Raw genomic sequence first — 72089 nt, forward strand, 5'->3', positions numbered from 1 at the left:
TGCTGAACAAGAGTAGCACTCTCAGATGATCAGAGTTTTTAAAACTGGGATAAATCTTGTAGTGTGCCCTGTACTTTCTCAGCTTTTATTTGTACACTGAACAAATTATTAGCTTTCTGATACCAACATCTCAGCAGCAATCGTATTCTCCTTAATGACTTCCCTCTGCTTTTTTCAATACCTTAATGCTTGGCTATCAAAACTTCAAAATTTCCTGACTTCTTTCAACATTTTCAGTGATAATCTAAAGTTAGAACAAGAAGTTCAAGTGGGCTTAATACAAAGTCTCTTGTCTCCTTGAGTGAACATACAAAAATATATATCCAATACAGCATAAATTCTGTTGTCAAGTCTGAGATGGTTTGACTTCCATGACTTTATCTTATTTATCTTTCTTCTTTTAATTTAGAATAGTGGTTCTCAAACTTTAGCATAAATCAAAATTTTGTATAGAGCTCATTAAAACACAGAGAGCTGGGCCTCAACTCTAATTTCTGATTGAGTACACCTCGGGTAGGACCCAAGCATTTGCTTTCTAGTGAGTGACCAGGTGACGGTGCTTCAGGTCAGGGGACCACAGTTTAAAAGCCACTGACGTAGATAATCATAGAATTCCATTCTAGGGGTAACCTTTCCCATCAGCTAGCTGCATTTGATCAAATGATTCTTAGGAAAAGTTCACAGCAATAATAAAAATTTCAATTTGAGAATGAATTTTCATCTATTTTTCAGTCTTTCTATAGCCCCACTGGGAGGACATTAAAAATATTCAGCCCAGTCATGAACACAGACTCATCAAGGAACTAAATATTTCAATTAAAGAGAAATCGATGTGTGCACAACACATTGGTTAAAGGTTAACAGCCAGAGGACAGCTATTATCACCTTTCTGCAATAAAGAAATACAAGTGCTAATGGCTTAAGGGACTTACCAAGTCAGTTTAAAAAATTTCAAGCCGTGTTTAGAAGAGGACCTGATCAGCATTCCTAGTTGCTTATTTGCTGTAATCATAGGGTAATGCTACCTGCTCTTGGATGACAACAAAATCTTCCTATTTCTTCATGCTGATACTGACAAGACACTGTTTTGAAAATATTCTGGGTTTTTTTTTAAATTACAGTTTTAAAGAGAAATTTACCTAACAGAAAATGAAAATATTTGTATATGTTGATCGTGCATATTATTTGAAACAGATACTAAGTGCAAGTGCTGTGATAAAGCACTTAGTTGCACGGACCTACAAATACACAAGGACTTACAATAAACAAAACAATGAGAACAAATTTATCTTTACAGCCAAGGAACTGCCCAAGACTGCAAAGGCCTCATATCTCATTCCCAACCATATCTTGAAGGAGCTTTTATGAAAGTCAGGCCACCTCTCTGGACATAAGTATCCTTAGCTGTAAAAGGAAGAATATTGAACGACATGATCTGAAAATTCACTCATGCTCTAAAGTTTATAGTTTCACACAGCAGTCTAACTAGCAAAAATGTATTTCTTGTTTTTTTATTTTTATTTTTCACTTTTAACTGAAGATTGCAATTAGTCTCAGCTAGAAAGCAAATTTTTAAAAATGTATTACTCTGACCACATATCTTAAAAACAGAGATTCACTGCTGCAGTGAAATGATTGGTCCCAAAAGTGAATCTTGCAGAAAACAAATAAATATGTCCATCTGGTAAAGTTATTACACACTATACAAGTGATAAAGAATAAACATATAATAATTTTTAAAACCCTGCATGAGTTGTTACTGTAGTTGGTTAACATTTAAGGGCAAGTTTTTTTTCCTAGTAAACCATCAAACTCTATTTTAAAATACTGCCTTCTTTTCCTCTCTCTCTCTCTGTGTCTCTCTCCCACACAAATGTGCTCTTTGTTTTCTTCATTACATCAACTTCAAAATAATTATGCAAAAAAATTTAAGCCAAAATTACAGTCAAGGTATGACTGCAACCTCAGAAAAAAAAAAATTGCTACATTTAGAAATCTGGGTAAATTTCAATAAAAGATGCTCATCAGGAGTCAAATAGCTCAAATATTTATTAAAGATGAAATATCACCATTATATAAATATAGAGCATTGTCTCAAAACAATAATTTCAAATATGTTTCATGACAGCCATTAAATTGCTCTGTCATCTAAACAGATAACATAAACATTTCATTTAACATTTACTTTCAAAGTAGCTTATGTAGTTGTACACTCTAGGGCCAGAATAATCAATAATCTTTTCATATAAAAAGGCTTTTCAAATCTAAATATTAGTCACAGATCTTTTTATTATGACATATTAAAATATGCAAAATAGATGACTTCAAAATAGTCACCAACCTCCACTGATCTGTACCATGTTGATGCCTACTGGCCAACATCATTACGTTACTGAAAACAATAAACCCAGTTAGAGAATGCAGCCCACTGTTATTACTAGAGAGAAAAATACAACTCCCTAACCTAGAAAAATCCCTCTCTACTTAACATCGGATTGGCTACTGTGAACATTTTTACTCAAAGGAATAGTTTAGATTTTATGGAAACTTAGACATTTTTAAGAGATGTCACTGCTTAATTGTCATCTTAAATGGCCATTTACAGTAACTCAGACACATTGGCAACTTGAAGGTCACTTTGGTGGCTATCACCTCATTGTAAAAATTGGGAGGGGGGTTAATTGAAGAAAAGAATTTAACCAAGAATTGCATCGTTCTTAGTGCATTAAGATCAAAATATAGTATTGATTTACTTTTGAATGATGGATATTCCATAAATTTATACAATCGCCTTAAATTTTCATTGTTCCTTTTACGGATTCCATAGTTAGCAATTATCATGCTAGAGAGGAAGACAAGTTTCAGCCTCTTCCATTCTTCATGGAATGAAACAATCCTGTGAGGCCGGTTTGTCTCTCTCCCTTTGCGGTCCCTCCAGGCCAGTCACACAAGAGGAGCATGTTCTTGCTGGTAAGGAATGCAACAGGCAGCGGCCCTGTCTGCTGCCTTCCTCGGAGTACATGCAACATGCCAACTGCTCCCGTGGTTCATTATGGGACAGCCCACCTCCATCACTGTATGATTACTTGGAAATCCTTTTACGTTAGCACCTAAAAGTCACTATTCTATATGATGAAACGTCATGCTATTAAAAATCAGGTCTTTGAAGATTACTTACTGGTGGGAAATTTTTTTTAATAGAATATAAAATAAAAGCTACAAAGTACTAATTTTTATAAAGTATAATCCTAATTATATCTCAAAAATGCATAGACAAAAATTAGAAGAAAATACATTAAGGCAGTACATGTGATTCTCCATGTATACAGATACAGTCAATTTTTATTTTTAGCACTTTACCCATAGTACTTTTAAATCATGCTTTTAAAAAAACAGTGAGCACTTTTAAAGTACTGCCATAAAAGAAATGACCTTTGGAGGGACCAGTGAAAGCAAAGGACCAAATCCTTACTCTCTTATATTTGTGTAAAATTTGTCTGCCATGAATTTTAGAGGTCAGCAGAAGGTCTGAACAGGCAAGGAGTGAGTATGTGCGAGGGGAATTGAGTTTATGAAATGAGAATCATCAAGACAGATACAGAAATATAAGGCAGAAGAGAAAGGGAAAGCAGAAAAGGAGGTACTTTTCAAAACAGTCATGATGTCCTATATTACATTTATGTCATGGATATGAGTATTAATGTAAATAAAAAGATAATACTGGACACAAAGTGAATGATTAAAATTATAATTTCACAAGAAGATATTACCAGAAACAAGAGCTATTAAAACCACTATTTGATAAAGATTATTTGTTCACTTTTCTTAGCTTTTCAATTTATTTTCAAATAATGAAATGAAATTACAGGAGCCACTTACTGATTTCCTTCAGTCTGCCTATCCACGAATGCATTTTACATAAGAAAAAAACCTTTTTATCAGAAACATAATCCTCTATCTTAAATATATTAATTAGTAGAAATTATTTTCTTTAAAAGGTGAGATTTATTCCAAGTTTTTTTGAAAAGTTCTGCTACTTAACTCTCCCCCAACGATAAGAGGCAAGATATCCATATGAATTACAGAGAGAGCACAACCACTGATGAAGATGGCAAAATTATAATGCCTCTAACTCTGTGCCCAGAATTTTTAAAATATATATGTTTGATTAAAATGCAACTGAAATTTCTCTTAAATAAACTTAATGGATTCAAATATGTCCTAATATCTCTTGCAAACAGGGGAGAGTGGTGAATTAACATTAACAATATAAATGGTCTAGATTGTCACAAGCTATATTATCAGAGAAATATCTCCATGAAGATATGCTAAACATAGACATCTATTAAATTTCTTAAGGTTTTCAGAATTCATAAACCAAAACAGCCAAGGTTATTAAAATCCCTGTAAGCTAAATATTCAAGGTATTTCACAATCTGACCCCACAAGGTTGGCCTTATTTCCTGTCACCCATCATTCTAGGAAGTGGAGTAGAAAGTTCCTGCTAAATTGAAATCTAAAAAGAGTTTGGGATTCTTGCATAAAAATAATATCCCCATAAAAGAAAAAGTAAAACCATGAACATGTGTTTTAGAAATTGAGCTTTTAGAGGTAACTATACAAAGCTTGTTCTGGAAGATAGCAGGTTCTAATAACCACATCAGAGTTAAATTAATTTAAATTTAATCATGTCCACACGATCCTGTTTCCTATGAAAATTTAGACACAAGTATAAAGAGTGCACAAAGAAAACCAGCTTCTGATTTCAATCCACAATTCAGGTTGGTGACTACAGCCACAACTATGAGGGTTTAGGTTTAACCAAAGTTATAATTCTGATTTCAGATTTGCTACTTGTCTGAAGATCTCTTGAGGGAGAAAAATTATGTCTGTCTAAATCATCATTCCATCTGTAGCTACAAGCATAGTGCTCAATAAATATTTTCTAAGTTAATTCACTTACTTCAATTCAATTCACACTTATTGAACACTGACTCTGTGGTAGGCAATGGTGATACAAAAATGGATAAAACAGGGATCTCAGCATTCTTAAAGTTGTTTGGGCCTCAGTTTCCACACCTCAATAAAAGAAGACTGAATTAAATCATTTCTAATGTCCTTCCCCATCCTCAAATTCTACGATTCTACAATTAGAAGTATTAGCTGTTTATCTTTAAAAGTTATGCAAAGCCACATCATTAACAGCTTTAACTTACCCCTGTTAATGGTAAGGAGCAGTGGTAGCACACGGTAATGGTCTAAAAGTATGGACATTGAGGTCAGACAGTCTTGAGTTTAATCAGGAGAAACCACACAGTAATTTGAAAAGGGAAAGATTAATGAGTGAATTATTAACTACAATGAGGGACTGGAGTAAGGAGGTATTGGCTAATGAAAAGTAGAGAGAACTCTAAAACGTATAGGAATATGAGAAGCAGTCACTGTCCTTAGGACTGAGATAGAACAGCTTAAAGAATGCCTCCCCGCCATCCCTCCAGATTTAAGTCCCTCCGGACTAAGAAACAGATCTTAAAGGAGAGGGCACAGCCATGACTAGGTAAATGGCAGAGAATTTGCTGTGGTACCTAGCTGGCAGAACTTGCTGGAAATCTGTGCTCTAACGTGCTTGGGAAAGCTGTTCACGGGGAGGTGCTGCAGAAACCACCCAAGTGGAAGCTGCTGGCCACTGCGTGCTGCTGGCTGCCGTGCACTGCAGGCGGGGGACTGCCGAAGCAGCTGCACACTTCAGGAGCTGCAGAAGCCAAGCAAGGAAGAAGCCATCCCTTATGGGAGACTGCTGATCGAGCACTCCAAAACCAGAAAACAAAGCCCTACCTTCCGCATTCCTCTCTCCACGCCTCTGGACTGACAAAGCTTAACACTGTGCCAGTCACCAGAGGGCTCAGATCCATTTTCACAGAGCAAGCAAAAAGGTTAATTTGGAGCTGATATGCAATAGATAGCTAAGGAGCACAGTCCATGCCTTTGACTCTTAACTTCTACATGTTCCCTGCTGCTCACATGTTAACTCCCATACAATAAAATACTTTATATCACTATGTAACAGTGTATAGCTACGCTTCTTAAAAAAGATTTTATTCCTTCCCCAAAATGAGACAGTCCAAAAAGTCTTTGTATCCATCACTGGCAAATTCAGTAAGAGTCCTACTGAATAGTAAGAGTCCCCTAAAAGCTAAATTGTAAATTTAGCTACTAATAATACGCATATGACACAAGGAGAAGAAGCCAAGAGATAAAGAAAATAGCATACAAACAAGTGCACACACACATATACACGCACACACACATATACACACACACAAACATAGAGAAAACAAATAACATTATGCAAAGCTTCTACAGTCCTCATTTCTATAATTGGCATAGGGACTTTAACTAATACCTTTGGCTTCCTTCTTCCAGTGACCGTTAGTTATTACCTCTACCATCAGCCAGAACCTCAATTAACCAGGGTTTGAATGACCCAAATCTTCACTGCCACAGAGCCCAAGTCCTCAACTGTTCCATCCTTACACTTTTGGTAAGTTGCCAGACCTCTCTAAATTCTTGTTACCTCGTTCATAAAATGATAATAAAGGTAGCTAGTTCTCATCTCAAAACTTTGTGATGTAGGTTAAATGAGTTAAGGCATGAAGAGTTCCTAGTACATAATAGATATTTTGAAAGTCTTCCATTTTCTTCATCAATTCATCTTCCTTAATAAGGTAACAGAAGATTCTATGTGCACTAATATGTTCCTTTTGACTTCCAAAATAATTTTAAGAATGAGCTTTATAGATCTTGCATCATGAACCCTATTTTTGAGTGCTACTTGAAAACTGGAGGATGTATCGTCTATCTATGAAATGTAGAATATGTCCGGGATGGGGCATAGTGAGATTTGGGGTTTTTCTTTATATACTTCTGTAGTATTTGAATTTGTTACTACAAGTATACATGATTTTTGACCTAGCTCTATGTCTGCAAATTTCTAGATTTATTACCTAGAGCACTTAACCTAACCGGAATTCTTTTCTTATCTACAAAATAAGGGAATTGGAATAGATGTTCTCTCAATTTTCTTCCAACTCCAGCATATATGATTCTATTTCTACAACTTCAGAGTTCTGTCCAGGTATACTTCACACATGGTCAATAGATGTATCTTAGTTTTTCTTTTTTTATTGACACATCATCAATTTACAATGATATGTGAATTTCTTGTGTACAGCATACATATACATAATGATTCCTTTTCGAATTATTTTTCATTATAGGTTACTACAAGATATTGAGTACAGTTGCCTAGATGTATCTTTAATTTATGTAAAAAAAAAAAAAAAAAAAAACGCAATCTCTGGGCCAGAACAATAACAGCTCAGATACCACCATTTACTAGATACATAACTCTGGTGAGGTGCTTAACTTTTGGACCTAAATTTCCTCATCTGAAAAATAGAAAAAAATAAGACTTCATGTGCATTAACATGCAATAGGAGTTCAACTAATTGTAGTCATGCTCCTTAATCAGATATCAGACATGTTAACATGTGTGTGGTAGGGGTGGGGAGATGGCAAATTATTTTTTAAATCTGTGAAATAAGGTAGTCCTGTTATTGTTACTCACTGAACATGTATCACTCTGGTTGAAAAAGCAACTCAGCAATCTTTTTTTTTTTTTTTCATTTTCAACTCCAGTAATTTAAAAATGTTAAATCAGTATTACAAAGTATGAAAAGTAAAGAGCAAGTATCATGTGTCCTTTATGAAAGGGCAGGACCCATGCATTTTATAATTGATTACTTACTGAGTGACTACTATCTGAAAGATAGGTTATTAAATGCTTGGGATATACCAGTGAACTAAAATAGAATCCCTGTTCATATTGGAGCAGACAGCCCAGCAGGCGGGGGGAAAGCACTGATAGAATTTAGGAAGGATAAAGAGTAAAGGAAATATTTGACAAATGAAAATGGAGGACAACACTGTACATTATTTTTTCTCTTAGAATATTAAACCCTAAAAAGTGTGAATGTTTTTATATATCTTTTCTGGAAATTTTTATATGTATAAAATGAAAACATAGTATCTTAAGTTGAATCACTATAAAGCAAATGATTTGGTGAGCGGGGGCAAGGTGCCACCAGGATTAAAATTAAAAATATTATAAGGAAAGAAGTAGAAAGTTAAAATATCCATTTCCCAAGCCTGGTTGATTTATGAACCTATTGTCTTCAAGAATCTAGGGTTTTGATTCTTGACTTAGACAAACAAAAAAATATATGAAGGAAAATAGATTTGCTTGTCCAAAAACAAAAGGGGTGGAAGGTGAAGTCATAGAACAAGTTTCCAAATGGAAACACAAAGGACATTCTTTCAGGTTTTACTGTCATCCACTCAAGAACAAGCAGATATTCTCAAACTAGATAACAGTGCTTTTGATCATACTGGACCAGCAACAGAGCCAGGAGGCATTTAATCATCTTTTATTTACTTAAAAGCATACCTTGAATATGTTTGTTTTTCCTTCTACCTGTATAACTCATTTTGTTTCATTTTAAAGCTATTGTAGGATAGATAGGCATTTTACTTAGTGCTTTTCATAACAAAGCAATTTACTGAAAAAATTTTAATGACAAGTATATTAAAGAGACTTCTATAGGTAATTTTGTGAACTCTTTTCCCTCCAGAGAGCTTCACAAGCAGAGGGATGTTAGCATAAAATTGTATAAACATCTTCAGAAAGAAGTTCTTCATTTCAAGTAACCTATTTGGTATTTTGACATTTGGCAAATGCTTTACTTGTGTTCCATGGACATTAGGAACAGAATATATTGCAATATATTCTGTCTTCTGGTCCCATTTATATTAACTTTTTAAGAAAGCACTCTGTTAGGTATGACGTTCTGGATTTCACTAGTGACTTTGTACCAATTTATATCATTTAGCAATAATATTCCAACAGTTCATCTTGAAAGAAGGGGAAAAAAAAAGTCAAGTTTTATATGTTATGTGATATAGTTAAATGAAAACAAATATCATTATTTTACATCAGTGGGTAATTCTACCCATGATGACTACCTTGTTATTTTTCTTCTGTTTTTCTTTCTGTGCATCTCTGTGCCTGATAAGTTCTCATTCCCTAATCTTTCCACACTCTTGCTCTCCCTCTGTCTTCAATGTTTCACACTTGCTAAGCTCTTACAATTTGTTTTTAGGTACAAAGGAAAATACAGGGATAGAATAACTTGCGTGTATAATTAATAAAACATAAATTATATAAATATTTAGTACATTTATTATCTTAAAATAAATTATGTTAGAAAGGAAATAAAATTTCAAAGGGAGACGAAAAAGTGGTATTTCCGAAAATAGATATTGTAGTAGAGTAACTTCAGGAGCACAGATTCAATAAGTGGACTCAGCCAAGTTACAGAACACAGAACTAGAATTCGGAATGTGAGCAACAAGGTTTATAATATGTAGATACTATTGATCTTATCCATGGAAAGAGAGTTAAAGGTGAGGCATGTAGGATAAAATAGTATCAGCACATTTTTAATACTGAGTACAGTAAGAGAGGGAGAACAGAAAAATATACAACTCTAGAATAAACCAACCCTACTAAGTGCCAATCTATGAAGAATAAATATAGGAAAAAGTCCAGGGAGAATTAATATAAATGCAGAATTTCCATTCCCACTAAAGGCTTTATTATCTGGTCTGTCCATGGAAGGATTCTTTAGCATCTGATTTTTGCTTATGAAAGAAATCTACTTAGAATCTTCTGGTCAAGTGTTGTGAATTTAATATATGCATTTATTTCTTTTCCATCTAAAATACACACACACACACACGAAACCTGTAGCAATTCAAAAAGGATAGACTCACAAAGTCAAAGAAAGCTAGAGCAATGTAGGGATGTTAATTAAATTTTAGAAACTGGAAGTCAAATAGGCAGCATGATTTAGGAGACCTGAATGGAAGATGCTTGTGCATGATGAGAAGGGGGATTAAAAACCAGACTCTAGCAGTTTCACACCACAGGAGCCAGAGAAATTGCAGGGATCAGTTACTTCTATGAAGGTGCAAGGTAGAGCAGAAAACAGGATAAGTGGCTGAGTCTTTAAAAAGAACTGCTATATCCTCTCTCATCCCAAACAGCCCAGTAATTATCTCTCTCTTACCCATGCTAAAGATGAAGGGTTTATCCTCTGGAAAGTTGGATAACAGAGCATCTCATCTAAGAAGGTAAGGCACAGGTGAGGGGAAAAGGTAAGTAAGGTACTAAAAATGAAATTTAAGTGATAACTCAATGACTAAATATTCAGTTCATGAGCCCTTTCCCTCTCCTGGTGCCTAGACTAATAACATCCAGGTCTAAATCTCCAGGCAGGCTATGGAAGAAAAAATAAAACAGATCAAAAGGGAAAAAAAAAATCCCACCAATACTGACAATAGGGGATCCCCTCAAACACAAGGAGAAAACTGAGCTCTCACACCAATAAACAGCCCCACCTGAGAAAACAGAGCTCCAGTAAACTCAGCACCTCACTCTTAATGTAAATGGGAGGCCAAGGACCACTAGCCAATTATGGAAAGTCTCTAATATAAATAAAAATGAAAACTTACAGGGGAAAAAAGCAACCAAGGCAATTTAAGAAGCAAAATTTAAATTTTTAAAAATATTTTATTGTCCTTAAAGAAATAAAAGAAATAGTAAACCTACAACTCCAAGTCAATATGCTACCAAAGTAAGATTATTTCAGATCAGTGGCATTTTTCAGAGAACTAGAACAAATCATTTTATAATTTTTATGCAAACACAAAGGACTCCAAATAGCCAAAACAACCTTGAGAAAGAAGAACAGAGCCGAAGGAAGCACACTCCCTGACTTCTGACTACACTACAAAGCTACAGTAATCACAACAGGATGGTGCTGGTACTAAAATTCTGATTCCAAAAAATAGAATAGATTATTCGACAACTTTGGCTTAGTGGAAAATGAGACTGAGAAGTGTTAAATAGTATGGAAAATTTAGCCAGGGATCATAAGAAAACAAAATAACAACAATAATAAAGGGCAATTAACTCCACAAAATAAAAACAAGTTGTACACACACAAAAAATTTAATAACAGTGCTCCATTTGGCTCTGAATTAAACAATATACACATAGTCATAACAATTTAAAACTCTAAATAATGATTCAACTTAAATGTTAAGAAGTGGGTTTGTTAGGCGGGAAGAGGTGATGACACATAGCTGTGAGGGGAACATCAGCATGTGAAAGGGGTTTAACAGAACTAAATCTTCAGTTTCCACAGTAGGAAGTCAATACACAAAACCTGAAATTTAGGAAGATAGGCAAAATAGGTTATTTAGGAACCTAGCTAAATACCAAAGAAAATGATGAAAAAATTTGAAATTCCAAGAATTACTTTGAGAAAAAGGCATACTTACATTAAAAATCTGTAACTAGGAAGAGTGCAGTACTTACTGCTGGTGGCATTACAAATTATATTATTTGAAAAACTATATGACAATTTGTCATAAAGAAACAATTCAATAAAGCAAAATGCTGTTTATTACAGCATTATCTATAACAGCAACAAACATAAAATAAATGTTCAACAAAAAAAGAAAGCATTTGTAAATTACAGTAAGGACATAAAAGGATTTGTAATTATAAACACAATATTGAAACATATGAAAATGTTTATGAGATATAATTAGATTAAAAGGAAGAATATAAACAGAGGAGTGCAGTATGATTGCTACTCTTTAAAACCACGTTTGCATGTGGAAAATAAAACAGAAAGGACAAGTAAAGCAAAAGTACACAGCAAAGTTAAAGTAAAATTGCAAAGTAAAAAACCTAAATTGTGTAGCCATTTATAAAGACTGTATACAAACTGGGGGAAATGTTTGCAATACTTCATGGAAAAAGAGCTATTACCTTTCAATGAGCTGAATAACAGAACATCCCAAAATTTAGAAGTTTAAGACAAAAGCAATTTAGCTCCTGATTCTGAGGAATTTTGGACAGGTTATTTGGGTCTTTTAGTTTCTGCTGGGCTCACTCGTGTTGCCAGGCCTTAGCAAAGATGGCTTATCCCTGCTCCTTATGGACTCTCATCCTTCAGAAGGGTAACCAGGACTGGCTCACATGGCAGTTAGGCAGCGTTCAAAGAAAATGAAAGAAGCATTCAAGGTCTCTAGGGGCCTACGCTTGAAACGGTACACAGTCACTTCTGCTACATCCTACTGGCCAAGACGTGTCCCAAGCCTAACCTTGGGAGGAATGGAATACAAATCTTTATAGGAGGAACTGAAAAAGAATATTGTAAACAGAATGGATGCAGGAAGGAGTGAAGAAGTGCAGTCAGTTTTGCAACCTGCCATAATTCCTAATACACTTTAAAGTTTTTTTTTTAAAAAAAAGAAAGAACACAAAAAGACAATAATTGTATATAAAAATAGTCTTGAGATATGATCATATAGCCCACCAAAAAATAAAGTCAAAAACCCATTAAAAATGAAAAATTAACATCTTAGTAAGATGAATGCAAATTAAACTGTATTGAGATACTGTTTTTTTATTTACCAATATAGTAAAATTCCAAAAAGTTGATAATATACCCTGTTGGTGAAGCAGTGGCATAAAAGTATGTTCATACATTATAGGTAAGAATGCAAAATAGTGGAAAAGAATAATAGCAAATTTAACATATGTATTTGTTCTTTGACCAGAAATCCCACTTCTAAGACTCTATCCCAAAAATACAATGACAAAAATATGGGTAAAATTATGCATAACGCTATTCAATAAAGGCCAATTTGTAGTAGCTAAAGATTGGAAGCAAACACATCTTCATCAATGGAGAACTGGTTGAATAAACTATAGTAAGTCTGCACAATGCAATACAATGCAGCTGTTAAAAAGAAGAAGAAACAGCCCCATAGACAGCTGTAGAGTAATCTTCAGGGTATAATATTAAGTGAAAAAAGAAAGTCATGCCAACATTTATCCATTTATGAATATTTGTTTAGTTTCAAAAGGGAGAATGAGAAGATAAACCATAAAATTAGTAAAATGTTTACCTATGAGGAGAGAGGAACATGTTTGAAGGACCAATGGCAGAGATTAGACTTCTCTGAATATACTTGCTTTGTATATGTTTGAGCCATACAAATATTTTATAATTATAAGGTAAAATTATATGAAAATGAAACAACTGCAATCCCCAAAATTCAGAAGCAAAACCAAATTTACCATATATTTAGTTGCTGGCCTAACTACCAAACAAAAATAATTTCAAATGATTAAAAACACAATGATTTGTTCCTCCAGAGTGAAATTTATCTTAAAGACAAAAAAAGAGCTGGAGGAAAAAACTATTACTGCCTAAAGCAGCTGTTTATAAATGTTAAATGTAAAAAAGCAAATAAGTAATTATGAAAACAGTGGCATTAACTGGAACTCCATAATGGTAAATTCAAATTGAAAATGTTGTTATGAACACATGGTTTATTTTTTCTTAAAAAATAATATTTACAAGCTTGTCCACTAAAAACAGAAAAAAGCCTAGAAATATTGGTTAAAACCAACCAAACAACAAATAAAAAAGCCCTAGCTTTCATTTTTTTATTTCAACATATGATTTTCTACTAAAAGGAACCAGGAATCATCAGAGCAATGGCTAGCACCAGGTTTAGAAGAGGAAATGTTGAAAATGATTCTGGATATTGGGTCATACCTGATTATAAGGAATCCATCAAAGACTATCAGGGTTATATCCAAAGGATGGAGGAGACAATTTGAAAAGCCTCTTTATGCCAATGATGGACAATTTGTGTATCAAAAAAATTAAAAGTGCAATGGATTGATGACAAGCAAATATGTGAAAATCTACAAGTTCAAAACTATATTTAAAAATGTATTAATCACTTTGGAAGATGGTTGATAACTAATTCATTATTTAGAAAGTAGTAAAGAAAGAGAAACAACCAAGTGTTTAACATGTCTCTCCCACATAAAACCAACGCTGAAGTTAACAAACTACTTGACTGATAATCTCAGGAGAGAAAACCAGAGATTATGTCTCCCAATGGAAGATACAACACCACATATAAAGCGTTTTTGCCAAAAGTATCTAGCTTAAACCAGATCAAACAATACAAATAATCTCGTTTTCAACAAATAAATTGAAAATTATTAGGAAGGGTAACCTCAAGATGAAAAGATACTAAAGAGTTATATCAAAATAAATACAATGTTTTGACCTTACTTGTATACTGATTTAAACAGACCAATTGTAAACAAGCTATTATGTAACTGGGAAAATTTGCACATGGACTTGATATCTGATAATATTAATGGGTTATTTCTAATTTTTTTTAGATATGATAATATCGTGGCTGTGTTTAAAAAGGAATCCTTACCTTTTAACAATATATGCTGATATATTTATGGCATAATCTTAGAATTTTTTAATAATATTCTTGGAATATTTTCTATGTAAAAGTAATTGAAATGAAATGCAGGATTGGTCTTTTATTTCCAATATTAAAAATTAATTGTACCAACCAAGGGGAATTTCAGATATTTCATCAAATATTATCCAATTAACAATTCAAACAGTGAAATTGTATCTCTCTCATTCCATCTTTCTTATTCACTTTTTTCTCTCTTTTATATTCTTATTCTCTATGTTCATATTTTATCTTCTACTCTTTTTTATATTCTTTACCTTTTTGCTCCCATTTCTTTCTCAAATAAATTTACCTATAGAGGACTTTATCGTGGAAGTACATTATGAATGTCTAAGGCAAGTACTGAAACTTCAGAAAGTAGGACGGTTCATAGCAAAATTCAGCTGTAACAGTAACTCTGCAGTATAGGTTTTCCATAGTTATCTACTGGTAAATGTATAAAGACTTAATCAGAACAGTAACACCAGAGTTCTCACATGGTCCAACTGTTAAATAACTCAGCATAATAAATTTAGCTGTTTTCACATGAACCACTGATGCGCAAAAATAATTTCCTGCTAATCAGTAATAATGACTATATCCCCAGTGAGTCACCGTTACACTTTAAGAAGAAGACTGTGCTAATGCGTGAATAATTATTGACCTGATTAAGTGTCCAATCTTGCTCTTGGGGGAAAAATGCACATCATTTAACAATTCAGCTGTATATTGTCTGTGCGATAAAAGCAAGAGGTAATTTGGATAACTAATGCACCAGCTAAATTCCGTTAGGCAGTTCCCAAAAGTAGATGATTTTCATCTCCCTTAAACATTTCAGGAACCTACATTTTTCTCTGCTTTGTGTCCTTAATGTGCTGCCAACTATTTTCTAATTTTTTTTTTCCTAGAGGCAAGAGGAAAAAAGAATTAGAGAAAATGAAGTAGATGATAGGGTTTTATCTGTCTCTCAGTTAAGAGGGCTTGGAGTTCAGAGAAAAAGCTATTACTAGTTAGCACCACAGAACATTCCTCCGCAAGGCCACTTTGCAATGCTATTAGAAAAATAGGCCTTTTTGGGAAAAGAGAAATGCACAGGATTCCACATGCTTAGCAAAGACCAACTTGGACTGTGATAAAGAGCTAGGAGCTATTATTTGTTAGGTTTAGTTGTCTCTGATCAAATTGTTACTTCTGTTTGTCTCCCTAAGATTAACTCCCATTAAGTACAAAGCGAGAGCAGTTTTGCTCTCCAGGAACGTCTTGACATTGCAAATCAGATCAGAGGTATAAAGAGGGAAATAGGAATGCAATCTGGTAAGGATGCAATGCTCCTTCATTTGGAATGAGTGTGGTGAGATCTGAATGCTACGTTCTTAACCACTGAATGAATACATTGGGTCAGAAAAACTTCCTGAACAGTTAAAATTAGAAATAATTTGGTTTCTGCAGCAAATCTGTTGGATCAGGTTCATAACAAATTCCACTGGTGTGCACCACTATTTAAAATTTTCCAGTTCCACTGAGAGAAGGGGAATTAGTCCAGCAAAGCAACGTCCTTTCCATCAAGAGACATTTGTTTATTAGCCTTTATGAAACTGCCTGCTTATCACCCAAAACTACACCAGAGCTAAAGAACAATTGAAAGTATTCCCCACAACTAACATTCAACCAAAACAGCTTTAGTGATGCTGATGAACAATATGGGGACTTTCCAAGAATAAGTGAAAAATAACCTCAACTCTGAGAGGGGCAGAATATTTTCACTGAATGCTGCATCTCGACATAATCAAAGATGGAAAACGATGGAAGGGCTGGAGTCGTCTTTCTGGAGGAGGACGTTGTTTGTGTAACAGTTATGCCCACTTCCAACCATTCACTTTAATTTTAAGGGGAAATGTGAAGCTACCTCAGAAGCACTTTGAATCAACAGAGCAATATTGAGTTTTGGTCTCATGAGGCAAGTACATCTATAAGTTGTTTGCACCTCAATATTAACTCCAGGCTTTAATCATTTAACCTTTCAACTTCTTCCTTATTGAATGGTATTCTCTCACATCACACCATGAAAATACTGAGTTCCCCACTGTACTGCACTAATGAGTCACTGAAAAGGTTTTGCTCACTTCAGACTACAAATAATACTTCTGTATTATAGCACCAAATAATAATTATTACTCATTCTGATGACTCTGGGTCATTAATAAAATGAGTATATAATGATCATTATTATGCTCTGTTTAGAAAGGTAAATCATTATATAATACATTTTAGAATAACTTCCTCCCCAAATGATTAAAATATAAAGCTGCAATGAAAACAGATAATTTGGGTGATTGAGAAAATTTACTGGCCTGAAATCATTTATGGTCCATTATATTGTATAAATTATTTCTGTATCAGCATAATAATACTTATTATAATGTTTACTTCAATATAGATTTTTCAACTCTAAAGAGCCTCAATATGGCATTTCCTCTTCTGAAATAGATTCATCCACATTCGACTGGTTTAGATTAGGCAAAAGAGATTTTGAATGGGCAAACATAAGGTTAGATGAAGATACTGTTATGTTTCTGCTCCCAGAGATGAAGTTTATGTCTCTCTTGGACTGATTCAATACTGTAGAATGGGAGTTGCTCGTGAGTTGTGAGATTTCATCAGTCTTCCCCTGCCTGGAGTCTTCCCCTGCCTGAACCCCTCTCTGAACCCCTCTCTTCAGGGTTGCCTGTCAAGAGACCTGAAGTAGGTATCCTGCTGTCTTGCCCAGTTAAGCCACTGGATTCAGGCAGTGTATTACAAACACATTTTTTTAATCTCATCTATGAAATTTATCTCCCTTACTGGCGTTGCCTTAATATTTTCATTGCGCCCCTTCAGTTGCAATCACTGACTTAGTGAGGTGCTACAGCGACATGGGAGGCTACATCCCACCTCCCTCCTTCTGAAGGTCAGAGTAGCTGTGAGACTTCGCTGCAGTTACACCTTCTCAGGGGAAAGCAGCATGTCGTGCACGGTCTAGGGCATGGAAGCAGGGAAAGGATGCTGATTTTTAAAAAAGAAAAAAAAACCTTTCATTGTACTTTTGATTATCAAGAATGAGGTATTTGCTCATAATGATAGGCTGTCTCTAAAAAAATGAACACTATTTGCTCCATCTACTTGGAAAAAAGTTTTATGAAATTGAATTAGAGAAATTAAAAATATGTTTAAAAAAACTCACCAGAAAAACTGAATTGGGTAAATGAGAAGTGGAGAAATAAAAATATTATGCCAGAAAACCTCAGCTCAGGGAGAGCCCTGTGGCAGCATGAAACTTCCTGCTTACCAAGAGAAACGAAGGTAAAGCAGAGTTGCCATCACCAAAATTTAGAACCCTCATCTGATGAGACGATGTTTCCCTATATGGGAGAGCTGAAAAGGAACCAGTGGTTGAATAATTCATTCTCTGCACAAACACAGGTCTTCCTGAGCATCCAGAATGGGGACAAAAAGAAGCACAAGAATGTGGGTTTCTCAAGTGTACACACTGAGTAAGATAGACACATACTATGGTTTCTGCTTTAATCCATATGACCGTGTTTCTCTAATACATGCTATTGCCAAAGATCTCTTCAGCTCCTGCTGTGTCTCCTCGACTGGGTGTATATTTCTCCATGGAAAGCGAAAGTCGCACAATTAGAGATGCCAATTAAAGAGAATAATTTCACTGATCTAACAGCTAAAAGGTTCCCTTCTTCTAGTACAAATTATCATCCTTTGGTCATTCTTGTTGACACTTTGATTTTATAAGAAAAAAAGGTTAGTTGTATAACTTCATTGACTCTTTCTTCAAAGATTATAGGGCAAGAAGATTAGAAACACCAGCCTAATTGAACTTTACCGTGCACTGTAGATTTCTGTCTTCCAGTCTCTCCATGAACTCTTACAAGCCAATTCCATTGGGCAAATATTTACTGAGCATCCACACATGATGGGTTCAGACAGTGCTAGGAGCTGGAGGGGTTGAAAAAGTTAGAGGGAATAGTTTCTTCCCCAGAGAACCTTTAAATCCTTATTAGAAGAGGAACACATAGAGATCTTCTTTTTTTAAGTGGGAAACTTTTGGCATCACATGATTAAGGACACAAGCAAAAAATAAAAAAGTTAAGATTAGGACAGAACAATTCAGAGAAAACATAGGACTTGGACCAGACCTTGAAATAAAATTGGTAAATGTAGGCCAGGGAAATAACATTAGCCAAGACATGGAGAAAAGAACAAACACCAGACTTTTTTTTTATTGGAGCTGGAGAACTGTGTACTGGGAGAAATGGAGAGCTGACAGCAGGAGATAAACACAGCAAAGAAGGAAGTATACGCATCTCCCTAGATTAGTAGGAATGCATCATTTATACATTAAATGTCATCATGTAAATTCCTACAGTATAAACTAAGACACTGTTTTGTTTCCATATCTATGAGAGTCTGCAGAAGTCGCAGAGGTGAATTTTATTTCCTCTCTACACTGACTGGCAGAGTGAGTCAGAAACACTGGCAAGCTCTGAGGGCAAGACATGTTTTACTTTTGCTTGAAAACATTAGCAGCTATTAAAATAATTCTCTTCATTTCATCTGTTAGACTATAGACAGGAAATGCATGGGAGAAAAACACGTATACCCAGGATCCATTAGTCTTTTCACAGCTGGGGAGAAATGAAACCTTGTTTTATCAAAGTAATTGGGTTATTATATGAGACTAACTTCACTCCAGACCCCTTTTCTCTCTGTGGAAACTATGTACACGGTCAGCATTTCATATCCCCACCTCACTACACCTCTTTTAGGAATATTTATTTTACAAGGCAATAGATAATTCATGTGTTTGTAGCTTAAACTTACTATTATAAGCTCATTATTCATTTAGTTATAATGTGAGTGCCCACTGTATATCAGGTTCTCTTGTAAAGTACAAGAAATACAATGATAAGCATGGAAACTAAGGTCCCACCCTCCAGTGAAGGAAGACAGCGATAAACAAGAAAGCAAAACTGTAGACGTGATGATTTCAGGCTGTGGTCAGGGCTCTAATGGAAAAAAACAGAGTCATATGACAGAGGGATGATGGGAAAAGAAGAAGGTCTTTCCTTGAACAGGGTAGTCATGGAGGTGATCCCTGAAATGGTACCCCTGAGTTTAGCTGGAAGAATACAAGGAAAAAGCAGAGAGAAGGGTCAGAGGAAGAATATTCAAGGCAAACAGAACTGCACATGGTGTGTTCAAGGAACAAGAAAGGGGCGATGTAGCTTGGCTGCAGGAAAAGCGAGAACAGGTAGCAAGAGCTTGGAAGTTGTTGGGAAGGAACCCAAACCAAAAAACATGGTTTCCAAACCCATGAATTCCAAAATTCATGTAGAATTGTGTAGGGTTTGGTTAGAGGAGGGAACGAAAGTGAAAAGAGTGGATTGGCAAGTGGTTGAGAACTATAAGGGGAAAAAGGAAAATGGTCCTTTCACAAAGTTAAAGAAAATATCTTCCTAGAATCTTCTTTTCTTGACACTTTTCTCTTTAGTTTGCCAGTTTCTTAAATAGGGAATTTTATTTTCAATTAGCTATTTTAGGCTGTAAAAAGCCAAAAACAAAGTGAATTGAATTTTATTTTCCCTTTGCCTTGGACTCTTTCCAAGAATGTATATACAAAGGAATCTACATAAAAAAACTTCCAAACCATTAGTCCACTAAATTAGACAAGTGTTTATTAATCACTTACTGTCTCCTTTACAATTCCAGGCCCTGCAGAATTACAAAAGAAGGCAGGCGGCATGGTTCCTGCCCTCAGGGAACTTAGAACCTGTTTGAGAAGACCTGTATAAACACAAAAGCTAGAGAGCAATGTTATCAGAAATCTCTAAATCAGTGGAAAGAATTAGAGTACAAGTTGCATGTTTAATTTTTTTAAAGATGTGGAATGCTAGAGGAACCACCATGGGGTGGATTCATCCAAGAATATTGTGTGAAGTAGTTGAGGTAATGCCCAATTATAAAAGAAAGGGGTTGAATTTCTAAACAAGGGACAACATTCACAAAGTTGGGGTTGGGTACTGGTTTCTAGGGAAAAGCAGAGACTGTAGCTAAGTGTTTATCTGTAGCTAAGGGGGAAATTTAAGACTAATTAGGCTAAAAAAGATGATATAATAGAAAGTCTATAAAATCAGACTAAAGGATTTGTATCCAATAGTTGGCAGAAAACTACTAGACTTTAATCAGTCAGCACAAGAGTGGAATTTTTTGCTATATAACAGACAACAATAAAACAACAAACACATGCAGTGCTTCTCATATGAGAAATATTTTAAAGAAATTTCCTTAAAATTCTTATAGATATTCTTTGAGATAGATCTTTAACCTCAGGGAACAGATAGAGAAACTGGGGCACATAGGGTTCCCCAACTTGTTCATTGTCACCATATAATCTCTCGCAAATCCAGATAATAAAACCAACAGGATATCTCTTGCTGCCCAAGCTTTTAACATCATTGAATACTAGATACTGTGTCTATTCTATGAGCAAATGTGATAAAACAAAAAGGGACTAGAGACAAACACCAGGTAGAAGGGTTTAGTACCTGTGAGTTAGAAGCCTACATCTCAGTGCTAACAATGAGAATGGGGAGGAAGGTATAAATCTAAGAGTTCTTGCAAAGGATGATTGTCCAGGCTTTTGGAAGATATGCATATCTGAAAGAAGAAATAACACCAAAATAGTCCACTTAGGAAATAGGGAAGATAGTAGTGTAGTTGGCACAAATATAGAACTTGGAGAGGAGGGTTAATTAGTGGTGAAAAATGATGGTTGTCTGGACATAGAGTTTAAGAAGATGCAGGAACTTTGCCAGGAAGGTATTCATAGGCAGCTGTAAAGCAGATAGAGAATCAATTCAGAGTTTCATGCCAAACAGACTAAGTCAAAGTAACTTTTTTATCATTGTCTTTCTTTGCTTTAAATTTGACTACAAAAATTGAGATCCAAAGAGTTCCTGGTCTAACTTCAGATGAGTAACTGTAGCAGCTGTGTCTAAGACTAGTCATTCTCAGGGGTGATAGGGTTAAGATCTGCAGTTAGCTTGACATTTTGTTCAAACTGAGCTGCCCATCTGCTCTTGTAGACTAATAGTGCTGCGATTCACAAAAAGAAGATATCTTGGTCACTTCTGACTAGATTTGGGAAGCAGACACGCATAAAGTGATGGATGGCTTTACTTCAGCAGAGTGTAGAGTAGGAGCAGGGGAGGGCAAAGGTGGGAGCACGAAGAAAGTTTACCAGACACCAGGAAAAAGGCCACGCTTTCCTTGGATGAATCCTTCGGTCCTTTACTGCTTCATCTTCTTGTCTTGGGAGTTAACCCCATCGAGACCCTCCATCTCACTTTGTCATTCTGATACACCACAGTCATGATGCATAAGGTAACCGCATACTAAGTTCCTATTTTTCTATTTCAGAAGACCCATGGGAATAGTTGCTACTTGGTACTGATACGGCCTACCCCCAAATTACAGGAATGGTCTTTTGTTTTTCAAGGTAACTAATTTGCTTATCATCCACTTCTCATCATCCTTCTTTCCTTCTCACAGGGGGGAAAAAATGGGGTATTACAGAAACTCAGTTGGATACTACCCCTTAAAACAAATCAGTTTAAACCTCCTTGATCTGAAAAAATTCCCTGAGAAAAGATATCACAATATGGAGTTAGAGAAAAGTATCCCTTCCCTTCAAGCTAAGAAGCCATATTTTCCACTGTGAAGAAAGCAAAGTAGAATAAATCTTGAACACCTATTCCACTTTCATTTTAGCATCCATCAATTTACGAACAATAATCTGAAAAAAATTCACGGCACAAAACTAGGAAGATTTCATTTTATTGATGTAGTCTGAAGTAATACAGATACTTTGAGGCCTACATCAAATTTGTTACCGGATTTTATTCAAGATATATATTATATAAGAGAAAAAGCAGGCTCTTGCCCTACATGTGATATATGTAATAATTTACTTGCTTGTCTAATAATAACATCACTTTGTATAATGCAAATGAAATCTGTAAAAAATATGGACTCACAGGTTGTTTTTTAAACCCTGTAGCAAGAGGGAAAATAGCTAACTACTATCCAAAATTCTCAAATCACTTCGTTTCTTAATAAATTAATTATTTTCAGTTATCCAGTAGATGAAGGTTTGAAAACCCTTCAGTTTCACAAAGCTTTATTTGATTCTCCATTGGCTCCATAGATAACCAGCCATCAAAATAAAATGTACAAAAACATCAGGCTATTATTTTATACCTGAAAAGACTGCTAACTATACAGTTCTGTGAAATGTATTTGAGAGACAACTGTTTCCTTTTGTACTGACTTGCAGTAAATTTGGCAGCTCCTTTCTGAAACTGTTTTCAGATCTTTCAAAATGGTTGCAATTTGAAGTCACAAACGGTTTATTTATATCTTTACAAAATGTTTACAAAGACCCAGTCATGAGACTCTACACTATTCACAAAGGCAGAACATATTATTTCTAAAATATAACATTTCTTAATCTCTGGTGGCACTCTTTGTCTAACAAATTCATGCACTTAGCACCTGATTTAAGCTAAAAAAATACAATTATAACAACGCCCGAGTCCTCTTCACTTTAAGGAGGCTGAGAGCAATGTAGTCTTCAGGACACCTGACAGCTCTACAGTCACTCAACCAACATTAAGGATGCTGAATTACTTTATTATTGTGTCTTCCTATCTCATCTTCTAAGTCCATGTGACAATAACTCACATTCAGGTCAGCTTACTCTCATACAGAAATTTACTTTCCTACAGTAGAGTGTGTCCATGTGTGCATGTGAAGAGGGTATCAATAATAACACATGCTGAGCAATTTACAGTCACTTTTTGTTATTGTTTTGCTGTCAAATGATGCTAACAGATCCACTCAGATAAATTAACTTTCTTAACTAGATTGCCTCACTTGGTGGAAACAGCATAAGAAAAGCTTACCACAATAAACAGTCCATCAAATATACAGAAGATTATTATTTTATCATTTTGTTTCCATATTAACAAGCATTAAAAATGGTCAGGTTTATTTTTGTTTTCTTTCTTTTCACAGAAATACTCATTATCCTGCATTCCAGCACAAACTGGTGCAAAAGAGGGTAAAAATCTTGTGGTTTTATGATATAAAAACCTGCTGGTGATTTGTGGTGTTGTTTTAGGGATAATATATGAGAAGACTTGAATAAAGTTAGATGAGTTGATAAAAAGCTTTTTTTTCCTCTTTTTTAAATTTCAGGGGAAACTGGCCCTGTCCCCAGCTCCAGAGATAAATCTTGATTGGACTAAGCCAATCATGAAACCCATTCCCCTTTCAGTAACTGGTTTAAGTAAGGGCATTTGATACCATTCTGGCCAATAAAACATGAAGGAACATCTGCTGGGGACTTCAGAGGAAGGTTTCTTTACTGAAATACATGAAGACATATGTGCTGATGTAATATCTGCGTCTAAGGCCTGGGATCACAACAATCATCTTATAATCCTAAAGGAGACCAGGGGAGGACAAGCCCAACACACTCCCCAGCCACTCCCCAAAGGTCCTTCTACTATTTATACAGTAAATATAACTGGATAAAGAAGAACACCCAATTTTCTATGGAACCTTCCCATGGAAGACTGTTGGATTTTCAAAGAATCAAAGCTCCATCATGACCCACCTACTAGGGTAAAAGTATATAGGGTTATATAATAAATGAAGTCCTGACCCAAGTCTGTTTTACACAGGTTTATAATTGCTTTCCAATTTCTGAATGAGAAATCAGAATGGGCATGCTGTTAGTTGATGAAACTTTTACACTGAAGTCCATGATAAACCAAGCACTGCCAATTGTACAAAGTCATAAATTGGCATGAGCCCAACAGAAATACATCCTAAAACAGAAATAGAGCACCCAGGACTGTACTTGAGCAGGACTAATAAGTTAGTTGCAAAAATAAGTGGTCCAGACCTCCACGTCACCTACCACTTTTACATCTACGTCTCCTCCTTAGCTTATACCTATGGCTTCATAGAGAGTTCTCTATGATCACCTGTCAGAGGAGGAAGAAACTCAAGCTTGGTTCATGGAGTCAGTCTGTTTGACGTACAAGTCCAAGCTGAAACATGACTGCTACTGAGCTGCAGCCCCAGTGAGGAGTAACCCTGAAAGACAAATCAAGGCACAGAGCTTCGGACTGTGTACCTGATCAGCTGCTTTTTGTAAAAATAAAATTATCCCATGGTAAAGATTTAGAGAATCATACAGAATCACCGGCAGTGCCTCATTATTTGACTGGTTAGTCAGAGATCTGAAGGAGCAAGACGGGAATGTTAGGGGGAATGGCATTTGGAGGGAAGACACACTAAACACCATTCATAAGTGGTCAGCCAGGAAGAGAGATGAAGTAGACTCTTAGAGTCGTGGATGAGACATCAGCCCGGAAATAACACCCTGCACTGGTAGAGAAATATCCTTCAGGATGCATAACCAGTGGCCACTGCATGACACAGCGCCCTGTTAGATAGAATGCATGGGTTCATGAGCCAAGATGGGGAATTAGGGGTGACTCCACCCATCTTACTCATCCCATTCGGAGTTGTTCTTTCCATCCTCTCAAACTTGGGTTCTTTAAAGCTAGAAGCCCTGGGTTTCCAGAGGAATGATTCTTCCACCAGAAAATATAGTAGGAGTCCAGCTTAAAAAAAAAATCTATGTCTGCTGCCAGCTTGGGACACTTATTCTAGTGGCTCAGTAGTCACAGAAAGGAGTTCTCATACTAGCAGAAGCCAGTGACCCTGGGCATAATTAGGAGGTAAGATTCCTGCTACATGATGACATCTGAAAAGAATACGTTAGCTCTGAGGTAACAGCTTTGTGAGCTGGGAATAGACAATTACTGCCTGAGTTTGGACAAGTGGGAGCAGAAGTGCTTCCATAGAATGGATCACACTGGTATGGGCAAGGAGGATCACAGTGACATCAAGATATAGAGAAAACTAGAGATATTTTCCCAAATTTTCTGGACTAGGTAAAGCTCTCAGAACTGTTGAATAATCCTGGAAAAGGAACAGTAGCCACCAACAGGAATGACTGAGATTTTATTTTCTGCTAACACTGAAAAAAATGGGGTTATCTAGTCAGATTTTTTTAATTTCAAAAACATCAAGATATAAGATATTTATTCTTTCTACATACTGTCATGTTACAGAACATGTTCCTAGCAGGTATCTGCCTAAGTACTATGTACAGTGTTACTCCCCCTGGTACTAATGGTTTTAGACTATCAGATCTACCAAACAATAGTCTCACATGCTAAAATGCATGTAAAATATTAGAATTGCTAAAATGCACAGAGAATATCAAAATACCTTTTCTTCTTTAGGGGTCCAAGTGACTTATTTATATTTATACATATTATATACATGCTATATAAAATGATATGTTATATCATTTTTTCAATCAGGTATTTGAAATTCAGTGACTTAGAATTTTAATATTTTCCTTTAAAGTAATTTTGTTTTTTATCAGTGTTTCCACATTTTCAACCACAGTGGATACCTGGAAAGAGATAAACCTGTGTTTGAAAGCTAGCTTGCCTATGACTTTTCTAGCTATGAGACCTTGGTCAAGTTACTGAAACTCTTTAACCCTCAGTTTTCTATAGCAATAATAATTCCTATCTTATAGAGTCCTTATAAATATTAGATGAAATAATTTATGCAAAACGCCCAGCAGGTTGGTGGCACTGGGTGGATGTTACTCTGTTAAAAGAGAAAAGAATGACCAAACACTATGATTTGAATATTTAAAAATATTTGACCAACTGTTCCCAGAATTATACCATAGTATTAAGCATACACAGTTTATAGTGTTTCCTTTGTCAGATTTCATCCACACAGGTATAGGATGCAGACATTCTTCACTGACTTAAGAAAGACTACAGGTTCCTTCTGCTCCCCTTTGACTTCCTAGTTGTAGAAAATATCTCTGTAGTCTGTGTGAGAAGTGCCTGCTCTCCCACACAACCATATATCAATTAGGAATAGGCTAAGCTGTAGATAACAGAAACCCAAAATGACAGTGGCTAAATAAAATATACATACAATCTATCTCATGCAAAAGTCAGAAGTGGGCTACCCAGGAGTGATAAAGGTATATCTACTACACCAAATCTTTCTATCATGTTGTCCTGTCATCCATGGCCACCATTACCAAAATCATCTCATTGTCTGAGATGGCTGCCCTTGCTCCAGCCATCATGGCTACATTCCAAGTGTCAGAAAGACAGAAGAGGCAAAATAAATAGAGGTGAATTATACATATGGACCTACTTCGAAGGAAAATGTCAAAATCTGGTGTATGACACAACTTACCTTATCTTAGACAAAATTTCTTTCCATATCCACACTTGGTTTGCAAAGAAGGCTAGGAAATAGTTATTTTTGAGGGCAGAAATATCTAGAACTAAAAGTGAAACTCTTGCTAAGGAAGAAGGGGAAAAGGGATATTAAAGAGAATGAACAGTATCTGACATGATCCAAGACACAGTCCGAAGAGAGTATCTAAATCTTCCTCAAAGCTTTGACTTACAGAACATGAAACTCAGAACACGAGGCTCAGTTATTTCCGCCTTCTGCCCTCTTCCTCTCTGAGGCACTGAACAAGAGCAAGTCTCCCCCATTAACAGATATAGAAGAAAATTCAGGAGGAAGTGAAGCTTAAATTAGCATCTGAAGTATTATGGAATTATATATGTCAAGTAGCTGATTTAATAAGTACTCAATGAGAGGTATTCATTACAAATTATTATACAAAGGGACAAGATACTTTTTGAAATCTGCATAATGATGTCACATTACCCTCCTCAAATTCTCCTTGGTATACTGTTATTATTATTTTATATTTAACTCTAAAGGGGAAAAAATCAATGAATGAATATATAACTGAAGACTCATAAAATTCCCTTTCATAGGCACATCTACACATCATCTATAGAACATCAGAACATATCATTATTTTTGTTCATTTTATTAAATATCAATACAATCAACACATGTATTAATGTTAATGACAACATGATAAAGTGAAAAAAACCCTGGACTGGGAATTGCTAATTAGTGACTAAAGAAAGTAGTCATATAGCTTTTAGTTATTAGCCCTCTGACCTTGGGCAAGTAATTTTCTTTTAATTTCCTCTATGTTATAGCAAAAGTAATATGTGCTGAGAAAATTTACACAGAGGTATAGACTTTTTTTAAGTTAACAATCTTTCCTCACCTACCCCATTCTCAATGCTCAGACACAAATTATATTAATATCTTCATGCATAGCTGTCCATGCTTTTCTTCTTAGGTAATACAAATATGCACAAATATATTTTTTAAACACATTGGCAGTGATTGTGCATTATTTCTACTGAAAATAAAAGAAGGAATTGATTGTATTTGATTTTCTCACAAATACACTTTTGTCAACCTTCCAGAAATATGTACATAGTAGATTCTCATTATTCATGGCAGTTACATTCCATAAGGTCACCCTGAATGTTGCTTTAGCTAATACTGAATCATTGTCCCAGGTGAAATACAGGTTAGGTTACTTAAAGCCTCTAGCCACAAAATTTTCATCCATCAATCAGTATATAACCTTGCCTTATGTCTGTTTCTATTTAAACACATCTTATTTAATATATACGTTAGTGATTCATTAGCACTGAACTCACAGACAACAGCACTGTAACTCATGACGGAAGTCTATCTAACACAAGGACTTTCTCCATAAAATGTCAACCTTTCAACCTTCTTGCCCCTGGGAACCCTACACAGCACTACTGCACTATACGTGGGGGCAATTTAAACAGCGAAATCAATATACAGCACAAATACACAAAAAACATGGCACTACACAGACCACAAAAAGGACACTTTTAACAGTGTAAGTTTAAACAAGAAGGCAGAACAACCCTCTAATTCAATGTCAGCTAGAAATATGTGCATTGGGCAATTCAAAGTTTTCACTGATCTTCACATGCACGTGTCCACAAATGATGTGAGCATGTCATGAGTATTGATTAGGGTGTTATAAATAAATTTTAGCAAGTAGGAGAATTCACAAATACTAAGTTGACTGTGTATAGTTTATCCTCATTATTCTTACATTCTATATTATACACACACACATAAGTAGAATTAACTCATATTTTAATGAGTATAACATCTCACAGTATGAGTGCACTACATTCAAGTGCAGTTGAATACATGTTTCCACCATGTCAATACTCCCTTTTGAACATTCAGGTTGATTCCAACTATTTTACCATTATAAGCAACGCTGTAATAAATATCCATGTACATTTATCCTCAAAATATTCATATTTATAGAGATTTATGGAAAGTGTCATTGCTTGATAAAAACCATCATATATTATTTTATTTGAGTAGATAAGTCTTTAAAAATAACTTTCCAATTGATTCTCCTACTGAAAATATATAAAAGTATCAATTGAGAGAAATATTACTAATGCTAGTTTTTTATAAAAACATATTGATTTCTCAGAATTGTAATAGAGAAAATGTGTGGAAAACATAATATATATTTAAGTTCTACTTGTTTACTCACTTGAAATTGTATCCTGAGTATTAAATTGAAATAGTTAACCAATAATTAACCATTTTAATAGTCCATCATATTATTTACATTTATTATTAGATCTTTCTGAATTTTTTCTGTAAGAGATTAGTAAATTTTCCTTTATATATTTTGTTGAATTATTCCACATATTTTTATTTTGAAGGGATAAAATTTTCCCAGAAACACCTCTCATAGCCAAATAATAATCAAACATGTAATTGAATATACCACAATATCTTTATACTTCCCTACTATTAGACATTTAATTTTTCCCAAATATTATTTTCAATTAACCTATTGCTGTATAATTTTTATAAAATAGGCTGAACTCATTTAAAGAGTACCATTTAATGAATTTTGAAAATCATATACTCTCATAAAACCATTACCACAGCCAAGATACAGAACATTGCCTTTTTCCTAAAAGCATTCTCTCATTTTCAGTCAATTCCTTCCTTCACCCCAGGACTTCAGAATAACAATACTCTGCTTACTGTCACTGAAATCAGTTTACATTTTCTAGAATTTTGTATAAATGGAATTATATAGTATGTTGAGATTTATATGTGTTGTATGTATTAATAGCCTCATATATATATTTTATTGCTGAATAGTATTCCATTGCTTAGATACAGAACTATCATTCTGATATCCACTTAACATAGTGATGGACAACTGAGTGTTTTTCATTTGGGGTCTATTTTGAATTAAGCTGCTGTGAATACTGATGTACAAGTCTTTATGTGGTCATATGATTTTATTTTGGACTTATAGGAAGGTATGATATGTATATGTTTATAAGGAAACTATTAGTTTTCCAAATTGCTTGTGTCCTTTCCCTTTCCCACCAGAAGTTTATGAGAGTTTCAGTTTGTCTGTATCTTCACCAACCTTACTATTGTTAGAGTTTTTAGTTATAACTCTTAATAATACCTAACTGGTATTTGATTGTGGTTTTAATTTGTACTTTCCAAATGACTAATGAAGCTGAGCATTTTTCACATGCTTATTGGCCATTTCTTCTTTTGGGAAATGCTCATTTAAATTTTTTGCCTAGTTTTTATTAGGTTGTTTTTTTAGTTTTGTGTTGAGAATTCTTCACATAGTCTTTACACAAGTTTTTTGCCAGATAAGTGTATCAGGAATATTTTCTTTCCTTTTGTGGCTTGTCTTTTCACTTCTGTAATTATGTCTTTCAAAGACCATTTTTTAAATTTTTTAAAAATAACATCCAGTTTATCATTGTGTCCTTTATGGTTTATGCTTTTTGAGTTCTGTATTAGAAATATTTGCTTGCCCTCTTTCTTTTTCTGGAAGTTTTATAGTTTTGACGCTTACATTTAGGCCTATGCTCCTATTCAAATTAATATTTGTGGATGGTATGAGGTAAGCGGTAAAGTTGATTATTTTTATCAATATCCACATGTTCCATAACTACTTTTTTAATAAAGAATTCCCTTCCTCATTGAATTGCTTTAGCACTTCTCTCAAAAATCTATTTACTGTACATGTGTGGATTTGTCTTTGGACTCTGTTCTGTTCAATTGATCTGTATTTATTCTGTTACCAGTACCACATTTATTTTGATTATTGTAGCATTAATATGTCTTGAAATCAGGTATCACGAGTTGTAATATCGTGAGTTATAATAATAAGTGTGCATTTAGTCGTCCTCCCCGGTTTCTGGCAAAGAGCCCCTAAAACCCTTGGAATGCCCCAAGTTAGAAGAACAGCAGGGAGAACCTTTTGTTATAATGTTTGTTCTTTTGTCCTCAGTTCTTAAGCCATAAAGGTGAAATGGGTGTTTTGTTATTCATAAGCCCATATTTTACAACCATAACTGAGTTTATATTAATGAGGTGACTTTTGGAAGTTGTCTAAGATGTAGGGTGCTAGTTGCCAGTGGAGCCAAGCATGTGACAAGAGGGTTGGAACTTTCTGTTCCACCACACACAAAAACCCACCTTCTAGGTGGGGAGAGGGGCTGGAGATTGAGTTCAATCACCAATGACCAATGATTTCATCAATCATGCTATGTAATAAAGCCTCCATAAAACCCCCAAAGGATAGGGTTGGAAGAGCTTCCGGGTTGGTGAATATGTGGAGATCTGGGGAGAGCAGCGTGTTCCTAGAAGGCATGGAAGCTCCATAACCTTTCCTCATACCTAATGCTATGCATCCCTTCCATCTGGCTGTTCCTCTGTTAATATCTTTCCATAATAAACTGGCAATCTAGTAACTAAAAGGTTTCTCTGAGTTCTCTGAGCAGCTCTAGCAAATTAATTGAACCCGATGAGGGGGTTGTTGGAACCTCCAATCTATAGCCTAACTATCAGAAGCCCAGGTAACAACTTACACTTTGAAAAGATGTCTGAATTGGGGTGGGGTGGGGCTCAGGTTGTAGGACTAAGCCCTTAATCTGTGGAATCTGACGCTGTCTTCGGGTAGAAAGTGTCAGAATTGAGTTGAACTGTGGGAAACCCAGCTGGTATCTCAGAGAACTGCTTTGTTGGGGGGAACCACCCACACATATTGTAATTGGTGTCCAAAACCCTTCTGTAAGTCCTCTAACTTTGTTCTCCTTTGTAAATTGTTTTGTCTATTTTAGAACATTTGCATTTACATATATACTTTTAAATCATCCTGTCAAAATTGGCTTGCACTTCAGTCTTATTTCTTCATTTTCAATCCATATGCCTTTTATTTATCCTTGACTTACTGACATTTCTAGGATCTCCACTAGAAAGGCTGATATTTTTGCCTAGCTCCCAATCCTAGGGGGAAAACTCAGCCTTCATCATTAAGTATAATACTAGCTACAGAATTTCCACCAATGTCCTTTATAAGGTCGAGAAAATTTCTTTCAATTGTCAGCTTGCCAAAAGTTTGTCTCCAGAATACACATAGATTTTTCTCTAATGCTTTTTTAAAATATATTAGCTTTTTTATGTATAGCTGGGTTTGATTTGCAATTATTTTGTTAGATTTCTGTATGTTTAAGAGGAACATTAATTTATCATTTTCTTTTCTTGAAATATCTTTGTGTGGTTTTGGTATCATATCAGTGTGATGTAGTCCTCATAAAACTCACTCCCTGGAATGTACTCAACTCCTCTATTTTCTGAAATAATTTACATAGGATTGATATTATTTCTTTCTGAAATATTTTTCAGAATTCACCAGTAAAACCCTCTGGGTCTGAGACTCGTTTATAGGGAAGTTTTTAATTATGAATAAAATAGTACATTAGAGGTATTCTGAAATTTTATTTCTTCCACTGTCAGTTTTTGTCATTTTTATCTTCTGAAGACTTTTGCCAGTTCAACTAAGTTGTAAAGTTGATTATATAAAGTCTTTAATAATATATGTACGCATTATTCTTTTTAACATTTTAAGACCTCTGTTAGCACCCCTCTTTCATTCCTGATCCTGATAATATGGCCTTCCCTTTTTAACTGTGGTCAGTCTTTTAGAGGGGATGGCAAACCACAATCAGTGGACAAAACTGTCTCACTGTTTTTGTATAACCCATAAGCTAAAAAGGGCTTTTATATTTTTAAATATTTGAAAAAAAGACAAAAGTTGAATAATATTCCATCATACCACAAAATTGTATAAAATTCAAATTTCACTCTCAATAATAATAAGCAACATTTTATTGGAATACACCTGTGCATATTTTCTCCTCTTTTTCTGCCTTTGTAAGGGAGAATCACTAGTCACTGAATTTCTTGTTTTCTAACATTGGCATTTAAAAATATAGACTTCCCTCTAAGCCGAGATAAGCTGCAGTGTACAAATTTGGAAATATTGTATTTTCATTTTTATTCAATTTTAATTATTTTCAAATTCTTTTTTAAAAAGAAAGTAAATCAGAGAAATCCATTCTATTATATATGAGCATATGGCAAAGTTATAATAATTTTAAAAGAGTAGAATTGATTAATTAATGATAAGGTTATACACAATGCAATAAAGGGCAAATTAGATTTGGTCAATGGTGTATTAAAAGTCTACTGTCGAATAACAAACTACCTTAACATTAGTGGCTTAAAACAATAAAAATTTATTATCTCAATTTCTGTACCAGAAATCCAGTTTGGCAGAGTCCTTGCAGTCAGAGTCTCTCATAAGGCTATAGATAAAGTGTTGGCCAGGGTCAAGGTCATCTTAAGACTCCACTGAGGGGAAATCTACTTCCAAGCTCGCCCCCTTGGCTGTTGGCAGGCCTCAGATCTACTTCCAAGCTCTCTTATGTGGCTGTTGACAGTCCTCAAACCCTTACTGGCTGTTGGTTAGATCTAGACTTTATTCCCTTGTCATATAGCCCTCTCCTCTCCAACGGGTAGTTCACAACATGGCAGCTTGTTTCCCCAAAGTGAAAGAAGGAAAAAGCAAAAGAGAGAGCAAACAACACAGAAGTCACAGTATTATTGTAACCCAACCTCACAAGTGATATCCCATCAGTTTTGCCATAATCTGTTGATTAAAAGCAAGTCACCGGGTAGAGCCAGCCCACTCTTAATGGAAGGCGATTACACAAAGGTGTGAATACCATGAAGCAGGGGTCACTAGAGGCCATTCAAAACTGCTGCCAACCACACATGGTGCTGAAAGACGAGTTCAACATACAGAGAAGAGTAAAACTAGATTGCTACCTAACATCATATAAAAAGATGAAATCCAGATGGATTGATAATATACACTGAAAGATACAGTAATAAAGTTAGGATTCAATGTAGATTTAAAGATTAGAAAGAACTTTTAACAAAAGTTCAAAAACACAAACTGTAAAGGAAAAAAATAAGTATTTTGATAACATCAAAAATAAGGAATACTGTAAAAGACATGATTAAAAAATTAATTACAAGATGAACAAACTGGAGAAGATATTCTTAAATCCTAAGCATACAAGACATTAATGTGTCAAATATACCAGAAATTTGTCTGAATCAATAAAAATCATGGAATAACTCCAAAAAAATGGCAAGAATATGAAGATACAATTCAAAAAGAGGAAATCCAAAGGCTGACAACCTAGGAAAAGATGTTCGGATTCATTCTGAGTCCTTGAAATGCAAGTTACAATGAGATAACATTTGAAGTCTCCTAGGTTTGCAAAAAGAAGAACTCTGAATAAAGCATGAAGTGGAAAGGAAGTGCAGGCGTAGGGACTTTCGCATAGTAGAGAGAGTAATACGGCCAACCAGCAGTATTTAGCCATTTAAGTATTTATATACCTTATGGCTCAGCCATCAATTCCTAGTTCTTTATATCCTAAAGTCCTAAAGAAATTCCTTAAGAGGAAATTTATAAAGGCTTTTCATTTCTAGATTATTTAATTTAGCAGGTAGTTGGAGGATATGTGGCATTCAGCATTGGGAGAGAGAATAGGTACAAATATGGACAATATATCCTCATGCAGCATTATGCAAAGTAAGATGGAACAGATTCCATGTTCACATAGCCACATTGAAGGACCTTATAAACACAGAACTGTGTGAAAACAAAAATAAGGAACAGAATGAAGTATCTAACATAATACACTTTTTAATACACTATATTTTATTTCATGCATACACTGTATTTAACATTTAATATTTATTGAACACTTATATTGAGTATACTTGTATACATTTTTTTTCCCACATTACTATTTTCTCAATGTTTCTGAGAAATGAGGTTGATGGATCAAAGAGTAGAAAATTTGGAAGTGTCTCTAGGCACATTGTCAACCTTTTCCGGAACTACGGTTCCAATTGATGTTCCCATCAACTGTGTATGGTAATTCTATCATACTGTAAACATCTGTAATTGAATTCTAAGAAATACATTTCCTAATTTGACAAATTTAAATGTTTGAATAAGCACTTTTTTTATTTTTGCATAACTTCATTGGCAACAGTATTTTTCTAATTGAACTTTAAAAAATTTAACTGAGTATACTTACATTATATTTAGGTGTTCTGATGTTGAATATATATATAAATTGTTGTATTTTCCTGATGAATTAATACTTTTATCGTTACATAATGTCTTGCTTTGTCCCTTACAACAGTTTTTTAAATTAAAGTCTATTTTATCTAAGTATAGCTACCTCTTTCTTTTTCATTTGCATATAATTTTTTCCATTCCCTCACTTTTGACCTTTACATTCTTAAATCTAAAATGAATGTCTTCTATACAGCATATAGTTGGGGCTTGTTTTATTACTTATCCAGCCATTCTATGTTTTTTGATTGGAGAGTTTAATCATTTATCCGTAAGTACTTATTGATACGGAAGGATTTACTATTGCCATCTTATTGGTCTGTCTATTTTGCAGGAATTGGTTTGGGGGGAGGTAGGTTAAAGGTCATTAACTGGGATGAGCAAGAGTTAGTAAATGGCTAAGCAGGGATCCATACTTGGGTCTGTGCCTCTAAAAGTTTTGCTTTAGAAGGAGGATTGACAAACTATCGCACACCAGCCAAATTCAGCCCACGGACTGCTTTTGTGTAGCCCTGGAGTAAGAATGGTTTTAGCACTTTTAAAAGGTGGGGGGGGGGGAATCAAAAGGAGAAGAAAGTTTCCCAACATGTGAAAATTCTATGAAATTCATATTTCAGGGTACTTAAAGTTTTATTGGAGCTAAACCACACCCAGTAATTTACATGCTGTCCAAAAGAGACACTACGCCCCATAACACCTAAAATTTTACCATCTGGCCCTTTACAGATCTGCTGACTCCTGCTGCAGAGCTTTGCTGCTCAAAGCTTGGTCAGTAGATCATTAGCAAATGGTATCATCTGGGAGTTGACTAGAAAGGCAGAATCTCAGGTACCACACCAGACCTGTTGTGTCCAAATCTGCATTTTAGCAAGATGATTGGTATGCACCTTTAATTATAAGAAGAATTGTGATACTAGTCTGCTGTTTTGGCTGAAGAGTTGGAAGAGGGCAAGTCTAGCAACTAGGACATTGGGTGGTTTAAGAGTAGGAGACAGAGGGGGAAGGGTCAGGGTCCACAGACATTTAAGGAATGTCTGCCATTTGGGTGCACAGGCAGGCACACATTCCTCCCCTCCTACCCCAGGCCTCTGAGATTCCTGCATATAAATATGCAGAGAACAGGAAGTCATATTCAAGTTAACATGAAATCATTTCTTATTATTTCTAATTTCTTATTATGAAAGTGTGTTTTGCCAAAGCAGATCACAGGATAATTGAATTAGCCAGTAGTATCCAACCGCCCATCTCCATCCTCAATGTGGACCAAAAAAACAAAACAAAACAAAAAAAAAAACAAAAGACTTCCTGACAAGCAGGAATGCCAGTTCTGCTAGAATTTGGCCTGAAGCACTGCTATAGGGAAGTTTCTCCAGAGATAGTAGTTCAAATATTTTGTTACAGCATCTTCACAAATGCTAGTTGTGAATAAGATGATGGAACCTGCATTTCTCCCTCAAAGGTACTCCACAAGGAAATTTGCTATTTGACCACTTTCTTTCTTTCTCTTCTTGTAATGAAAACTTTAAGATTTACTCTCGTAGCAACTTTCAAATGCAAGATACTCTGCTGTTTGTTTTAGTCACCATGCTGTAATCCCCAGAACTTATTTATTTAAAACTCAAAGTTTGTCCCTTTTGACAATCTTCCCACATTTCACCCATCCCCTAACCCCTTCTCTGGCAGCCACTAATCTGTTCAGTTTTTTTAGATTCTACATCTAAGTGAGATCACACGGTATTTGACTTTTGTTGCCTTATCTTACTTAGCATACTGCCTTCAAGGTTCATCAGTGTTGTCACAAATGGCAGAAATTCCTTCTTTTTATGGCTGAGAAATATTCATATATATAATGTATATATGTAATGTAGACACACACACACATTTGCTTTATTCATTTATCTTTTGAGGGACACTTAGGTTGTTTCCATGTCTTGAGTATTGAAAACAATGCTGCAATGAATACTGGGGTGCAGATAATTTTTAGAAATAGTAATTTCTTTTCCTTCAGATATATACCCAGAAGTGGAATTGCTGGATCATGTGGTGGTTCTATTTTTAATTTTTTTGAGGAAACTCCATACTGTTTTCCATAGTGTCTGCACCAATTTACATTCCCACCAATAGTGGACAAGTGTTCTCTTTTCTCCAGATTCTCACCAAAACTTCTCATCTCTTGACTTTTTAATAATAACCACTCTAACAAGTGTGAAGTGATATCTCATTGTGGTTTGATTTGCATTTCCTTGGTGATTAGTGATTTCAGCACTTGTTCATATATATTGTTGGCCATTTGCATGTCCTCTTTAGAATAATGCCTATTCAGTTCTTCTTTTTAATTGGATTACATTTTGTTGTTGTTGTTGTTATTGAGTTGTATGAGTTCTTTATATATTTTGGGTATTATCCCCTTATCAGATCTATGATTTGCAAATATTTTCTTTCATTCCTAAAATGCCAGGATATTGGGTGTAAACTCCATCCTTTTCCCATTCTTTCTCAGGAAAAGATTCTGGGTTGTATGCCTTTCCCTATTCTGCACAGCTGTGCTGGCTGCTCAGAGCCACCCAGGCCTTTTCCCGAGAATAATACACTGAAATGCCATGTTGTCAGAAGCAAGATTCACTTCTCTCCCTACCTCTTGAAAGAGACATCTCAGGATTGCTCATCTTCTCTCTATCCCACAGAATCATGCTGGTTGCAGAAAGCCAATCACTCCCTCTCCCTAGGGGAGTGCACTAAAATGCAGTGAAGCTGGGTGGGAGCTCCATCCTTCTTCCCTCTCCCTGCAGCAGAAGCCTCAGGATGTACACCTACCCTCAGTCCTGCAAAGCCCTGCAGTCTGCCAAGATCCACCCACTCCTCTTTTGTTGGGGAGCGGACTGGGATGCCAGGAGGTGGGGTGCAATGCCACTCTCTCTTTCCTTCCCGGGGGAGAAGTCTCAAGACCATGCACCTTCTCTCCATCCCGCAGCACCATACTGCAGAGAGCCACCTACCACTTTTCACTGAGGGGCCAGGCTGGAATGCCAGGAGGCTGGGTGCAAGTTCCACTTTTCTCCCAGTCTTCTGAAGGAGAAGTCTGGGAATTATGCACCTTCTCTCAATCCCTCAGGGCCAGGCAAGCTACAGGGAGCCGCCCACCCCCTTTCTTTGTTCTTTGCTGTCCTCAGGCATTCTCAGTGCCGGTTGCCTCAGCAGTCTGGGTGAGGTTACAGAGGTAGATTTCTTGGGCAGCATCCCAAAAGGTAGAGGATATCAAATGCATGCTTACCGCACTCTTTCCCCCAAGGGAGAAATCCAGTGGCTCTTTCCTGGCACTGAACTATGCCTACTTGGGGGAGGGGTGGCATGGGTACAGTGAAACTACTCTTCTTACCTGTTTCAAAGTGGTTTTTCTCGTTTTTGTGCTGTCTTGGCTGTTGCAAATGCTTAACTGGTCTCTGGAGGTCTCAGAAAGTTATTTTGGCTCAAACATCATTGTTTTATATGTGTTTATGGGGAGGGACAATGCCTGGGACATCTTATTCTGCCATTGTACTGACGTCACTGTTCAATATCTTTTCATACACAGGTACACCACGGAGACACTGCGGGTCCGGTTCCAGACCACCACAATAAAGCAAATACCACAATAAAAGTGAATCATGTGAATATTCTGGTTTCCCAGCACATATAAAGGTTATTTTTGTACTCTACTAGAATCCATTAAGTATGCAACAGAATTATGTCTAAAAAAACAATGTACATACTTTAATTAAAAAATACTTTATTGTTAAAAAATGCTAACCATCTTCTGAGCCATCAGTGAGTCCTAATCTTTTTGCTGGTGGAAGTCTTGCCTTGGTGTTGATGGGTGGTGGTTGCCAAAGGTTCGGTGACTGCAGCGGTTTCTTAAAATGAGACAACAGTGAAGTTTGCCACATCGATTGACTCTTCCATTCACAGAAAAAATTTCTCTGTAGCATGAAATGCTGTTTGATAGCATTTTACCATTTTTGAACATTTAGAACATTAGAGCATTTAACGTTTTGGAACTTCTTTCAAAATTGAAGTCAATCCTCTCAAATCCTGCAGCTGCTTTCCTGACTAAGTTTATGCCATATTCTAAACCCTTTATTGTCATCTTAATAATCTTCACAGCATCTTTACCAGGAGTAGATTCCATCTCAAGAAACCACTTTCTTTGCTCCAGAAGAAGCAACTCCTCATCTATTCAAGTTTATCATGAGACTGCAGCAAATCAGTCACATCTTCAGGCTCCACTTCTAAGTCTCTTGCTATTTTCACCACATCTGTAGTTACTTCCTCTAATGACTTTCTGAACCCCTCAAAGTCACCCATGAAGGTAGAAATCGACTTGTTTCAGTCTCCTGTTAATGTTGGTATTTTGACCTTTTTCTTCCACAAATCACGAATGTTCTTAATGACATCTAGAAGGTGAATCCTCTCCAGAAGGTGTTCAATTGACTTTGCCCAGATGCATCACAGGAATCACTACCTATGGCAACTATAGGCTTACAAAATGTATTTCTTAAATACTAATACTTGGAAGTTGACATGACTCCTTGATCCATGGGCTGCAGAATGGATGTTAATATGCATGTTAATACGCATGAAAACAACATGAATCTCATTACACATCTCCATCAGAGCTCTTGGCTGACCAGGCACATTATCAATGAGCAGTAATATTTTGAAAGGAATCTTTTTTTCTGAGCAGTAGTTCTCAACAGTGGGCTTAAAATATTCAGTAAACCATGTTATAAATAGATGTACTGTCAGCCAGGCTTTGTTGCTCCACTTACAAAGCACACACAGAGTTGATTTATCATAATCCTTAAGGCTCTAGGATTTTCAGAACAGTAAATGAGCACTGGCTTCAACTTAAAGTCCATCAGCTGTATAGCCCATAAGAGAGTCAACATGTCCTTTGAACCTTTAGAGCCAGGCATTGACTTCTCCTCTCTAGCTATGAAAGTCCTAGATAGCATCTTCTTCCAATAAAATGATCTCAGTTTGATCTCCTGGATAACTTGCTGTGATTTCTACATCAGCACTTGCTGCTTCACTGTGTACTTTGATGTTATGGAGACACCTTCTTTCCTTAAACCTCATGAACCAACCTCTGCTGGCTTCAAACTTTTCTTCTGCAGCTTCCTCATCTCTCTCAGCCTTCAAAGACTTGAAGAGAGTTAGGGCTTTGTTCTGGATTAGGCTTTACCTTAAGGAAATGTGGTGGCTAGTTTGATCCATCCAGACCACTATAACTTTCTCCACATCAGCAATAAGGTTAAAACAACCTTATTGCTTTCTTATCATTTGTATGTTCACTGCACAGAAGTAGCACTTCTAATTTCCTTCAAAAACTTTTCCTTTGCATTCACAACTTGGCTAACTGTTTGGCACCAGAGGGCTGATTTTCATCCCATCTCAGCTTTCTGCATGCCTTCCTCACTAAGCTTTATCATTTCTGTTTTGATTTAAAGTAAGAGATATGCAACTCGTCCTTTCACTTGAACTCTTAGAGGCCTTCTGTAGGGTTATTAATTGGCCTAATTTCAGTATTGTTGTGTCTCAGGGAATAGGGAGGCCCAAAGAGAGGGTGAGAGATGGGGACACCTGGTCAGTGGAGCAGTCAGAACACACAAAATGTTTATTATTTGCCATCTTCTTTACATGCAGTACATGGTGCTCCAAAATAATCACAATAGTAACATCAAAGATCATTGATCACAGATCACCATAACAAATGTAATAAGAAGAAAGTTTGAAATATTGCAAAAATTATCAAAATGTGACACACACAAAAAAGTGAGCAAATGCTGCTGGAAAAATGGCACTGATATACTTGCTCACAGAGAGTTGCCACAAACCTTCAATTTGTAAAAAGAACAAAACAAAACAAAACAAAACAAAACACTGTATCTGTGAAGTACAATAAAACAAAGTGTGCCTGTACTAATCATTGATGCACACAAAAAGCGTATTTTGGGAATAACACTTACTAACACAAATATACAAATTAAATAAATTAGAAAACTGCCGGGGAGGAGAGACAAAAGAAAACCTGAAGTCATATGTGGTAATAACCCTACAAACACCGATTTCTCACCCAGCCTTAAGGTAGTTGGGTACTGAAGAAAATGTGCAGCTTGTAAGAGGAGATAAAGATTTAATAAGGAAAAATGTTTGTGGATGTAAGTAAACCTGTTTTAGTACAGGAGAATTTCATAAGGCACTGCGAGAAACTTTGGGAGGATGCAGAGAAGTAGAAAGTTAACAGAAAGGCATCACTGAGCATTTGAGAAATACATGTAGGAATCTGGATGCCTACAGGCATTCACATTTTCGGTAATGAGCAAGAATAAAAAGAAGTTAAGCATGATGAATTTGGTTTTAACAGTATCCTGAAGATAGGAAGCAATCCAAATTTATAGAATTCAGCCGTAGGTTGGGATAAAAGGACAGGTGGTTCTAATGTGGGGTCAGATTTTTCTCTCTTTGTCTTTGGAGAGGAGTGCAGCAGAGATCAGGCAGGGAGCAAGGTCTAACAGATGGTTGTAGCAGAAGGTTGAAGGTAGAATACCGCAACAGTAGGAGGTGGGCCCCGGGTTGACATGCCTCAACAAGTTGGAGCCCAAAGAGGACAACATGATCAACAGAGCAATCCCAAATACAAGCCCCATGGAAAAAGGCACCATATCTGCTATGCTCATCAACCAGTGCACAGAACCTGAGACATCAATCAATGCAATAATTATTTACCAAATGAATGAATTAGATATGGGTGAAAAACTGGAAACAGAAAGCCAATACAATGGACTAGTCAAATACATTACGGCATATCTTTACAATGGAATTTGAAATAAATGAAATTTACAATTTGAAAGTATATTATTAATACGGAAACAGAGCTATATAAGTAAATACTCAGAGATTACAAATAATATCACTGTATGACCCTATTTTTGTAAACAAATAAATATGCATGGAAAAAAGTTGAGAAGAATATACATTAAAATATTAACTATAGTTATTTCTAGATGTTATAAGTGATGTTTTTGCTTATATAAATTTCTGAATATTTCAAAAGTTACCATGGATTATGGCAAAATTTTTAAAGCACAAAAATGTACATGGATTTTAAGAATTGATACCTGCAATGTGAATGAATGAGTTTTTATTTAGATTGTCTATACTAAGGATTTATATTTAACTTTAATTATACCAGTTAAGTAGGGATAAAATGGTTTAATAGTCTTCTAATTTGCATTTCTTTGCCGTATGTTTCTGTGGTTAGCAGCTGTAAGCTCCTTGAGGGCAGTGATAATATTTTTATAAGTATCCTGAGAACCTAGGAGTTCAATAAATGTCTGTTGAACTAAGCAACTATTTTTAAATATCCTCTAATTATTTGCTATGTTGCTGAAAATGTACTTAAAATGCTAAATGAACACTTTATATAGGACTGGTTTAAAATGTTTTCACTTCTTCTGAAACTGCTTCTGCCTTTACTCTCTTAATTTAGTTGCAACCTTTGTACAGAAGCAAAAAATTATGGTGTAACCTATGACTCTTTTCTATTTTGATATTTTCTGTCACTTCTCTGCTTACAGGGTGACCATTCCAATGTTCAAGTCAATAGTCATTTTTTCTTTCTTTCTGTAACGTAAATATTTACATTTTGATTCCTAATATATTTAAAGTTTATTCATTTTATTTTATTTCCACAAAAAAGTAGATATTGTTTTTATTTTTATCATTTTATTCTGGACTTTAATACATAGGAGTTAATAACCCTCAATTCTCCTTTTCAGAAAAATCTTTGCTATTCTGACCTATTTATGCTCTTGGATGCATTCTTAGAAAATTTGTTTGGTCTGGTTACAAAAAAAAAATCATGCTGATATTTTCACTGAGACTGCATCAAAGCTGTAATGAAAGTTGGGAACATCTGACATACTTGGAATCTTATTATCTTCATATTCAGAAATACAGTTTGCCTCTCCCTTATTTCAGTATTCTCCCAATAAACCTTGGTAGTTTACGCAAACTTTTCAGCTCTCAAATTTATTACTATTTAATGTTTGCTTTATTGTGAATTGGATCCCCTTTCTATTATTGTTCCCACATATTTCTAGTTATCATTTCCTTTTTCCCTACTTTCTTTTGGCATGTTGCTTTATTCTTTTTCCTGAACACTTTAGGTAGAGACTTAGTTCATTGTTTTTCCTTTTTCTTCCATACAAACAGAGGTATTTTGAGTGATAAATTTTCTCCTAAGTGCTATTTTGGCAACATTCCATTTTTTTTAATATATTGTATTTATATTTTCATTGCATTTTCTTGTTATTACATTTTGGATTCCTTCCCTGACCTAGGCACTTTTACAAAATGCTTTTTTTTTAAGATTTTATGCATTTGGCACATTTTAATTCCATTCTCATTATCTGTTTCTATTTTTAATGTATTGTAGCCTAAAACGTAATCTGTAGGAAATCAGCTGTTAAAAATTGTCATTCATTTTTTTTTTTTTTTTTTCGTTCCAGCAAGCGATCCTTTTGAAAGAGATCCTGGTATACTTGAAAAGGAAGAGCATTTCCTTATCCTGCTCTCATGTTCTCTCCAAATAATGATTAATTCTATTCCACTACTCACGTTATTTAGGCGGAATTTTTTTTAATTATTCATTTCCTTGTTAGTAATATAATTAGGAGAATCTTCATATGGCAGTCTCACTTCTTTTTCTATCTTCTTGGATCTATTTTGACTAACTTGACAGTCCTCTACTGGCTTGCCACTGGCCTCTGAACGAGATAATCATATGACTTATTACCCAAACTGGAAAATTTTTATAGTGAAAAAGAATACTGCTAATAATTATGCTGGATCAACAGGCTTGAACTAAGACTGTCTGAGCAAACCCAGGATAAATGTATCCTACCTAAGGTAACCTGGCACCACAGCTCTATTCACTAGGGGGTTCTACACTACTCATTCAGAAAACAGTTTGAATCTCTGACTTGAAACTTTAAAGAGTCTAGCAACATTCTGTATCTGTAAGACTTACATATAAGAGAGGCCCGGGGGCATCAGCTGCATGGATTCTTATGTGTTGGAGAGATAGCAGTGGCGGTAACAATGTTTGCTCTTGGACGGAGGGGTTTTGAGTAATTTTTGTTTCATTCTTTTGCTTACTTGTATTTTCTAAATTAAATACAACTACTTCTTAACAGAGGAAAAAAATAAAGCTATCCAAATAAACAGCTGATTTTGTAAGTATGGATATCTGGGGCCATTCTAAGCCTCAATTTTAATAAAGAGAGTAAGGAATTTTAGGAAAAGGGTGGAGTAATAGAAAATAAAGTGATCAACAGGCAGCCCATTAGAGTCAGACTGCCACTTTATTTGCAAGATGTGCAACAGTTAGACTTATATCTGCTCTCCTTCTCCTTTGATAGAATGAAGATAACAGGAGTACCTTCCCCATGAGGGCGGTAAGAGTATTACGGGAGATAATGCTAAGGAAAGCACTTAGACCAGTGTCGGGGGGCGGGGGGGGCATAAGTGTGCAGAGCACCAGCTAGTAGCTAAGGGCAAGCAAGAGAGCAGCAAAGGAAACAGCAGCATCAAGAAAAAAATAAGAAGTGGCGTAAATATAGAAAAGCAATCCTCAAACCGGGCCTGCCTTCCTTCATGCCATTGAACCTTAGTCCTCCGCAGGATTCGGGCTGTTCTGCAAACCCGTGGGACCTGTTTAAGTTCAGACAGAGGCCTTCCTTCTTTAAGTGCTCCACCTCCCTGTCCCCCATTTCCCAGGCTACAGAGATGCTGTAGCCTGCTCTGCCCGAAGCTGCCAGCCAGATGTTTTGCCCCTTGAGATTTATCATTTGCCGCAGAAAGGAAAGCAAAATCCTGCTGATTGCAGAATTGTAACATTTTTACCCAAACCATGTAGAAAGAGTCGCTGAGTGTGTTCTCTATTATTTTCTTTCTTTTTGCAGCATCAAGCCAAATGGAACCATGTATAAGAAAATATGCTGGGAAATAATTCCAAAAGAAGTATCTGATGCGTGTGAACGTGCAGAGTTTGGGAGCAAGGGTGGCAATGATGAAGAGGACAATTAGGTGGATGTCAACATCCATTTGTGGTATTCTACTTATATTTTTTGCAAGTATTATGATATTAATGCTAGGCTTTCGATACTGTCCATGAAAGCATGTTATAAAGATAACCTTTTTTTTTCCCTTAAATTCACTACACTGACTCCTCAAAGACACAGACCCTGTCTTTTCCATTTCAATATTTTCAGCACTAGACACAATGCCTGGCACATGGTAAGTCCTTAATATGTAGCTTGCTTAATAAAAATAGGAGAGAATAAACACACGTTACAGAATCAATTACAGAATCAAAAGTCTTGAATATGCTTTGGGAAGGGGAACAATTATCTGGGTCAACAGTAAAAGCTAGTTGAAAAGGTAAGTATTTAGTAAATTAAATTTATTGTTGTTTTCAGGGCCTCTAATCTCCTCCCTCTTAAATCTAATATTTGACTCTAAAGCACCTAACATGAGCCTTTCATTATTTTACCTGTTTAATTAGAATTCTACACTAGAGGTTGAAGGCAATATATCAACAACAGACCAACAAAATATAGTACCATCTGAAATTTTTTTAGGATGCTCCTTTAGGCTCAGACTCCTTTTGCTAGCTCTTAACTCTACATACATCAGCTCCCTGATTATCTAACAGGTCAGCATCTATCATTAAACCAAAATTATAAAGAACCAACCTTGTATCAAGAACTGTGCTAGGCATCTGGATTAAAGAATAATTAAGTTATAGTCTTCCATTTCTGATTTGCCTTTGCACTGCTGGAGCTTAACTGCCTGGTTCAGGACTCCTACTTCAGGCATCTGGCTTTCATAGTAGTTTCAGTAATGCTAGCTTCTATAATCAATGATCTCCACATCCTTAGGGGCTTAATTCAGTGAAAGTTTCTTCCTCACATAATGTTCAAAATGAATGTTCTTCATCAATGGGGGTGGCTCCCTCCAATTATGTGTTCAGATACCATGTGTTCCTTTCATCTTGAGATCTGCCATATTCAATATGGGCCTTACAAAGTCACCCTTGAGTTTGTCTCCATCCTGTCCAACCTGAAGTGGAAAAGAATAGAGAGGATTATGTATGGCAGTTTTTTGTGTCCTACCTGAATGTGATTCATGGAATTTCTATTTGCAATCCTTCATCTAGAGCTCAGTTGCATCACCACACCTACCTCCAAAGAATGCTTGCAAATATGGTTTAGCTGTGTGCCCCAGAAGAGGAGAAAATGAGTTTGACAAATAATTATGCAGTCGGACATATCTGTCCACTCCATATATTGCAATTGCAGACAGGAGGCAGTATTTCCCATATCCAACTTGGATATCCGAGCTACAACTCATCAGCTGGCCCCTAGAGCCAGGCCTGCCCCTTAACCTCACCCATCTCTGGGCCAAAACAAGACAACTTTCCTTCAGTGTTTCTCAGTGTTTTCTCAAAAAAAAAAAAAAAAAACAAAACTATGCTTGTGTGATAGACCCTAAGATGACTCCCAAAGTTCCCCACCTCCAGCTACGTACGTCCTGTGGAATTCCTTCCCTTTGCGGGCATGCTGGACTTAGTGCCTAAGTTCTACAAAAAGAAAGTGGCAGAGTGACGGAATGTCACTTCCAGCAGTTAAGTTATAAAAAGATTGATTTCCCTGGGGTTTCACTTGCTCTGGTGCTCTGAGGAAAGTCCACTGCCATGCTGTAAGTTGCCCTATGTGCCCTATGAAAGACCCATGTGTCAAGGAACCAAGGGAGGCCTCTGGCCAGCTGCTAGTGATGACCTAAGGTTCTCATCCAACAACCAACCAGTGAGGAACTGAATTTTGCCAACAACATTTTATCTGAGCTGAGCCTTCAGATGAGATCACAGTCCCAGTCAACAACTTTACTGAAATCTCCTAAAAAGCTTTCAGCCAAAACTCTGAGATTCCTTATCCACAGAGACTGTGACATATGTACTATTTCAAGTCATTAAGTTTGGGAGCCATTTGTTACACAATAGCAAATAATAAGCTTGTGACTTATTGCCAGCTTGGGCTTCCATCATCCTTTGCCCCTCCTTACAAAACATCCATATTTATATACCTGTAAGATTATGTTTCTGCACATGTGTGTATTTTTATTGAATTTATACATGTATATTAATATACGTAATTCCAGAAAATTTAAATTTATGCAAATGAATTTTTAAATAATGCTAATTTGTTAACAATATAAATTGGATTTGTATTTTGTAAAATGCAAAAACTTCATGATTATCTTTTGTCTAATTGGTTGTCAAAATATGATCAGGCTATGACATATTAAACTTTTAAGTATGAAATGGAAGGCCTAGGTGAGGAATATATTGCCTAATTCAGGTTTAGATGAAAGAAGGCATAGACAATATGTAGCCAAATCCTTGAGGGCAATAATCTTAATGTATTTATTACTGTATTGCACACAGCATCTAGTACAGATCATTATATTGGAGCAAAAAATAGCAGTTAGTTAGAGATAAGGTGGATTTTCTCCCAGAATCTAACAAACTCCTGATGTGAAAAGAAGAAAATTCTTAGTGCCTTGCCTTTTTCTCTGCAAAATATAGAATTCAGTGTTTATTATTCTATCTCCTTAAGGGTACTGTAAGAAATAATGTAATAAAACATTGAGAACAAAACTCTGTAGCAATATCTTCAGGACTTTTTTTTAATTTAAAATTGCCAGGGAGTTTGCAAATAGAAAATACCTAAGAGGCAGCCTTATACTGTTGATAGAACACAGGCTTTGAAATTCAAATACATTGTACCCCAGTTCTGGCATTTATCTGTGATCTCCAAGTTCAGTTTCTTTGAACTGGTTTCCCTAACTGTAAAATGGGGATCATAATACATAAAAATAGCTTGTGGTGATGTGAGGTGTCAATGAATTTGTGTACATGCTATAGCTTTATAAACCATAAAACACTATATAGATGTTACTTGTAATAATTATCATTAAGCCAAAGTATACCTGCATAGGCTAATATGTACGTTCATGTTTCTACATCATTTCATTTTTCCAATTAATAATAATTATGTACTGGGGGTTAGATTCTGTCCTAAGGGCTTTGCATGCATTGATTTTGGAGTTTAAAAAAAAGAGGCTCAGAGATGTTAAATAATTACTGAAAGCTACACAGCTTATAATTATTGGCAGAGTCTGGATTTGAACCCCAGAAACAAGTGCTCATTCTGCTCTTAATGATAGTACAGTATCACATTCCCAGTAACATGTCATCACAGCTGCAAGGATGTGTTCACATGCATGCACAAACAGTCCACCCCGTGACATATACATATATATATATATACCCCAGCATCCATACTTTATCCAGATTATCTGAGTTTTTCCATAGTGTCCTATCTCTCTTCCAGGACACCACATACACTTAGCAGTCGTGTCTCTTTTAGGCTTCTCTTGGCTATGCCAGTTCCTCAGACTTCTCATATTTCTTATGATCCTGACAGTTTTGAAGATGACTAGCCAGGTATTTTGTAAAATGTCCCTCAATTAAGGATTTGTCTGATGTTTTTCTTACAATTAGGGAACTGTGTCTTCGGGGAGGAAGACCATAGAGGTAAATTATCATTCTCATCACATCATATCCAAGGTACAAACTATCAATATGATTTATCACTGCCAATATTAACCTTGATTATATGACTTGAAAGAGTGTTTGTCAGGTTTCTCCACTGGAAAGTCACTACTGTTTTCCAGCCTTTCCAAACTTACTGCACTCTGGAAGGAAGTCCCCATGCACAGCCCACACTTAAGAAGTAGTGAGATATTCTCTATCTTCTAAAGAATGGAACATGGACATTCATTACCTGGAATTCTTCTGCATGGAATACTTGTCTATTCTTCCCAATCTATTTCTTTATTCAATCATTTATTTGGTCCATATGGGAGTTGTGGATATTTACTTTATACTTTGGGTTACACTCTAATGCTACTTTCTTTCATTGCTCAAATGGTTGCAGCTTTGGCCATTGGGAACTCCCTTTGACACACAGACACCATTGTGGGATTTGTTTTATTTTTGTTTGTTTTGAACACTTTCTTACTTTCTGGCACAATGTGTCATTGAGATTCCATTAAAATAATCATATCTCCCAGCAAGTCATTATTTTAGATACTGGTGAATCCCAAAAAAGGAGGTAGGAAGTGTGAGCCTTCTACAGCTCCCCTCAGCAGTATCTGCAAGTTTCTCTCAGGGCCTGCACAAGCACAGTTTCTCTTACACTTCCCTTCCTTAGGGCAATTGTTTGGGGTCATAAACTCCTTTGAGAATCTGATTTTAAAAGAAACACCAAAGTTCTGTGATCCCCAGAAAATACACACAAGCACTCATTCATTAAATTCGCACAGGATCTCCTGGCTCCACAAACCACCTGAAGCTTACACGTGTACCCTGCTCTCGGGCGGGCCCTTCAGAGGAAACAAGCAAGCGAGCATCAATCCTGCACTTACCAACTCCAGAGGCAGAAGAAATATAGTCAGTCCTATTTAAAATCTTAGAACTTTAAGGTATTCTGCGAGAACTGTTTCACGTATAGATGTATTTCGAAGTATTTGTGGGAGGAGGTGAGTTCCACGTCCTTCTATTCCGCCACCTTGATCTCTTTCCCTAGAATGTTAAGACGAAGGACCCTGAGAGGTCACACTAGTACACTCCTAGAGATGAGAAAGGGAGGCTTGCAGTAATGAGCTGACCTGCCCCACTCTGTTCCCACACAGCCGGCCTTGGCCTCACCTCTGAATCCAAGTCCACTGCTAATTCCACTGCATTATAGGACAAGTTAATCTTGTTTATGCCAATGTAAGGTAACATAGCTTTTAATCTCTTCACTTTTCCCAAGCAGCTAAACGAAAAACCCCTTCTGATGAATGTTATTATTTACCAACACCTTTCCCCTAAATGACTTCAAGCAGGAAACCGTGGGAGAAAATAAGCCACTATCCTTAAAAAGGCAGGAAGCCCTGTTCTGAGAACCTCCTCATCTCTCTGGTGTTTACATTTTCTAGCTCCCTTACTCTCGCTCTCCTCCAACGATATATAGTTTCCTTTCTTGCAGAAGTTCAAAGAGTTGGAACGGGTCAGAGGGAAATGAAGGTTTGGGCATACCTTCTCTTGGGAAGCACTTAAGAAACTAAGCTTCATGTTCCTTTTCAAATTCAGGCCTCCCCCTCTTTCCACTGTGAAGAAAAATTTCAGCCTGGGATTTGGAGATTCATGTTGCTATGACTGGGGCTGAAATTAGAGAAATCATGTTGACTGTCCTAAGGACAGGGAGAAACGGTTACATAAAGGGATTTACCATCAGACTCCCTTGAAGTGTCCTGCCACCCCAGATCCAACATCTCCTTAGAAGGACATAATTAACCAGCAAGACTATTATGAAGAAAAAGTTCTTCCAAAGGTAGTCACATCCAGAAAAGTACCGTAGGGGAGCTCCCATCTATACTCTTCAGCTGGCAGATAAGGGCTATCAATGGCTATGTACTTGAACCCACAGAACAACTTGGACCTACTCTAATAGACTTTCCTGTAAGGTTGACCAGTATACAGCATTACAGAAACAGAATAATAGCATGAATGTATTGCACTTCCAGAGTCAGGAATTTTATCAGGAATAAGAATCTGGGGTTTCCCAGCTCTCTGTTACTAAATACAACCCAGTATTATCTGTGGACACAAGTCAGGACCATCTATCAAACTGCCACTCTCATTTCTACCCTCCAGTTACTCAGCCTGGGCTTCCAATGATCCACTGTTGGCCATGGACTCTGAAGGAGGTAGTATTTGCTACCTCACCAACTGACAATGTAATAGCAAAAACAGGGACTGTGTCACAAATGCAGATTTAACACCACTGACCTCCAATTTCATCACTTTATCTCAAATTGAAGCACACAAGAAAAAGAGCCTGCCTTAGTAAAGTAGAAACAAAGTTACAACTAACACTCAATAAGTCTTATGGGGGTTATTTGTTCCTTGAATGAGATTAAATAATGAAAAAGTCAGTATGTTCACTCCATGTTATAACACTTTTTGTCTGATAAGGATCACTGTAAGAAATCACCTCAACTCAGAAAACAGATCATTTAGCCCCACATAATAAGTTCACTCAAGTAAAAATTGGAGAAGATGACTGTCTTGAGAATTTTTTCAAATAAAAATATACAAATTAGGCTGCTTTTCTAAATTTTTATTAACAAATGCTAAATTGAACTATGATGAAAAGGAGAGACAATATTCTACAGGTTTTGGTCATGCAATCCATAAAAATGAACTAAAACGTTTGAGGTTCTGACCCCTTCCAGAAAACAGGCAAAGTTCAAGGTCTTTAGAAGAAGCTAGAGCACAGATCTGTTAAAATCCATTCCTGACAGTGCATTCTGAGGACCTTTTTAAGAATTAGCTGCATCAGAATAACATGAAGTGATGAGGGGAATGACCTAATGCAGATTCCTGAGTCTGCATCAGATCCACTGAATCGGAACCTGCAGGGGTGTGTTCTCCCCAGCTGAGTCCCCTACACCCGCGAGGCCTGGAGCTCCTGCCTTAAAAACAAGGGAAAGGAGAAATGCCTTTTTAACTGATAGTGTGCATTTTTGGACAACATTGGTTTGAATTTATGATATGGTGTAGTTCAATTTGATCAGCCACAGCACATCATAAAATTTTAAAACGTGATTTTTGTTAAGACAAGCAACCACTAGGACAGTTGAGGAGTTTTCTATCTGGAGGCTCTAGAAAATTCATGTCAAATTGGCAATTCTACTTTTGACAAAACGTTCAGTTAAGGTTTTTCAATTTTCTAAGGGTTTATCTACCTCAACTATAGGGAAGATTCAGAATAGGTTGAACAACTTCCTCCTTAATGACATTTCTATGCCCTATCCTGAAAATATTCTGAAAGGTACATTGGCTTGGGATTGGGGTATTGTTGATTCAGCAAACTCAAAGGTGGTTAAAAATTATTTCACAAGTCTGAGTTCTTAGTTTCCAATTCGCAAGGGTCACGACATCCCATGCACTCTAGATACACTTTAAAAATTGCTCTGTGGCATTTTGATCCATGTAACAAGCTACACCTCTCTTAAGCAGTGAATGGAAATAAAGAAGCTGTAAAAGTATAAACAAATCTGGTTAAAGTTATTACTAGGTTTTGAATCTTTAAAACATATTTGTAGAAGCAAAATATTATGTGCTCCAGAAACCACTGCTTGCAGGATGAACAGCAAAGCTTAGAGCAAGTGCCAAGAGCCACAGGCGTGATCTAAGCCTGAGTTCTGCACTTAAGAGGCAGGTGACCAAGGTGAGAATGTATGCCTGCCTGCTCTTTGCATCTCGGGCAGGTGAAAGAAATACAGTTCATGGGCTTTCACACTTTATTCCAAGATTACCATAACGTGAGAATTTCACATTGTAAAACCTCTAAACACTAAACCTTTAACTCAGCCTGTCATGCTTTACAAAGAAAGGCTTCTATGAAATGGTATTGTCTGAAATTCTCCAAGGGCACTGGAAACATCAAAGTTAAAATTCCACATTTTGAAATCCAGAATTATTCTGCAATAAGCAAAGCCCTCCTAGACAAAGCTTATTGACATTGATCCTGTCAGCACATTTTCCTGGTTTTTTGGTTAAATATATTGATTTTAATAACTATTATATTTTAATATACCATCCGTTAGTGAATTTCAAGGCCGATTTGATTTACTACAGCTTTGAGGATGACACTTTGCTTCTCAAGGATGAAAGGAAGGGAATAGAGTAACCCACGAGATGCAGTGTTACATATATTTGTTGTGTTAGCACCTTAACTGATCTATAGAAACAATAAATCGGTTTGGTAATCAAGTAGTGTCACAGCTCATTAGAAGGAACTCACAGAGAAGCACCCCACGTAAAAGAGAATGTCACCTACCGGCCATTAATTAACCACAGTCATTTTTTTAGCTGCAGCTTAGGAGACTCTAGTTCCAGTTTGCTTAATTGCTACTGAGAGAGACAGATGAAAAATGTACAAAGGTTTGTTTTTTTTTTTTTAAATCCCTGATAATGCATGAAGTAAACAAATCCCCTCTTGAACAAATAAATCAAAAATTTAAAAATTCTGAATCTTGACAATGCCAGTCCAAGGAGAAGTTTAACTGTGAGAAACGGGGTGAAGTCAGAGAGAAAAAGAGAACTGTTTCTTCAACATGAAAAACTCCACAGTAGGCAGATAAAAGGGGGCGGAGAGCAGGGCTATGAGCTGCTCAGATCTCCTGAAATTATCTAATGGAAAAGAAACCTTAACAAAGAATTAAAACAAAGATGGAAGACTTTAATTGAAAATTTGATCAATTAGCAGAGAGGCCATAAGACGGAGGCAGCAGAGCATGAAATTTGATTAAACAGAACCATACGTCCCACTTCATTTCCAGTGATGTGGTGAAACAGATGACCTTGGAAAGAGAAGATGTTTGGCAAGTATGAAATAGCTGGGGATGACAGGTTACAACAGAGTTCTGATGGGAAGTTTTGCTCATAAGAAAGCTTTAAATTAAAATTCACATTCATATTCAAAGGAGAAAGTACAGAGAAGTAAATTTGGATAATTGACATGTAATCCAAATTTACGACACTATATCAGGGCAGACAGGATGCTGAAAACGGTTTCATTTCATAAATGTGAAGGTCTGAGCTTATCATGGTTTGCTGATGAGTCAGATTGCTCTCAGTTTGGCCCTATTTTTGTGCATTCTTTAATGACAGCAGGTCCAAATCATGGGCCTGAGCCCGGTTAGAACAAAAGTGTGATAACCCCCTCCCAAAAATCGCCTGGCAGTGATGCTCAGCATATTGTTTCGAAAGAAGGTGGTGACAAAGGAGAACTAGACTTAAAATACTATTTTTCCTCTGCCTCATTGTCAGATCACCCTACGTTCTGTCGACTCTCAAGAGCAGAAGCAGAAGCAGTCACGCAGATGGTTACACATTCAGATATGAAAGAGTTAGTATTGGGAAGACTTCCAATTTTTGTAGTCTTTTTTTTCCTTCAGCGTGTGTGGCTAAATATCCCCGCCCCTTTTCATTACTTGTCTCTTCACCACATTTCATTTCTAATTTGATCATGTTTTCTTTCCTTCCATACAATGTTCTCCCACCGCCTCCCCAGTGCTTGTACCTGCAGACAAGACTGAGGTTTTGTTACTGCCTTCTGCAGATCTACGTAAACGGTCTCATTATTGGGAAAGAAGAAGGGACCCAAGAGACTTTGGAAATGTGATAAGAAAAAAAATTATATTGGTAGAAACAGAAGATCTTTGAGGAGGGAGCAGAGAATTTTTACCTCAAAAACTATTCAGCACTGTAAGAGATCTGTTTGTAGCAAATCTGAAGATGTTCACAGCTTGGATGGAGAACAGATCCACTTACCACTCAGGTCTGCAGAGGAGACAGAGACTCAAAAAAACAAACAAACAAACAAGGCACTCCGGTTGTAGACTCTGTAAGAGCACCTCCTCCCTCCCAGCCACGAATTCACACTCCCCAGGCGCTATGAAAGTGGCAGTGACTCGTGCCTATCACACAAACAGTGGCTCTGCCAGCTAGCATTAAAATATGTCTGCAGTCTCAGATGTGCATATTCTGCTCCTAAACCCACCACTGTTTCCAAAACAAAATAATCTCTCTTCTCCTTTTCCCTCTTATTTTGGCTGCCTTCCCTTAAATCTCTCCTTCCGTGATTCTCTCCACAAGTTCATCGTTTTCCCATAATTTTCCCTGTATAAAAATATTAAAGCACTGGGAGACAGCAGCCTACACCACCCAGCCTGTACTCCACCTCTGAACATTACACTAAATACTGGACTAGATTACTGAGCGAGCATCCTCAAATTTTAATAGCTCATACCTTTCTGAGTTATGAGGAGGATACAGACCAAAATCTGCAAGTCTCACAAGTAAATTCAACTTTACTTTGGAATCTCTAAAACACACACCTGCTTAGCCTTCATTCTAGGGATAAGTTTGAGCTCTTCATTTGGGTAATAAATCTTAAGATGACTTTTGTAAAGTTTCTCCCACAGTGATTCCTCAGCCTCAGTGTGGAGATGCATTACCTGGGGATCATGGTTAAAGGCTAAACTTGAAGCAGTACAAATCTGAGATGGGGCCTGAGATTTTGCATTTCTCTCAAGCTCCCAGATGAGACTGACACTGCTGGTCGGGGTGTTAGGCAGGCAGATAAGCTGGCCCTCCTGGCAGATAGGTGGAGGAGAGGGAAGATGGTCCAGAAGATGGCGTTATGCCCGCCTCCAACATAAAGGGGTTTTACTTCTAAATGAGAGCCAGCAGGAAACAGGTTAGAACCCGACAGCTACAACTGCACAGTAGAGGAAAGGACTTAACCAGACGCGCCCAATGTTCATTGTATTATAACAAACATTGCAGTTTAGGCCCCTCCCCCCACCCTACCTCTTCCCTATGGGGTTTTCTGTGTATGCCCTGGGTAAGGACACACACAAAGGCGCCAAACGTGACTAAGCATTCCAGGGACAAGATCCGTCAGTCGGGCAAGAGACCACCTCTGAGCGAGGGGATTAGAAAAGCTGCTGGGTTTCCTTCCCTGGATCAGCCCTCCTTCTGTTCTTGGAAGTGAACTTTTCCTTCTCTAAATAAATCTTTCACTACACAGTGCACTGTCTCCTGACTGTAAGCTTATCTTTCGGGTATGATAAGAACTGGGGTCTTCACCTTTTGGGTTATCAGGGGTACCAAAGTCTTAATGTCTCCTATGTCTTGGCATGTGGTAGATGAAAGAAAGAAAGGAAGAAAGAAAGAAGAAAAAAGAAAGCAAATCTAGTTTGGAGTGTTTTCTAACACTAACAACCAATTATCTGATTCTCTGGATACCAGCTGGATGTCCCACAATTTGATTCTGTCACTGACCACAGGGAGTTAGGGCAGACCCCACAGGGTAAGGGCTCAGTCCCACAAGCCTGCCCCACTTCAGATGCCAACTGCAAGTCCCAGATTGAGACCTGTACTTCTGACCAACTAGCTATAAACTGGGGTTGCCATGACCCTTCCTAAGGTTTGATAATTGACTAGAATGGCTCACTGAAGTGAGGAAGCCACTTTACTTACACTTAACAGTTTATTGTAAAGGAAGCAGCTCGGGAACAAATGGAGGAGATGCTTGTGGAAAGTTCTGGTGCTGGGGGCAGTGCTGTGTGCAGCCCCCATGCTCTCCCCCATGCTCTCTCCAGGTGTATCACCGTCCAGCACCTTAGTGTGCTCACCAGCATGAAGCTCATCAAATCTTGTCCTTCCAAGGTTTTAACAGAGTTTAACCTCCAGCTGTCCCTTCTTCCTATCCCCAGAGGTCAGTGAGTGGGGCAACCAGCTCTGTCCTGAGGCGATCAAGGGGAACCACCCTAAGCTACCCCATTAGCATAAACTCTGGTGTGATCAAAAGGAGCTCCTTGTGAATAACAAAGGACACCCCTATCACTCAAGGAATTCCGAGGGCTTTAGAAGCCTTGTTCCAGGAACAGGGGACAAGGACAATTCCGTTTCTTACTACGCCACAAGACAACTGGTGACTGAGATGTTGCTACTGATGTTTTTCTAACTTCTACTATGAAGTTTTCTTTAAGCTCACGCATGTGAGCTCCCAGGATCAATTCCTACTACCTGTGTCTCGATCCCTAGCCTTCGGCATGTCCTGTTCTCCCTAGAGACTGGCCCAAGGGATGCTAAAGATTGCCAACACAATGACAGGGTTAACTAGAATAAAAGCTACAAGCCTGACTGGCCACGGGCAGCTCCCTTTTGCGTAATGAAAGCTGCCTCCCTTCAGATGCTGCCAACAGATACCACACATTCTCATTCCCAAGTGGCACCACTGAGAATTTCTATCAAACAACATCCAGGTCAGACGGAAAACCTTTTCCTAGTTCCTAGAAGTCTTGTGCTGTGCTGTATCCTTTTCTTGCACAGGCAGAGAGCAATATAGGTATGGTACAGGCAGATGAATTACTTTTCATTTTCTCCTTCAGAATTTTGCTTGCCCCCTGATCCTATGTGGTAAATACTCAGCCTACCTGAGAGCATCTCTGTCATCTCTCTCTCTCAGGCATCTGTTGTTGTCCACCCCTCACCTTGTGTATTAAAATGTTCTCCCATTATGGTGATCATTTTGTAATGTACAGAAATATAGAATCACTATGCTGTGATCACTAACAGGAACTAACGTAGTACTCTAGGTCAAATATATTTTCAAAAAACAAACAAACATAGGAAACGAGATCAGATTTGTGGTTACTGGAGGCATTTTGGATGGGGGATTGGATGAAGGTGGTCAAAAGGTACAAACTTCCAGTTACAAGATAAATAAGTACTAAGGATGTAATGTACAAGATGATAAATATATTTAACAGTGTGTTATATATGAAAGTTGTTAAGAAAGCAAATCCTAAGCGTTTTTAATCACAAGGAAAATACATTTTTTTCTTTTTCTTTTACTTTGCATCTATATGAGATGATGGATGTTCACTAAACTTACTGTGTAATCATTTCATGATGCACGTAAATTAAATCGTTATGTTATACACCTTAAATAGTGCTGTATGTCAATTATATCTCTATAAAACCAGAAGATAAAAAAGTTCTCTATCGGCTATGCACTCATATTGCTTGACATATATCACACCAAGTGAAGTGTGCACCTTCCAAGACCAACAGCATCCACATTGTGCCAGAAACCCGTTAATAAAATTAATAAATGGGGTAGACTCTATGGTAGAGCCGTTTTGTGAATGCCATCAGTTTAAACAAAGGAAAATCAGTGTCTGGGAACAAATAAAACAAAATAAGCAAAAGATAGAGGTAATTTTCATGCATATTACATTGCAGGGCTCACAGGATGGGAACATTTTTTAATGCGTGTGGGTTTTTTTAGACCCACTTCTAAGTTAACCGAATTAAAAGACTCAGAGTGCGAGCAAGCGAGAAAGCGACTTTGTGAAGGTGCCAATCTAATTACAGTACAGCCCGTCCCTCGAGGCTCATTGGGAGCTGCATCATCACTTATGTATGTCACCTTAAACAAGTTCACTGGGATTCTTCCACTGTCTTTAAGGGGAAAATAACACCGCTTTAAAATTTTTCCTCATTTGGTGACAGTTACTTTTTAAAGCTTAGAGATTCACTTTTCTTCCTTCAGTGGTCACCTTAATCACAACAAAATATAATCAAAATTAAAACTCTCTGTCATATCCAAAATAGGTTTTCTTTTTCTCCACGCACTTGTCTTCACTTTTCTCTTTAACTGAGACTTGGCTCTAGAAGTTCTCTCTCTGCTCACAATTCTGTCCATTCCTCACTATCTCTCTACAATCACTTTCACATGAAGACACGTTCCTCTACCTTGAAAAATTCAAAAATATTTCCAGTAAAACCTGTCTTTCATCTTCAGGCTGATCACATGCACTATGTTTTGTATCTGTTTACTGATACATACACTGTGTTTCCCGCCTTTTCTTTACTCTCAGGATTTGGGTTTCACGCTTGTTGCTTTAACCTTAAGCCTATACCTTGGTGCTGCAGCCTTCTGCTTCATCCTCAGAGCAAAACCACCAAAACAAATATGCTCTAGTTCAACAGCCAATCTGTGTAACCACAGGCATTAATACCTTCAAGGGCATAGAATTTCATTTAAAATTCTGTAACATTCCAAAAGGTGGTTTATAAATTTGCTTTTTTTAAAATACACATTTTATTTCATGGGGACTTGGATTTCCACTAGTGACTGCAAGTCCAAGTATACTCCTCCAGATCATGGTCCTAAAGGGAGTGGATACAGATTTGATACCCATTTTTTTCTCAATTTATTGCAATAAAACAACAACAACTCTGTGTTGAACAACTCTTTGCCGGGCCACTCTGAAATTGCCTGAGCTAAGTTCAGTATGTTTCCAAATATTTCCTTTTTTATAATTGTATCAGTTTGGCAGGAAATAATCAGATAAAATAAAACCATGAGAATAGGAAAGGAAAACTGGAAAAAGAAAAAAAATGATGCAATCAGAGGATGGGAAAGTTGGAGCAAAATGAACATGTGCAGGAGAGAGAGGAAAATGAGCAAAAAATGAAGGGGAACAAAATACAGTGTGATATCCTGTGTTGGATCTTGGAAGATAAAAAGGATATTAGTGGAAAAATGGTAAAGTCCAATTAAAGTCTGCAGTTTAGTTAATAATATAACAGTGATTATTTCTCGGTTTTGACAAAAATACTATGGTCTTTTATGATATTAACTGAAGGGAAACTGACTGAAGAGACAAGAGGAACTCTCTGTACTGTCCTTGCAACTTTTCCATATAGCTAAGGGTATCGAAAAATAAAAAGCTTATTTTTAAAAATGGAAGGAGAAGAGTTAGACGAAGAATGAAAATGAAATACAATCAACCCATTTTCTTTCTGCTTTTAAGAAAATCAGAGGAACACAGCAGTAAGAGTTCAGGTTAATTCTGGCACCACCATTGGACAGCGACCTGACACAAGAGCTTTCCAAATCTCCATTCCTCTGACTATAAAGTAATAAGAACACTTACCTCAAAGGTTCTGTGAGTTTTAAATGAACCTCAGAGTGTAAAGTGCTTACGGCAGCGACTGCCAAGTATTAGCCTTGTAATCATTTACAGTATCGCGATTTATCTTTAAAGTAAAATTGACTTGCCAGTTGGTCCAATCCAGTGAAGCCTGTCATTTTATTCTCTCTACCACTTTAAAGCTTTGTCTCAATAGTCATACTTTTCTCCTTTGTTCCTATCCCAGGGAATAAGATGACAAAATTTACCTCTAAGACTAATCCTCTCATAAAGAGAGGTAATACTTAAAGTATTTAACACACAGTTTCAACCAATTATGACAGATGCCACAACCAATTAGTATGAACATCAGCCCCAATCAATCAGTCCAGCTAGTCACTAGTCACACTAGTGACTAGCAGCTTTGATTGTAAGAGTCACAGATCACAGTGGCCGCCTGTTCATAACAATCCCCTCAACAGACCAGACTGTATTATCCACCTAGTTCTAGAAGGATTTTGAATTCTCCTTCTCCTTTGTCCTAAGAAGGATTTTGAACTGGAGCTCTGCCATTGTCCCAGACACAATGGTAAAGCTAAGGAGGACTCCTGATTCAAGATGAGCCAATCATGTATCTACTGTCCTAGCAACAGTGGTTAGTCATGGGGGTGAATATGTGATTGGAGCTGGGACAAAGACGGTACAATATCCTTGCTAGTTAGAGAAGGTCTGGGTACTCTAGGTCTGGTGAGAGGGGAAGGTCTGGGTACTTTTATGATACTTGCATCTCAATTAAATAGAGCCTTTCCTCTTAGGATGAGACTTTGCAAATATCTGTGCCCCAAAGGGGCTGGAAGTTCTTGGTTTGTTACATTTTTTTTAATCCAATTAGTTTCAAAGATTAAAACTAACACAGAGATAGAAGCAAAGACATGGGTGGAGAGGAGAGGAGGGTTTGGTTACCTGAGTCATGGCAAGTTCAAATCGGGCTTCAGTCACTTAAAGCCAAAAGTTCTAATATACCCCTCCACCTGTATTCCTAAAGACTACCTACTACCAATTCCTTAGGGATCTCCTACACACACATACACACATTCAGTCATCCTTTCCTCTCGCCCAAATATTTCATCATTTTTACCTTAGTGAGTTTTTCTGTCTGCCTTGAAATATTCATTTGTCTAGATCCCTTATCTTGAAATAAATCTTTATGTGACTCCCATTCTCCTCAAGTCACACTCATATTTCTTTCTATTTACAACCATACTTCCTGAACATGTTTTTCTCAACTCTCATACCTTGACCTCCTATAATCTGAGCTGTTTTCAGTATTCTGTAATATATTTTAAAGAATATTTCCAAAGTCCTTAGACTTCTGTTTTTCTTTGTTCTTTATTGCCATTACAAAATCAGAATACATATCTTGCATCAAAAACATCAACTACGGAACTCCTTCTAGCAGGTGATAGAAACAGTAGGCTTAGCCTGGAAGATTTTTTTTAAATTCTAGAGCCTCATCAACTCTCCACTATATTTCTACCTGGATATCCCACAATTACTTCAAAGCCATATGTCCAGAAATGAACCTAATCTTTAACCTAAACATATACCTTCTGACTAATCATATTTTTTATTTTAATACTTTAATCCCCTAGGAAAAGAACCAGTCATTTTTTTTTCTGAAAAAGGCCAGATGGTAGATATTTTAGGTTGTGCAGACCAGTGGGTCTCTGATCCAAGCACTCAACTCTGCCGCTGTAGCAGGAAAAAGCAGTTACAGACAAACAGAAATGAATGAGTATGGTTTTGTTCCAAAAAAACTGTACTTACAAAATAGAGAGCAAGCCAATTTTGGCCCATGGACTAGAGTTTGTCAACCCCGCCCTTGGAAAATCAGCAAATGACCTCACAGGGCCAATCAGCAATTACACAATGTCTTCTTCTCCCGTCACTTGAACTCATTGCTCTGATCAATTCCTATAGAATATTTGGACAGGATTATTCATTTAGACTTTACAATTTTCTGGTTTGCTGCCTATATATTGCTACTCAAAGGAAAGCTGCTCATACAAGTAGGCTTACTGTGCAAAATTAATAGATTGTAAGTTCCTTAAAAAAAGAACTCTCATTTAGTCTTTCTGCATATCACAGTTCTTTATACAATGACTAGCGCAGAGTGGATGGATACTCAACAAGGATTTCCCAGAGTAACCTGTCACTATATTCATTGCTTGCCTTTTCTTCAGATTGTTCATGGGGTTATCAAGAGTGAGTCCTATGAAAACAATTCAGTTTTAAACCTAGAACTTTTATAAAAATAATAATATCTTAACTTGCTCATTTCTGCTTGGAAAGTGGAGAAAACAGTCATCTCAACTGCTGATTTTGGCTTGAAGGAAGGAGTGATGTTAAGAATGCTTGGTGAAGAAGAACTTAATTTGTAAGGAGGTAAGCGGAACATCAGGAACATCAGCCTCTCCACGGGTTCCAGGTTCATCCACAATCCTGATTACACTGAGTCTGCCCAATGATGTCATCCAATTCGTTTGTATTTGGTTCGTTTACTCATTGGCAATCTACCCATATGGCATGCATTTTAAGTGCGATGCTGTAATGGAGGGTCATCACGCCTTTTTATACCTACTGAAGGCAATATAATCAGTCCTCTAATCTTCAAAGCTTTGACTTCTTCTACAAATGCTTATAAATTCATTTTCATCCTGGGTGGAATCATGGCCACATAAAACAACAAGGAAAATGAATTGTGATCCATCAGAATCAGAAGTTAATGTAGTGTAAATGAAAAGAAAGCTTCATCCTTTAATAACTTTCTAGACCAAACCAAATTGAGAGAATTACAAACTAGACAGCTTTCTTTCCCAGTGGGTATTAATTGTGGATTTCTTTTAGTTTATGTCATATATGTATAAATTCAGTACCAATTTTTAAGTACCTTAGCTACAGCACTTTCTAGTACATTAACAAATAAGTACATTTGCTTAATAGATCATGCAAACAATGATTTAGGAGCAGGAAGGTAAGAGGTTGCTCTTGTATTAGTGGCAATTTTCTGCTTTTAGACTAACTATTCAGTTATCATCAAATAAGCTTTAAGATGTAATTTACTAATTGCTACCAAATGGCTTACAATTTAACATTTCTCAAAATGTTGACCTAAAGGTTACAACTCTCTAAAATATTAAATTATTTATCGGGCATCTGCTGACCTTGTCACATTGACAATAAAATTCTTCAGCTCTCCAAGTTGCCCCAAATCATTTATGTTTTGATAGACTAGAAATGGAATATCTGGTATTTTCCAGTTACTTAATTAGCCTCTTACTCAAAACATGTCTCTAAATCTTTCACTCAATATAATCTAGCTGCCATTTTTTACATTTATATACCAACTTTAAAATTCTTAGCTTCCAAACATAATTTATTAAATAATAATTGATTCAAATGAGACTATACATGGCAACAAGAAGAGAATTTTATAATGTAGCATTATGCCAAATATCTTATCTTTCTATAAAACTCTCAGAAATGAAGTCAGATTCTATGAAGCGTAAGCTTATTACTAGAGAGAGGAAACTAATTATGACAAGACATCGACTTGGATTATGTGTAGATAGATACCAGAGATGAAATACAATGAAGATGAATATGACGAAAACACTGATAGAGTAATTCAGCCTAAGATTATGCCATGAGCAACTGGCTCAGGAGAAGAAATTCATAGCACAATGATAAATCAGGAAAAAACACTTGCCTAATTCATCTATGATCAAGAAGTTTCCAAATTGAGTCATACTATTAAGGGAAATAAGAATCTTACTTGTGGATTTTGTGATGAAAATACGGTTACAGGCATCACTGAGCAGAGGAAAGAGAATGGGAAAATTTATTGTCTCTGTTAAAGCCAAAAGAGCCAAGGGAAAAGCAAGTTTCCTCTAAATTTTGATATAAAGAAGAATGAGGTAATATTGAAAACCTTGAGGAACTCAAAACTATGTTCCTGGAAAGGACCACAGGAATGGCTATTAAAGGAGATCATTTCAATGAGCTTTGAAAAAATCCGATAAGATAAAAAGTACACTTGTACTAAGATGAATATACAGGATCAGTTTGAATTGATCTGATTAGGACACCTATTGTGAGGCTATCAAATGCCCACTGGCTTTATATGCTGTTGAAATTCACTGCTGCAAATAAATAAGCAAAAGTCACTGTCTGCATGGAACAGACTGAGTTATAATATGGTTTAAAGAGTATTTCACTAGTTCATGGTGCTTCCTGAGTAGGGAAAATGATGACACACAGAAACAAAACATGAGATTGCTATTTCAGAACCTGCCTTGCTCCAAGTTGATTAAACTATGTGAGAGAATTTCAAGATAAAAACCACCAGACAAAAAAGAATATTTATTTTCTATGTTGTACTGAAAACCATAAGGAGATGGAAAATTTTCTTTAAATCATGTGGATGAAATAGAAGCCATAATTTAGCAATTTATAATGAGCTATGGTTCCAAGATTGAGAGTTTATGCTTTGATAAGATTCTTAAAAAATACATTTCCAGAGATATACTTTCATAATGAATAATTTAGTTTTTATGTATGTAATTTATGTGAAAGATGAGCAGGAAAAAACCTAGTATCATCTTTATCTTATAAACTCTTTCTCCTTTTATCAATCGATTTGTGTGGTCCACTAAAAATCACTGCAAGTACCACAGCTGTAGACTCATATCCTTAGATGTGTATGTAATATGCACACTTTGATGTTCTTATTGCTTGAGAATATTTTCCAGCTGTGTTTTTGCATTACAGAGAATGATTCCATTAGTATAAAAATCTCTGCTCCGAACCCCTTTGAGGATTTGGTGGCATATGGTGCATCTTCAGGGGAGTATGGAATGGTGGGCGTGGCGTCATGGTTAGGGTGAGGAGCTGCTTCTCTTCCACTCCAGGAGTCACAGTAAAAAGTATAAATTTGCTCCATACAATAAGGACATAAATGCCTTTGCCAACCTTTTGGCAATATCTTTTCCTCAAGCTGGCAAACAAAATTCAGCAGATGCTTCCCCAGATGACTCCACACTGATGAGCATTATATACGCAATCGATCTCATACGATTGTACAACATAGATCATCATAAACATTGCATGTTTCACAGCCTGTCTGCCAACTGATCTATGATTCTGGAGGCTTCCTGGGCACAAAGGCATTGTGCATTTGATGGTCTGCCCACTGATCCAGGAGGGACAAATAAAATCTGTGACCACAACAAACCCTGGCTTCCATGATTTATCAATATGGATGAAGGTGAAAGGGGTACATTTTGAGCATGCTTTCTTACAGTGGCTAGTACAGAAGCAGGAAAAGATAAAACCTAAATAAAAATTCAGATATCTTGACCAGAAGAAGTTCAAAAGCTCAGGTGACAGAATCCTCATATGGTTTGAAATAAAGGAATAAAGCTCTGAGCACCCAATCCAGAAGCACACTGACCCATTGCTGGACTGGCACTTATCTGCCCTCTAGTCTGCTGTTCCTTCCAGTCTACATCTGGAACAGTATGGTGTGCTAAGAAAAAAAAAATTAGTGTTGGAACTCAGATGGCCTGGTTTCAAATTCCGTGTCTGCTCCTTACAAGTTATGTAACTGTTGGTATATTAATCCACTTAAATGTCAAATAACAACTATCCTTTAGGAGGCACTGTACTGGTCTCCACAAAAAGGGCACTACAGAAAATCCCAGAGTTATCATCTAATTTAAACTTTACTATAATACGAGATGTGGGCTAAGATCACCCCCATTGTAAAATGAGGAAAACAAACCTTAGCACATTTAAATTAACTGACCAAGGTCATTCAACAAATAAGCCACCAATATGTCCCAAACTTACATTTCTTACACATCCAGACTATCGCTGCCTAAGATCAGACCCCAACATCCCTTCCCTAAGTAACAGCAAAAGCTTCTTGGGGATGAAGAAAAGGGAACATTCATGAATGACTCCTAGGTTTCTGCATTAGGAAAGCAGATAAATGGTAGTGGCCTTAACAAAGATATGCTGTAGAGAAAGAATATATATGGTGGTCATTGTGGCCTGGAGGAAGATGATGAGTTCAGTTCAGGGGAAGTTCTAATGTCACCTGTAGACTACACAAGTGGCTTAAGATCAATAGGCAGGCAGGTATTTGTGGTCTCTGGATTCTGGACAGAGCATGACTACATACTGTAAAAGTACATCACATTTAAAAAAAGAGAAAAATAAACCAAGCAAAAGACAAAGAACCTAAACTAGAACAAAGTAAATCTTATGGAAAAGACAAGAATTCCTCACAATTGCTCCATGTTATATAAAAACTTAATAAACCCATGGATTCAGTGAAACAAAAATTCAAAGATGGATAATAAAATAAAACAATAAGGTAGAAAGATGACTGAAGACCCAAAGGAAAAAAAGTGAAGATTGAAACCATCTCTATAGAACTGACAAATAAGTTAGATTAGAACAAAGAAAGTAGCAGATAGCCTTAGAATTCGAAGAATTGAGAGAGAGGAAATACTGTTATCATCAAACTAAAAGAAAATGAGTTTCGAGAAATTAGAGAAAAGCAAATGAGTAAAAAAAAAAAAAGACAAAGATGTCCCATTACAATAATTGCTGCTTCTGTAGTAAGAAATCCACTCAGAAAATGAATAAGTAAGTAACAGACTTTATTGAGTGATGTAGTTCAAGAAAATTACCTTGAACAACTACAGATTACAAGAGCAAACAGGAAAATTAGAAATAGAATGATCACACAAAGACATATTATATTGAGCACCTGAACTTTAAGAATAAAAAGAAATATTTTTCTCCCATATCAAGATGAGCTTCTGGTTTCTGCTGGGAAGGGTAGGGAAGGACGATGCACAGTTGCAAAGAGACAGACACCTTCAGGAACCAACGACATCTGAACATTTGCTTGTCTGAAGAAGACAGTTCAACACCAGTTAGAATTCGGCTTGAATAGTTAACAAATCGAGGGAGTGAATGTGGGCTGCAAAGAGAGCGTGGGAGCCCATCAGGCTGCAGATACAAGAGAGTTTGTTTTCTCTTGCTGACTTTTGCTTTATGGACCCCACTTGTTGAAAGTCCTGGGATGCCTTTCATGATGTGGGGGTGGGGGCAGTACAAATCTCTAGTGGGACTCATCCCTGTGGAACAAGAGATTTAATTTGTAGGAGAAGGGGAACTCTGTCACTTTTAGGGCACTATCAGAGACCCACTGCAGCTAAGGGAAGGAAAGAGAGAAAAAAATCTTGACCTCTGGGGCAGGGGCAGAAATGTATCTTATACCAAGAACTACAGCTGGAACAGGCACAGGAGCACTAAGAAGGCCACAGCACTGATACCCAGGGACACAGTGCACGCCTACGATTGCATCTTAATCAGAATAGTAAAGAATTATTCTTTATTATTGGCAACTTCCCACCACCACCAGACTAATAATGATGGAATATGGCACTGAGAGCATGGAGATGACCCTCCCTGAGGTGCTGTGCAAAGGAATGTCCTAAAGCTGAAGGAGGAGCAAGCACTGAGAGAAACTCTCTGGCATTTCAGCCCTGGTTCTAACCGCGAGGTCTCACCAGGGGTATTTGATGCCTATGGTGCACTGAAGATAACCAGTGAAACAATAAACTTCCAGTCCAGCCCAACCTCAGACCAGATTCAGTCAAACACCTGCTCTAAGGCCCTGACAGAAAGAGAGGTACATCCATTTCTGGAGATAGAAACTATGTAGCTCAATCTCTGCTGTCCTACATAGATGGCTACTAGCAACAAATCATTACTAGGCGTATGAAAAAGCAAGACAAAACAACATATCCCAAGATTCAAAAAATCAACACAATCAGGTTTACATATGATACCAGTGTTGGAACTCTCAAATAGGGAGTTTTAAATAACTACGCTTAATATGTTAAAGGCCCTAACAGACAAAAGTAGACAGCAAGTAGGATGGAGAATGCTATTAAATACACACCAAGGCAGATAAAAAAGAACATTACCTACCAGAAGCAGAAGAAGACAAAGAAGAAGAGGAGAAGGAAGAGGAGGAGGAAGAGAAAAGAAAAGGAATCAGGATGCTGACCTCAAACTTCACATCAAGATTCAGAAAAACGGACTGATACCTGAGAAGTCCTGAGGGCAGAAACTGTGACTCATATTATACCCACACAAGGTACCATTCAGTTATAAATGCCAAGAAGTCATTATCAAACATGAAAAACATTCCAGGAATATGCTACTTACAGCCCTTGTTGGGAGAAAAAAAACTCAGACAATTCAGATTTTAATTAATATACACACCTAAGAAGTAGAGAGACTGTATCAGAAGACATAGAAGTGAACACTGAATTCATTCTCAAAAAATATAGTCATGCTTTCATTCAACTCAGTAAATATTATTGAGAAAAATAAAATTCAGTTGAATAAATATTGAGTGCCTACTAAGTTTCCAGCACTACTCTAGGTGATGGGGCTAGAGTGTTGAAAATAATCAAACAATATCTTTGTGTGCTTGAAGCTGGCTCATTTAGACATAAAATGACCAAGCAACCAAGAGAAATATGGTTTCAAAATTAAATGTGCATTTTATATATAATTCTAAGAAGATTCAAAACCAGTTTCATAAGCAATATGATCCAGGATATAAGGGTAGGCAAGCTGAGATGTGTTGAAAGTTCTGGATTCTTCTCTTTCACAGCAGGGTTTCAATTGTTTAAAATAGTAAACATACTGTTTTAAAGAAACATAATAATACCAGAAGTCTTAACTATTTTTATAAATTTTTAAGGAAATCTTTTTTTAAAGATAAATTTATTTGAGATTCAAAAGGTCCTTTAACCTTTCATTTCAATCTCTTTTTCTCCATTGATTTCAAGTAAAAGTAAAATTAATGTTCTTTTATTTTTGAAGATATCTATAGCATAATCCAATATCTGTAAAATTATTTTTCTGTTATTTATTTGGACTATGTCTGGAATTATGTTTGCCTGCAATAATGAGGATTATTCCTAAATAATGGGCTTTGCTTTTTTTTTTCTTAAATGTTATTTTGTACTTTTCTGTATTGCTTAAATTCTCTACAGTGAGTATACATTATTTTTACCAAAAAAATATCGATTTTTCTTTCAAAAATGGCAAGTTGTTACTGGGTGGTAGGGATATGAGTAACGATTATTTTTTTCTTTGTAATTTTAATTTCAAGAAAATTTTAAATAAAACATTAACAGTGTAAAATGCTGAGTAATGTTAAATGTGACAATGATTTTAAAAAGAAGAAGAAGAAGAAGAAACAGCAGGCTGGTAGAGAAATAAGTCACTGGGAGGATCGCAGGATACCGACCACAAGCATCCCATGAAGGATCAGAGAAGAGCGTTCTCTCCATCCTTTTTCAACACTGAGTGAGGCTGCAGTTAGAGGCCTCTGAGTGATATTTTGGTCATTTTGGAGTAGGGATGGACAGCAAATCTGCACAAGAAGCAAGGGCTGCTGGGTCTGTCTGGCCCGCTGTAAGGGGAACCTGTGCAGCATCAGTGCCTGCCACACTGATGGGCTAGATCATCTCTGTTTGGGTAACAGGATCCAATATTCTGGATAACCAGACTAATTCTCAAGCTGCTTTTGAAAAGATCCCTGAAAAGGGAAGCAAATCACTTGCTTTGAAATATATTTATTTAATGTATCTAAAATGTACAGAGCAGGCACTTCTGTTCATATCTCTCTGAGATATGCTAATGGCTACATGGTACCCCTCCCCTCCCAGGAAAGGGTTAAAAGGAAACAGGGAATGAGTCCAGGTTCCCTTTCATTGTTTATGTCAACTGATAGCACAAATCCTCTTGAAACCTGCAGCTCATCCTGCTCATTATCTAAAGTGGAACAAAACCTGCCATTAGTGTTCCAAAGGGGGCGGGGTGGGGGGGCGGTGGCTGGGAGGGGAGTGGAGGGGAGGGAGAAGCTTTAATAAGTGGAACATTCAGTGCAGGCTGGAGAGTGTCTGAAGCAAAGTTTTAAAGGAGAATCGTGTCAAAAACAGATTGCATATTTTCGTAATGTAAATTTTCTGGGTGATTTGGAGATTTAAAAGAAAGCAGTTCTTGTTACATTCACAATGTACTTCATGTTCTGAATCTATCTGCTGTCAGATCTGTCTCTACATGAATAGCAGCCCTTCAAATTCTCTGGCCATAAGATTTTTTTTTTTTTTTTGTCTTTCATTATTTTTTGGTGAGGGGGAGGTAATTAGGTTTATTTATTTATTATTTAATGGAGGTACTGGGGATTGAACCTAAGACCTTGTGCATGCTAAGCAGGTGCTCCACCACTGGGCTATACCCCACCCGCCCAGAAGATTTCTTTTAAAACAATAGTGAAAGTCATCAATTAGCAATGAAAAAAAAAAGAAAGAAAGAAAATGAAAGCTATTCCTCATCCAGCAGGGATGCCTTTTAATGCTTTCTCGTCAGACCCCTATGGCTCAGCGGCTCTGTCAGTTACTTTAGGTCTCAGACATTGAACGTTTCTTTCAAAAGGTCATCCTCACATGGCATTTTCCCCCATTTATTTTTAAATGTTCCAACCCTAGTAAGTTCAGCCACCTAAAAGCCTGAGATCGACAACATATTATAGTGCTGCTGAAACTAGGGCTGGGTCACGCCCACACCTTCACAGAGATTCTCCACATGCCATCTCTGTAGCTTCAACGGCCGTTTCAAAAATCACCTGCTTTCTAGGCACTGAGGTCTGTGTGGCATTGTGAAAATTAAAGAGTGCCACATGGTTTGATGTCTAAACTGATGGCCAAGGCATAATCTAGTATAAATATAAGGCATTTCAACCCGTAAGGAGGCAACAGTAGCTCTCCAGGCACGCGCACATGTGCAGGCCCAGAGCACTGCATCGTGCAATCCAGACAGTCTCTGCCCATTTCACAGTAATCACAGTCAGGGAGACACACACCTGCCAGAAAGTCACCTTTCAAGTCATTGTTTGTCTCTCCCCTCATGGAGAAAGTGAAATATACTTCAAAGCCTTAAATACATTCCAAGGATGTGGGGACTTGTAACCACTCATGGGTGGGAGGCCCAAGCCAGTACATTCACACAGGACTTGAGATCAGAGCTGAGGCAAGCTTAAGAAATCTGCAGCCATTGCTGGCCGAATGCATATGAGAAACGGTCAGCTATCCTCTCTGCTATAACTTGAGGCAGTAAAAGGATTCTCTCCCTACAGTGATTTCATCAAGTCTGAATAGAATATATACTTCAATTTAAAAAAAAAAAAACCTAAGAGCCCATCATTAATTCACCTCTTCAGCATGTGTGCACGTGGTGTGTGTGTTCATGTATGCATGTGTGTGTGTGTGTGTGTTTAAATTAATAGGTAAAAGTTGGAAGGGGACTAGAAATCAGTACATGGAGAACTACATGTAATTAAATTACATAGCTGTTTACACGGTAACATGTCCACACATGTATCCCAAACAAGGCACCATGTGTCCTGCTGGAGGAAGTGAGGTACAGTGATACTTACTATAGATTTTTAAGATCTTATAATTTAAAGGAATGCAAATTCATTATCTTTTTCTTTTAGTAAGAATATAAGGCCTTAAATTTGTGCCCAATAAGCACAGCTGCTTAGTTTCTGCCTTAGCGCTATCGATACGTGAATGCAAAGCAAAACAGAAAAGGACAGAGAAAGAACAAGGAAGGGAAGGAGAGAGAGAGAAGGCTGAGGAGAGATACACAAGAAGAAAGACTAACACAGAAGACACAAGAAAACATCTAAGAAGGGAGAAGTAGTATCTGAGAAAGTCAGAGGGAGAGAGGATAGAAATGGAAAAGACAAAAGAGGCAGATAAAGGAGAAGGAAAAGTTAAATGATGGGAAAGACAAAGAAGTAGAAGAAAGAGTCCACAATAAAGAAAATAAAAACATGTTTTAAATACCTTCAAGAAAAAGAAGAAGAGAGACTGGGATAGAGGAATCTGTAGAAAAGCACAGTGGGTTCTGAAGCATTAGGTAAAGCCAGGCTCTCTCGTCCCACGTGCACAGTGGGCATAGACCGCATGGCCAGTTCCCTTTCAAGTCCCGACTGAGTGCTGCGCAGAGCCCACAAGATCCCCTCTGAGCTGACAGCCATAGCAGGCCAGGGAAAAGA

General features: G+C 36.8%; 1 long non-coding RNA gene across 1 annotated transcript; it reads left to right on the forward strand.

Annotated features, from left to right (window-relative positions):
- The first annotated feature begins 6111 nt into the window (after nucleotides 1–6111).
- On the forward strand, nucleotides 6112–23713 carry LOC116663251. The gene is made up of 3 exons (XR_004319464.1): nucleotides 6112–6541; nucleotides 21952–22030; nucleotides 23608–23713. It is a non-coding gene; the product is annotated as an uncharacterized LOC116663251 (long non-coding RNA).
- Nucleotides 23714–72089: the final 48376 nt, after the last annotated feature.

This window comes from Camelus ferus, chromosome 1 (genome assembly GCF_009834535.1).
Source record: "Camelus ferus isolate YT-003-E chromosome 1, BCGSAC_Cfer_1.0, whole genome shotgun sequence".
Classification (NCBI taxonomy): domain Eukaryota; kingdom Metazoa; phylum Chordata; class Mammalia; order Artiodactyla; family Camelidae; genus Camelus; species Camelus ferus.